Source organism: Pteronotus mesoamericanus, unplaced genomic scaffold (genome assembly GCF_021234165.1).
Source record: "Pteronotus mesoamericanus isolate MK-2021 breed Mesoamerican mustached bat unplaced genomic scaffold, CSHL_Meso_final contig_29, whole genome shotgun sequence".
NCBI classification, from domain to species: domain Eukaryota; kingdom Metazoa; phylum Chordata; class Mammalia; order Chiroptera; family Mormoopidae; genus Pteronotus; species Pteronotus mesoamericanus.
The window spans coordinates 5238766-5295575 of NW_026555123.1; the positions used below are offsets into that span (position 1 = coordinate 5238766).

Consider the following 56810-nt stretch of genomic DNA (forward strand, 5'->3'; position numbering starts at 1 on the left):
GAGAAGGGCTGATCAGGAAGGTGCTACGTGAGCGTGGAATGGGAACAGGTGCGGATGGGACGCTTCCCCTGACAGCAGAGAAAAGCTCCAGTGACCGTCCCCAGGCCCCGAGCCCTTCCCGTCCGCACCCACGGCGGCCACACTGCGGTCTTTTCAACACCGCCTTCACGGCTTTGGCCATTCCAGCATACGATGAATACATGGTTTTTATTTAATTAATTTTAAAACTTTAAATATTTATTTTAGCTTCATAAGGAGCAATGATTTTCTGAAACCACAGGTTTTGTGGGTTATGGTTTTCTCACACACGTTAAATACCACGTGCGAACACTGAAATAACTCTCAAAATGAAAACTGCCCACGGATTGCCTAAAATCAGCGGTGGGCGCACCCCCTTTGGTAACCGTCGCCTGAGCCACCGCTGGAGGAGCCCCAGAGGCTCCGGGCCCGCGAAGCCCGCTGGGGCGCGAACCCCGGCTCGGCTCCGGCGAGTGTCCCCAGCACCGCCCTGCCTGGAACGACGGCCACGGCCTCTGGGCGGCACCTACACACGGCTTGAGCGAAGGGCGCCGAGGCTCCGCAGGGACCCGGGCCGGTCTGGTTCGACCTGTGCCCCTGGGGTCGGGGGTCACACGTCCGAGCCCGGATGAACTACCCTCACCCCACAACTTCCTCTGGGGCTCACGGCAACTCCTTGGCCAAGACGCGGGCCGCAGCTCGGTAAGGCGCAGCCTCCGGGACAGCGGTGGGGGGGCGGTAGTGTCACCCCGCCCCCAGCCCGGGGGTCCGGGCCGTGGAGCGGGAGCCTCCGACACCGCCTGAGGGCCCAACTGCCGAGCTGCGGCGGGCGGGGCGGGGACAGGGGATGTGCGTGGCACGCACCAGGAAGGAGTGAGCACAGCCTTGTCCCCTGTGGCGTTCGGCGGTAGGAAAGGGGGTGTGTGTGTCTGGCGGTGCTCGCGCAGGGGAGTCCAGGGGCTGTGCCCACCGAGGGACCCCTTCCTTGAGACTGGACGGACAAGTGGCCGCTGCCCGCTCTGCCCCTTAGGCCCAACGGGCCACGGCGTCGAGGGCTGGCCCACCCGTGGTGGGCGGGGACGCGACAGGGCAGTGGGCGGGATAGCTGGGCGCGGCCTCGCGCCATCTGGGCGCTGATTGGCTGGCGGCGCGCGGCTCCAGGTGCCATTTGTGGCTACAGCACGCAGCTGACGCAAGCGCGGCGTCCTGCACGTGCGGCCGTTTAGGAGTCGCCTGCGAAGACCTGCGTGGCTGGCGGGCGGGCAGCGAGGGGTGAGTGGCGGTGGTGGCCGGGGGCGCGGGCGGGTGGGATGGCGGGTGGACGCCTGCGGGCCGCGCCTCCCGCTCAGGGTGCCCGCGGCCGCGGGGCGAGTCCGGTCGGAGGGCGGCCAGGAGCGGGGCGGCCAGCATAGACGCCGCTTCGGGACCCTTTGACCTCTGTTGGGGCCTTGGCGTGCTCTGGGGACCCTCCTCCACTTGCCGGCCAAGTCCGAGCCGTTCGTTGGTCTCTGGCCCCCTCCTTCGGGAGACTTGTCAAAACCCCAAGCTCATCACCTAATCTGCCTTTGGAGGGTCCTGAAAACGTCACCTCTCCGTTGCTTGGGGCCCCTTCGCAGGAGGCAGGAAAGCGGGTGACCGGCCTTTGGGGCACAGCCTGAGCTTCCGGAGCGTCACCGGGGTTGCCCGGGTCCTTACGTAAGTGGTCGAACCAACTCTCCAAGACGAAAAGGATGGCTATAAATGCCACCTCCACGTAAGGAGCAAAACTTAGTCCCCTTTTTCCGAAAACATGGGCGGGAAGGTGAGTCCCCGCCCCTAGCTGAGAGGTTTCAGGTGTCTGAGAGGCGATGATCGTGGGTGCCCCTGGAGACACGGGTCCGATGTAATTGAGGCCCAGTATGTTTGTGTTTTCGCAAAAACAGAGCCGAGATCCACCATGGGAGACGAAGACTGGGAAGCGGAAATCATCGCGCCCCATCTGTCTTCCTATGTTCCTGTATTTGAGAAGGTAGTGAAATTTACAGCTTACATTCATTCGTAAATTCTACGGATTTGATCAAAGTGGAAAATTGCGTGGCGGGAAGGCTTTGGATGAGCTCCTGCTAAGTTTTAGTGAATTTTCTTTTGTTTTTTCCTAAACATATTTTTATATCCGTTGTAATGTTAGTAAAATTACAATTGTAATGTTTGGTTCCAGCTTTTTCATTTTTCACCGTTCCATATTATTGATGTCGTAAAAATAATTTCTTGTGGTTACATAATATTTCCTGGAAAGACTGTGCCATGATATAATTGATTTGCTGTTGGTGTGAATTTAAATGTTGTTAGCTTATTACTGTAATAGTGTCACAAATATCTACAGCTTATTTGTTTTAATTGGGGAGCTTTTTTTTTTTAAAGGAATTACTTGGTCAAAGGATATTTTATGGTTCTTTTTTCCCCTGATTCTCAATAGGGTTGTTAAAATACACAGTTTAATCCGCAGATGCACTTTCTCCGGCGGGCTTTAGTAGCCTAATTTTTAGTTTCTTTGTCTAAGGTTTTGTCTTCATCGAGTGTCCTTCAAACAGTACACTGCGCTGTGGCTCAGTGAGCGTGTTCATTGCATAAGGTGTTTGAAATTAAGTATGGCTGACTCAGATCTTTCAGATGTGCTTTTTCAGAATTTTTGTGCTATTCAGTAACCTACCTCTTTTCAGGGTGTTGGGAATACTCACTTGTATATAATTTCTGTTAACAAATCTATCTATGATTATATATATTTGTGTGGGTCCAGTTTGCAGTAAAGTTTTTCCGTTTGCAGACTTAACACCTGGTGCTGGGTTTTGCAGTAGTTGTTTGGCCTATTTGACTTGAAAGAACATGGTGCAATTAACAGCTTTTTTGCCTGCCATGGTTGGATTGAAAAGCACAACAACTAAGGCTGAACCTGTGACTTTTCTAAATGACGTTTTTATGTTGGAGGAATCTGAGGTATTTTCTGCAGCCTCGTTTCTTTCAGAGATGTAGTTTTTATTGCTTTTTCTGGCTGAGTTTCCACTTGTAGACTCAGCTGCGTTTCCCTTTTGTTAAATTTATAGTGATTCTGCAGCCATCTTGGACTAGGCTCACCTTCATCTCTGTGATTGGCCTTTTCTGAAGGCTTCTCAGGATTCTACTGGGAGATTTAATGTTGACACGTGTACCTGTAATTTTGAATAATTGGACACTGTTCTTCTGGGAGCTCTTAGCATGTCCTGGTTCTCAGTTTTGAAGTGAGCATGCCACCGCAGGATGGGACAGTGGAAGACATGGGGGTGGAGGCACACTTGATAACCTAACAAGTGTGCAGTCCAGTAGGCTCGGCGCCTAGGCATTTGCGGGGCGCATGCGAGTTTGTGGGGTGAGTGCCGCAGTGGACGGGTGTGGCGAGCGGAGCCGGGTCTGGGCCTGGGTCTGCTTCCTGGCTGTAGCGCTTCTCGTTTGGGGAACCCCCAGAGGCCACTGCTCTCTGATCTCGGGCCGCCTCTGTGGCACGTTTCAGAAGGCATGTGCTCTTGTGACGAAAGTGGAGACAGCTTGAATTAGTCCGTCCACAATTACGATTTTTAAAAGCAGGAGTGCAAAGTCTGTAGTAATTGCTTAGATAAGAAAGTCAAGTTTGCATCTGCTCTGTTCACATCCACACCATGGTTCTGAAGTAGCAGAGAAGAATGTGGTCCTTGGACGTCACTGAGTTGGCAGACCCAAGGGAGTGAAGTGCTGGAGCCTGAGGAGGATTTCCGGCAACTTCTGAGTCTGGCCCTCAGCGAGACATGGGAGGATAGGGTCTCTTGCAATGGAGGGCACGGGGAATCACACGTGCTGAGCCGGGCGCGCTGTGGGAGACGGACAGCGTGCTCCTCCACGAGCCCTAGGGGACGGGGCCACGGGCAGAGCAGCCACGAGGTGGGAGGAGGCCGGGGAGGAGGCTAAAGAGACGCGGGTGGAGCTGCGCGTGGAGCTGGTCTGGAGAGGGTGAAAAGTGAACGCTTTTGGCAGATGCTGGGCAGGATGGGCAGGAAACAGACAATGGGATCTGCTCAAGGGACGGGGACCGGCCGACCTCTGGGAGTTGCTGGAGCCCGAGCCTCTGGCTCTGCCTCTCCTTCCCCGCCTGTTCTCTGGCCTCACTTACGGTGGCCTCTGCTGCAGCCTGTGGTCGGGGACCTCCGCATGAGTTTTGGTTGCTAAACATTTTTGTTTGGGGAAATAGCTTTTTTTTGGAGAATGCTTTCACATAGAAATTAGGGCCTGGATTACACATTCTTGCAACGATCACATTTATTTCTGGGCTCTGGTGGTTATCCCTACATTTTGAGATGCTTTGCTCTCTCCTCTGTGACCCGACCACTCCTGGAACCTGGGGTCTGCGAGGGGCAGCTGGGGCTCAGAGTCGCCGGGCCCAGCTCTGCCGGTGCTGCGGTGCCGCGCCGGTCCCCCCAGCGGCCGCGGGAGGGGGCAGACTTCAGGCGGGTGTGGCAGGGCTGGTCCAGCCTGGACACCCGAGTCAGAAGGGGTGGGGGGCGGCCTTGCCTGCATTTGGGGACTTTAGCTTGTGTGAGCCCAGAGGAGGGGAGATGTGTTCAGCGTTTTGTCCAGGATTTGAATGTGTGTGGCACTGTGTCGGATGCGACCTGTCTGTCCAGGCGATCGGGACAGCCTGCCTCTGCTCTACTTGCTGCGGGGCCTAGAGCAGGCGCTGAGGTCCTGGTGTTCGGTACACGGTGACGCGATGCTCCGGTCTTGTCAGGGGCTTCTGGGCCTACAATGCAAGTGGTTTTTGCAAAGGCTCTTAAGGGGCTGGGACGGAAAACGTGGAGCTGCCTGCATTGGCCCCTCAACTGGCCGGGGAGAGGGTGTCTTCCAGGTTCGCAAGTTGTCCAGCCCGGAATTGACTGAGTAGCAGACCTGCCATGCTGAAAAGGAAAAACAACTCAGCATGTGACTAGAAGCACCCATTTGCTTGGAAAAGACAAAAGCTTTAACAAGTTATGATACTCCATAATGGAAAATGAGAGTACTTTCGAGGGCAAAGAGGTTTGTGTCTGGTAATGCAAACAGAGGATTCGCAGCTGCATGTGAGGAATATTGGTAGTTGTGTATGCTCTTAGTGTCAATGTTTTGAAACTTCTAAGTCAGTTCCTTTGGCTGATTTAAAAGGCTGTAACGGGTTTGCAGTGATGTGTGTGGAAGTTAGAGGGGAAGGCCGGCGCGCCCCGCAGCGGGTGTGGCTGGGCTGGGAGGCGGGGCCGGTGCGGTGGGGCGGGGCCTCGTCTCCCAGGCGGAGGTGGACGGCGCGTTCCAGAGCCCAATCATTGTGAACAGAAGCGGAAAACATTGAGGAAAGCGCGCGCGCGGGAGGCATGGACGGACGGACGGACAGGGGCGGGTGGGTCACGATCAGGCGGAGAGGCGAAGCCTCCCTGGACAACTGGGCATGGAGCTCGGGCCCCAGAGCTGCTCTGACAAAGGTCCGCGAAGCGGCTGTGTAGCGGCAGCGCGGGATTCCCTCCGAGTCTGCAGGGCCGCGCGCCTCGTGGAGGCCCCGCGAGAAGCCGCGTCCCTGCAGCTCGGGGGCCGCCCGCCCGGGGTGCCATCTCCCTGCGGCCCCTCTGTGTCCTCTGTGCGCCCTGCCCGCTCTCGTCAGGCCGCAGGCGAAGCCCGCCCAGGAAACCCGCGATCCCCAGCCATGTGTGCGAGCTCCCTCTGCATGCGAGGCGCCGGGCGAGGGCTGGCCTCGCCGGGCCTTCCTCAACCTCCTCCTCCCGTGGGCCTTGCGCACGCCCGGGGGCCAGGCGGTCAGGATTAGGGTTAGGGGGAGGGCGCGCGCCAGGGCGCTGCGGGCCGGAGCTGAGCGGCAGCTCGTGCGGGAGTGGCGGGAGGAGGGTGCGGCGGGCCGGCCTGGCTTCTGAGTTTGCGCGGCCCGCGGGGGTGGTGCGGTCCAGGGTACAACCTCATGGGAAAGGACGGGGGGTGTGCGGGAGGACCCTCTGCCCGTGAGGCGCGCAGTGCAAGGTGCCCGCGACAGCCCGTCAGCGGGGACGTGGGCGGCAGACTCCGCGGGGTGTTGCTTAGGGGAGGGTCGGCTGTGGGTAGACCTCGGAGCTTCCCGTGTGTTGGTGGGGTTTAAAGGCAGGAGCTTGGGTGCAGTTCCGGAGGGGAACGCTGGGTGGCCAGGCGAGGCCGAGGGGACAGCACTGCGCAGAGGCTGAGGCACCGTGCAGTGGCCCCCTGCGTCACCGCCTCCTTGCTGTCGGCATCCCGTGTGCAGGGCGGAGGGAGGCTGGGCTTGGGGGCTTGGAGACGAGGGTTGCTCTAGGCGGCTGGAGCAGAGGGGCAGTAGCTGGCCGGGTCGGGGAGTGGGACATTAGTGCTTTTTAAGGTAATGAAAGGGGTTAAGAATTTTTGATGAGCTGATTACAGTGGAGAACTTTCTGATGCCTTGCTTCAAAAGCTGCCTCCACGTTGGTCAGCTCCGTGTGTGTGGGATAGTAAATTCCGCAGCCTGAAGGCCATCTAATAACGCACCCCCAGTCCCTCAGTGCCGGAGCCTGTCACTGCCTTTTGCCCGCTCTGCACCACCTGTAAACCAGCCCTTTTGGTGCTCTCTCCACCCAGTAACACTCTGGACACTAAAGAAGGAACCAGCGTCTTTGGGCTTCATTTCTGAGAATGGAAAAGCGGATCGCTGGTCGGTTTCCATGTCTGTGACGTAAGCAGTTGCAACTTTCTGCTGTCCCCAAAGCCCACGCGTATCCAAGGCGCTAAGCTTTTCTGTTCTTACGGAAATGATTGTGAGATGCTCAAGCTTCACGAAAGCCATTTTGTGTCCCTTGTGAAAAAGACATTTTAGAAAGTAAGCGTCACTTGAGGTACCCTGCCGTGGTGCCCTTGCAGCTGGTGCGGGCGGCCGAGGCGCCGCTCGGGAAGTTGCTGCGAGAGGAAGCCAAGGGCTGGTTCGTGAGCAGGGTCCCCTGGGAGGCAGAGCAGCATTTCCTTGGGAGTGGATTCCTTTTCACGGGCTGCAAACAGTCGTTTGTTTCACTTTATAGGAACAGCGGAAATTTCACAAGTAGAGAGCTTTAGTCCCCGAGGGGGGGGCGGTGCCGCACTTCGGCAGGCTTCGCTGGGTCATGGGTACCTCGGTCAGCTGTCACTTGTATCCTAGGGTTTGATTGTACTGTTCAAATGCCCGGGTGGCTGAGCTCTCATGTCAGTTGTCAGCAAACTCCTTCCGTAAAAAGCTGGACAGTAGGTACTGCATGGGCCTTGCAGGCCGTCCTGCCCGAGTCACGGCTTTGTGACTAGAGCCTAAGCAGCAGCAGCGGACACGCCCAGGTCGACCCTGCCCGGCTTCACGTCTGGAAACAGCGGCCCACCAGTCGCGGCCCATGGCTGCCGTGTGCCAACCACCGCGCTCAGGGATGTGTTAATATGCTGCGCGTCCAGAGGTAGTGTGGAGATTTTGCGGAGATTGATGAAGGAACACCCAGTGACCCTGGAAATCCTACAGTCTAGCGTCGTTTTGTTTTGAACAAGCCCACTGGTTAAAATGTTCTAGTATTTGTGAAATAGATAGCACGTTCTTATCCCAAGTAGAAAACTCGTCTCTTCTTCCTCCCCACAGGACAGGTGTTCTTCTGGAGCAAACGGAGACACTTTCCACAGGAGCCCGGTGTCGCCATCAGGTGGGTGTTCCGGCGGGAGGTGGCACCTCCTTCCAGTGACGGGGAGCTGCCTCGTAGGCACCCAGTAGCGGTGTCTTTAAAATGTCCTAGTGAGGACGTGCCTTCCTCGGGGACTTTGTGGTGAGGCCGCTCCCGTTAGAGAAGGGGGAGGGGAGTGCCCCGTGCGTTAGGCGGCTCTGTGTGGGTCTGGGGCGGCCGCGGGCCTTTGTCCAGGCTGGACGCCGCGTGCTCGGCGTGCCCGCCGCCAGGGCCTTGCCAGGGCCTGACGTGGGGGTGGGGCGGTGACCTGTCAGGACAGCCCCGTCTGAACCACACCTGCAGCTCCTCCAGACACCAGCATGTCTCTGTCACTCGGAACCGAATGTAGGAGAGGCCCCAGGAGAGCGAGAGGCACGTCAGGAAAGGCAGCTGCGGTCCCGCCCCACCGCCTGCACCCGCCCCCCCCCCCCCGCCGCCCCTGGCTGGCCCGCGTGTTCACGGCATCGACGTGGATGGCACGCAGGTGGTCGTGTCAGGGCTCCGCTTGACAGTGCTCCCTGCCGTTGGCCTCCAAAGCAGGCTGAGGTGCTACTTCTACCGCATTAAAAATTCTCACATAGAGTTGACCATCTTAACCATTTTTTTGAGTGTAGGCCAGTGGCATTAAGTACAGCTGACCCTTAAACAAGGCGGGAGTTGGGGGCACCAACCCTGCACAGTCTGAGTCTGTGGGTGTGCGGGGCCCTCACATAAAACAGCGCAGAGCAGCGTCTGGGGTCAGCCGTCCACGTTCTCAGCTTCCCGGCCGGGGCGGAGGGCACACACTCATGCCGCCCTGTGGCCGCCACCGCCTCCCACCTCTGGAGCCGCCTTATCTCCCCAGGCTGACACTGCTTCCCACCTGCTACACACAAACTCCCGCCCCACCCCCGCCGGGGAGGCCACCAGGCTGCCTCCTGGGAGCCTGAGTGACCAGTGCAAGGGAGGGGGTCCGGCAGTTCCCTCGTCAGAGGCGGCGGCCGGGCCGGGCAGCCCGTCCCATGTCGGGGAGCCTGCGGAGAGGGGGTTCGGAGAGGGGGAGCTGGTCCATCAGGTCAGAGCGATCCTCCAGGGAGGGGTTCGGTGGAGCAGACGTGCCTTCGTGTTGTCGGGCTGCACTTGTCCTTCATCAGCATTCGATGCCGTGGTTTAGCATGAACCATTCCCGAACTCGCTGCCTGCTGCCAACAGCCAAAGGCGGACTCTGCTTCCACCACGTGAACTGGGTGCATGCATGTGTGCTTGGAATATTCCAAAGACAAGCGGGTAGAGGCGATCTGTTGCAAACCCCCCCAAAACCCAAAAAATCCCAAAACTTAAAAAAACAGCAGTGAAAAGAAATCCTGTCCTCCGAAGCCTTGGCCCCAGGGTTTGCCACTCTGGACAATCTGCCGACTGCGACTCCCAGGTCGCGGCACGCGTTCTCCCGTGCAGAATCGCGTCCTGCCGGCGTTGTCAACACGCGCGTGTTTCTTCCATCGTAAATACTGCCTTGCACTTCCTTTGCTCCCCTGCTCTTATCTTTTATACCCTTTTCATGATCTTAAAATTATATTCAGATGTTTTCTTTTTGTCGTTGATTTCATGAAAGCGGGGTGCCGCAGCACTGCCTCCTGCTTTCTCTTAGCGATGGCCATGGAATTCCTTCTGAGCTAGCTGGTAGGATCTCATTGTTTCCAGAGTTCACTGGAAAAGTTCCCGTTATCTGGTTTTAACGTGTCAAATAGAAACTTGGCAGCTCACGATGGAGACCATCTGGTCCTCGCTGCCCTCGCCTGGCCTCCTGCGCGGGGCGTGCGTGCCGAGGCCCTCGCCTGCCCTGCACACGCACACGGTCTCCTCCGCGCTCCGGTGGCGCTCTTCTTGCTCAGACATTAGTGTGCGTGTGATTCACGTTTGAGCTGTGCGATTAGTATGTGATGGTTATGTTTCCTTTATTATTCATCCTTGGTTTTTAAAAAGATTGCACTGTATTGATTATGCTGTTACAGTTGTCCCAGCTTTTCTTCCTCTGCCCCCCCCCCCGTCAGCACCCCCACTCCTCAGGCCACCCCCACGCCGTTGTTCCTGCCCACGGGCATGCGTGTGTGTCCCTTGGCTGCTCTGTTTCCTGGTCCGTGCCTTACACCCCCATGACTGTGCCGTAACTCCCAGTTTGCGCTTCTCGATCCCTGCGCTGTTCTCTGCCCCTCCCCCCGACCTGCCTCCTGTCTGGCGCCTGCCAGAATGTTCTCTGTGTCTACGACTGTTTCTGTTCTGCTTGTTTATTCTGCTTTTTAGATTCAGTTGTTAATAGATATGTATTTGTAGCCATTTCATTGTTCATATTTTTTGATCTTATGAAAGATCAAAATGTTTCATATAATCCTGGTCTGGTGGTGATGAACTCCTTTAGCTTTTTCTTGTCCGGGAAGCTCTTCCTCTGCCCTTTAATCCTAAAAGATAGCTTTGCTGGGTAGAGTAATCTTGGCTGGACGTCCCCACTTTTCATCACTTTGAATATTTCTGGGCCAGTCTCTTCTTGCTTACAAAGTTTCTTTTGAGAAATCAGCTGCCAGTTTTGGGGGGACTCCCTTGAAGGTAGCTGTTTTTCTCTTGCTGCTTTTAAGAGTTCCTCTTTATCTTTAACCTTTGGCAATTTAATTATGATGCGTCTTGAGGTTGGCCTCTTTGGGGTCGGCCTCTTTGGGTCCAGCTTGTGTGGGACTCTGTGCTTCCTGGACTTGGGTGCCCAGCTCCTTCACCGGGTCAGGGAAGTTTTCTGTCACTGCGCTGAACACCGTGCTCTCGCGTGCTGCGACCACAGCGTAGTCCTCCGTCAGCTCTGAGGGACGTCTTGGTGGTTCTGAATTTTGCCAATTATGAGTAAACCTGAGATAAACATTTATGGGCAGGTTTTTTTGTGGACACAAGTTTTCAGTTCTTTTGGGTAAATGCCAAGGAGAAGGGTTGCCGGATCGCATGGCAGGACCTGCTGGGTGTGTAAGGAATAGCCGAGCTGTCTGCCACGGGGCCGTGCCGTCCCGCACCCTCCGCAGCAGTGCCGTTTCCGGCACCCCGCGTCCTTGCCCGCATGCGGCCTTGTCTGTGTCATGGATTTTGGCTGTGGTGACAGTTACACAGTGATTTCCCTGTATCCCCAGGAGGTGTGCCCCAAGATAACTGCATATTCTGGAACTTGCCACCTTGCATAACTGAAACTTGGTGCTCCTTGAACAGCACCTCCATTGTTTTCGAGGTTATTGCCCTTTCCTTTTGATTCCGGACACTGTTCATTTGTGTGTCTCCTCTTCCCCCCTCTCCCTGCCCCTCCTGCCCGCACCTGTCTTCTAGCCGTTTGTCCCTCTGGCAGGTTCATGTTGGCCTCTTTGAAGAACCTCGTTTTGGCTTTGTTGAAGTGCCATGTTATGTTTGTTTCTTCTTGTATTGATTACTGCTTTTCTTTTTTTTTTCTCATTCTGTGTGATTTTGTTTTCTTTTCCCTAACGTTCTTTCTAGCTGACATGGCTGTTTAGCTCATTAATTTTGAGTTCTTATTTTTAGTATAAAAATTTAGGTACTGATAAGTAACATTTTTATCATACAGTTCTAAGCAGTTTTAAGGTTCCATTATCTATTTTTTCTGTGGGCTGGGCTATATAGAAGTGGTTTAAAAATACATTTCCAAATGTAAGAGGATTTTAACCAAGTTTTTTTTTTTTTGTTTAATAACATCTCATTTGACCTCATTGTGATTAACGAATTTTGAGTAGACCATACTGATTTGTGAAACTTGTTGGAATTGTGTTGTGACCTCCCGCGTGGTCGGTTTTTACAAACGTGCTCTCTGCTGTTGAGGGGGTCGGTCCCGTGCCGCTGGGAGCACGCAGTCCTGAGAAAGTGCGCAGTGCGCTGCGCGTGGCTGGGGTCCTCCGAGTCTCCTCCGAGGGCGTTTATGTTGTTGCTAATACAGACAGTACTCGTGAAAACATCTCTTGTATCTGTGTTACCATGTATGTATATCCAGAGGAGAAATTCGTGTCAGTATATATTTTTTAAAAACGTATTTTTTAATTTGGGTCACATTTGATGCAGTTTATAGTTCCAGTGCTGTGATTTTTTGTTTCCCTCGACCGTTTTTGGAATCACCAAACCTGAAACTGCGTTCCAGACAGTCATGTGGCTGGAAAAAGGCGTCGCCTCCTTTTGATTCCCAGTGTCTGTACTTCTGAGTGAGAGTGAGCCACCGTTCGCTTTCGTTTGGGGGCTGCCTGTTCCTGTTGACGACCGGCGTTCTCAGACTGCTAGACACACACCCCCGTGCGGGCGAGCAGCACCCTGACAAGGTGTGGCAGTGGCCCGCCCGCCCCCGCCCCCCGTCCCCCCACTGCCTGGGAGTCTGACTTGCTTCTTGATGTTGTTTGCTTTAGACTTGGATGTCGGACCTTCGCAGAGAGAGCATCTCATGAGACGGGGCTTTGCCTCCGGGAGGAGTTTGGGAAGCCGAGGTGAGTGGTGCTCCCGCTCCGTCTTCTCGGCTGCAGACGGGGTGGGCGCAGAGCCAACTCTGTTGCAGCTCAGTGTGCAGGAGGCTCTGTTGGGGTCATGAGCTCATCACTTTTTGGGATGCCGTTGTTCTTGCTGTCACGCTTTTGGGAGCAATAGTGCAACAGAAACAGTTTGACTAGATAGACTGGGTAAAGGCGGTTGCTGTACAGAGCTGCTGCTTAATGTGTTTGCGGTTATGGATTTCCAACAACTGGCCTGGGAAAGTTAGAGAAGCTTCAGAGTTGGGATGGGCGGGGCCTCCTCACGGTTTGTATTTCTCAAGGGAAGGGCTGATGGGCAGCGTTCCTGTCATCCCATTGATATTGTATTAAGAGGTTATTTTTCCAAGTTTGGAATTTTTTATTGTTACTTTTAGAACAACCAGAACTTGATCTGACAGATAATGACGCAGCAAAATACCTTCTGGTGGTCTTTCTTTAGATTTGATCATAAAATGCTGAAAATATTCCATATTATGGTTTCTTACAGTGCAATAAAATATTAGAATCTCAATTTAAACTTATTTAAAAATACATATGACCATTTATTTTTGTGTAATATCAGAAGCTAGAGCTAATTGGTAATTGTAAAAATAGATGACACTTATTGAATTTATTAGATATTACTCTTTCAAAAACTATTGATATCTCTAGCTATTTTTATTCATTGGAAACTAGAGGTTGATGTGGGTGTGTGGTATTTCATTCGATGTTTGGAAAACTTAATTTCTTGTTTAGATAGAATTAACACAAATGTGAATTTTATGTTTTGACATGTTCCTGCTACTAATGTAAATAATTTATTCTTTAAATATACGTATATATTTTGTTCTTCAAGCCTGCGTGTCAGGTAAGAAGTGTTGACGGTCTGGGCCACGTGATTCTGAAAAGAGGTTCCGGTGCGGGTTGTGCTGGCTGTTATGTCAGGAATAATGTGACACGATGCTCAAGGGGAATATTTAATATGTAGATCTATTTCAAAATCCCATTTTAGACTAGATTATGTGATAGTTTTGAGGTAGGCTTGTAAACATTGTTGAATGAAGCCTTTTTTAAGGAGAAAACTGTAACCGAGACCAATTTTACTGCAGGTTGCTAATTCCATGTGTTTTAGGTTGAAATACACAGTGAACTTCTTATGAGAATGCTCTGTGGAATGTGAATACTTGAAAAAGTTATCTTGATACTCCATTTAATTCTGGAAATTCACAGCCCACGAGTGTAACTTTTTCCCTCTGAGTCACCTGACACTTTAGCTGGTCTCAGGCCCTCTGGTATTGTTTCTCCGAACTTGCTTAGTTCGTAACGGTTTTGAGATTGATTCTCAGTTGCTTCTGATGTTACCCTGATGAGAGCGTCCCGCTCTGGGAAGCCCGGCCTAAACGGCTCTCCCCGCGCGTACCACGCGTACCACGCTGCACCACGCGCACCACGCGCACCACGCGCACCCGCTGGCACCACGCGCACCCTCAGGACCTGGGGAAGGTGCTGGGAGCTGCTGGGGTGCCGCGTGCAGGCGGCTTCAGGAGTCCGTGGAGCCCTCCGCTCCTGCGCTCGGGTGCGCAAGACAGCCAGACAGCTTATGAGGGGCACCGGACAAGGCTTTAGTTCGTCCCAGGGATGGTTTCAAGTGGCACTTCATCCAGTTTGGATGTCTCTTGTGACCAATTTTTGTCTTAAATAACCTGCTACTTGCCATAGTGGCTCTGCCCGCCATTCTCAGTGCAGTGGGAGAGAAGCACGGGGGAGAAGCGTTTCTGAGAGGAGACCCAGGCAGTGCGCTGGGAATGTGGGGAGGAGTCACGCACGACGAAAGGCTCAGAAAGGCTTCCCAGCAGAGGCGGCCTTTGAACAAGGCTGGGGGAGCGTGGAGAGAATTTTGAGACCCAGAAAAGCAGGGCACGCCCCGTGGAAGGACAGCGTGGAAGGGGTGCAGATGGAGGAGCGCGCCCTGCCGGGACGGGCGGTGCTCGGCTCGGGGGAGCCAGGAAGGCCCCGTGGGGCCGTTGGGGCGGGAGGGGCTGCGAAGGGCCTTAGCCTGCGGTCCGTCCCGATCTCAGGTCAGAAGGAGAAAGGTGGGCACGACCTCGCACCGGGAGAGGGCGGGCAGCGGTGGCTTGCGCACTGGCGGGGTGTGCGCCCCACTCGCAGGCGAGGTTGAGTCTGCAGAAAGTCAGAGCTGAGTTTTCTGATTAAAGGTCAGTAGTCAAACGACATCTAGTCTAAAGCTGGATTTCAGTGGTACATGTTATCACCTTGGTATCCTAATTTCAGAGGTCTTTTTTTTTTTTTAATGGGTGGGGTATACTAACTATGTAAGTTTCTATACTACTCTCTCTCTGTCCTTGAAAGTCACTGGGAGGCTTTTAACTCCTGGCTTTTGTGACATCCTTCACGCTGTACATCGAAGAGCTTCAGCTCCGTGTGACCTTTTCCAGATGCTGGCGAGTGGAGCAGAAGGGAGCCCCCCTCCGCAGCCGGCGCCTCTGGGGTCGGCAAGGGCTTCGGCAGCCGAGGTAACCAGCTCGTGGCGTCCTGCCGGGAACGCTCGCGTGGCCACAGCCGCTCTGGCCGTTGAGTTCCCGCATCCCTGTGACGCGCCTAGAACGTGCACACGGTCCCCCGGGATGTGTGAGCGCTCGGGCACGCCTTGCTTTCCTCGGTGGCTGGCAGAGCGGGGTCTGGGCACTGGGGGCCCGACTGCTGCCCACGGAGCCCTCGTAAACAGGTGTGCCCCTTGGGCAGCTGCCCCCTCCAAGCTGGCCTGCCCCGCAGGCGATCACAGTCCTCTCCTCTCTGTCCTCAAGGCGCCGCCCCTCCCGGACGGCAGACCCGTGCCAGCTCCACGGGGAATCTGAGTCTCCGTGTTCAGCTGAGCAGAGAACCGGGTGGGGCTTTGAAACTAAACGTTTCCCCGAAAATCTTTAGAAACTGTAGGTCAAAAGCAGAGTTTAAGTTCAAGACCAGTAGTGTGTGGGTGGAAGGCTTCCCGAGGCACCTTGGACAGCCAGCGTGTGACTTGGGGAGGGGACAACACAGGGAGAGGGGGACTGGTGAAGGGCGGTAGGAGGCGGTCCTGTCCTGAACCAGCGTCCAGATTGCTCGTGTTTAAGTGAATAAAGCGACTGAAAACCTGGTTTTCTGATAATACATTCTTTCTGAAGGGATTACCTCTATTTTGAAAGGATGTGTCTGTTCAAGGAAAAATTTTCGTCACCCAGTCATGTGTCAAGGCTGTAGGGCAACCACCCCCAGCCGTTTGGCCCCAGGGCCCAGTTTTGTGGAAGACACTTTCTCCATGGAGGGCGGCAGGGGACCCGTGGCGGGGGCAGGAGGTGGGGCCCGGGCGGTAAGGCCAGCTGCGCACCTCCTGCCATGCGCCTGGTTCCTGGCGGCCCCGCTGGGTGGGGGCCCCGCTGGGTGGGGCGCTTACCCCTCATGGTGACTGCGTTGAATTTCCGTGGGGTCTTAGGCTGGAAGGGCCTTTAGAGTCTGGCTGAATCTGAGATGTTAAGGGACTTGATATAAATACATTTAACATCTGTGAAACAGTAATTGATTAGTCTCTGAATTACAGAAACTATAATATTTTATAATTTAGATTAAATACTGATTGACAGGTATCATTTTGACAATTTTAAAGTATACTATTTCTTGAATATCTTTACACTGAAGGTTCTATTAAGACTCAACATTTAAAAATGTTATTAAAATATTACTGGTGGATGCTTTTAAACTGAATTTTACAAACATGTCTATATGCTTGAGAGATAAATGTAGACACAGGTTTTTATTAAATGAGAAAGTGGAAAACAGAACGTGGTTAAAGGTTAAAAAAAATTTAAATTATTTAATCCTCACCTGAGGTTATGTTTCAATTGATTTTAGAGAGAAGGAGAACAGGGGTAGGGGGTAGAAACAGTAGTGTGAGGCAGAAGCATTGATTGCGCCTCCCGTACGCGCCCCGGCCGGGGATTGAACCCGCAGCCTGGGTGGGTGCCCTGACTGGGAGCCCAGCCCACTGTTCGGGGCAGTGCTCCAGCCACCCGAGCCACCTGAGCCACCTAGCCAGGGCTTAGAAATTTTTAAGCAAACAAGAATTAAGTTGGCAGGATTTTCTTGTTACTGAGAAGGGAAACATGATCTAATGTTGGATTATAATTTAGCTGTACTGTCCTCTGGCAGATGAGGAAATGAGGAGTTAACACATTATAAAAGTTGCGGCACTCGGATTAGAAAGCACGTCACGGTGGCGCCGCACGCCTTGCCTCGCCCGTGTGCGTGTAGAGGGCACGTCATGGCGGCCCTGCGGCGACAGCTGGCACCTCAGCCCCGCCCGCCGGCAGGCGGCAGGGACGCCGTCGCGGCCTGTGGGTGTGCGCCCGCCGTCGGTACAGACCGGTGCCCCTGGTGTCCTATTTTAAAGGCGCGGCACATTAGGTAGACCTGCAAGGGTCGTTTTTACACTGCAGAGGTAACGGGACTGCCCTTCTCAGAGATTTGCAAATTTAATTCTGTGTTTTGCACAGGTTTCTCAAACAACAGGCTTGAAGAAGGCGACAGCTGCGGTTTCTGGAGAGGTGAGTGCGGCGGTTTCTGGAGTGGCTTTTAAAGTTTCATTCCCCTGTCTAGTGCACGCTAAAGTGGAACTAAGGCTAGGGATTTTAGTCTGCCCCAGGTCTAGTTTGTTTAAGCCCAGTCTCATGAAGCAGCTGGCCCTGCGCCTCGGGCCCCTGGGCCGGCCCCTTCTGAGCCCTGCGCCACCTGAAGGAGGAGGTGAGAGTAGGGACAGCAAGTCAAGAATGAAATTGCACTTTCAGACAGAAATACAGTTTGGGACCTGCAGGTCCCTATTCAGATTCAAATTCAGTCTTGACAGTTGAAAAAGGAGGAGGAGGATGTAGGTCACTGCTGAAGGTGGCAGCGTCCAGTCCGAGGTCCTGTCCCCGGCCTAGAGGAGCGCGCACCGAGGCAGGTCCGGGGTCTAGAGGCCGGCCTTCGGGGACGGGGCGCCTTCCCGGGACGCCTGGCCGGGTCGGCGGGAGGCCCAGGGCCTGGTGGCTCTGCCGCCTCCCTTGTCTGGGAACCGCGGGCAGGAATCTCAGGAGGGTCGTGCACCTGAGTTCCAGGCCTTCCTCCGTGTCCCCGCCGTGCTGCCTGCCCAGGGGCGGCCTGCAGCGGGGGGCTAAGCTTCCCGGGGCCACAGGTCCCTGTGCTGGAGCACGGAGGCCGTTGAGCGGGTGTCGCGGACTAAGTGCGCGTGTAAAAGCAGGGCCCTCACCCAGACACAGGCCTGGCCAGCGGTCGGAGCCTCTTGTTTTCCGTGACATGTCTGAGGCTTGATCTTACATCCTTTGGAGTAGGATGGGGTTTTAATGTATCAAATAACACGCCCCCCACTGCCAGCCTCAGTCCCCCTGCTCCCTGCCTTTTCTCCGTTCCGCACAGATGGACCCGTACGCGGCACAGAACTCATTTTGAGCGAAGAAAACATCATTTTTGTCCATTTCTATTTTTATTGACCTACTCTCCTATGTTTGTTTGTTTGTTTCTACCAGTTGGGGTTCAAGACCATTCCCACTCACCAGAGGCCCCCCTGCTGGCGGCTGTCAGCCAGGGGCACTTTGGAGCCCAGGGTCCAGCGGCTCCCAGCGCGCGGGCGAGCATCTTTCCTCCCGGTGCGCTGTGTTCTCTCCTGTGGCCTGCTTGCCTCTGTTCTCGCTCTTAGTTCCCCCAGAGTCAAACAGTTACACCTGTGGATTCACTTCTTTCGACGTCACAGTGACTCTCGGCAAGGCTGGGGCGGGGGTGCCTCTGGGCACAGGTGGCTCGGGGGTCGTGCTCCTGCCTGCCATCCCCTCCCGTCCCCTCCCCTCCACCCCCCGGGGCAGCGGCAGCAGCGGGGGCTCGGAGCCCGGCCCTCCCCCAGGGCCTCCCCTCCTGGCCGGCTGCTTTATCTTAAAAACATGCTCGACTTCCCTGTGTGTCATTCCCCCCCCTCGTGCCACGGGGGTGGCAGCCGCCTCATAGGTTTGTGAGGGTTCGGAGAGAGAGTGCACTCAGCGCGCCAGGCGCCACGCTGAGCTCTCTTTGTGTTACTGATGTTATTTTTACGTAATTAACAGAGTGTAACTAATCTTGGGATCGCTACCTAAGTTTTGTTTCTGCTTGGCTTTATTTTGTAACTTTTACAGAAATTCTCTTTAAAAAAACAACTTCGTTTTAAATGCTTTAAGACTGGGCTGAAGCTGGGAAGTGGGACGGAGGGCTTTCTCCACCCTGCTCCTCCTTCGCTTCTGGGGAGCGCCGCCCCTTTCCATTCCCCCGCAGGGGTGGGGCTGTGCGTGTGTTCTAGGGGAGCAGATTGGCCAGAGATCGCATGAGGCCTCTTCCTCCTTGCCACGCTCCCGGCTAATTGATAGGCTTTTCTATCAGGTAGTAAGTGTAAGTTTTCATCACATTATTCCAGGGTTAACCTTCTTTCCAAAATTCTCCTTCCTGCTCACCCCTGGAGTATTAACATCCTGCCTCCCAGAAGGTGGCCGCCATCCAGCGGCTCCTTAGGAAGAGCTGCCAGTTGGAAGATTCAGTTTGAATCGGCAGCTGCAGCGCGAGCCCTGGGTTCGTCCTCTAAAGGCAGCGTTGAGAATTAGGCAGCTCGGCGCTTCTGCACAGGAACTTAACAGATAGCGTCCAAGCCGTCTGCTATTTGATGTCATCCCTGTGACTTAAGTTCTCGGTGCTCGGTTATTGAACAGTAATGACATACAAAAAGATTTCTTGAAACTGTTTCCTAAACGTGGCTTTGCTGGGATATTCTAGAAAGCTTGAAGTTAGCACTAAAACATATTATTAGCATACCTTTTACATTAAGAATTTATTCATTCCTTACTGTCACTTTGTACTTTTGAAATGAACTCCTTGAGGGGTGGGCCCTGGGGACTAACTTCAGGCGCCCCCCCGGGGGAGCACGAGGCCGCGTCCGCGCCGCCCTGTCCGCCTGCAGAGCCCGCAGGTCGCCTGCTGCTGCCCTCCGGCCCGGAGCGTGGCGCCTCCTGCTGTCTCACTGGCATGAGTGGGGGAGTTGGCACGTATGTAACCCCTCACGAATGTCTCGGGTGTATTAAGAAGGCAGATTACAGAAGTAAGGTTGACCGAAAAAGGCCGTATGAGACAATTTTTAGTTTATATATTTTTGAAACCATAATGTAGTCAAGTTGGCATGAAATTCTTAATTTTTGGCTTGTGCCTAGCACTTGGCAAGAGTGGATTCTCAGTTACACATTTGCCATTTAACATTAAGCTGTCTCAGGAAATAAATTAGTAATTAGTAAAATATTTTTCTTACTAATTTACCTTGTGACAATGCTGTTTTTATTTTTTAATTATTTAAAAATAACTTATTCTTTAATCACAGCAGACATACAATCTTACTTTAATTTCAGGTGTGCGACGTAGTGATGACAGCTCTGATATTTAGATGCCCTGTCTTTAAAGTTACCTGTTGAGGTGCCACTCACCTGCGACATTTCCCTTGCAGAGCCCGGCAGCGACGCTGAGGGCGGCCCGGCGCGGAGCAGGGGGCTCTCCAGGAGAGGAGGTGAGGGCCGCGTGCGGTGGTCCCCACTCAGGGCCCACCCCGCCCCGGTTACACTGATTCTGGAGGAGGCGGACGAAGGGGAAACCCGGGCGGGGGGCCTTCGAAGAGGAGCCCTGTGGCGTATGAGTCGTGCGGTTTGCCCTCGGGCGGACGTTCGGGCAGTGTCCCCTCTCCGCTCCCTGTGGCCACGGGGCGTCCCCCAGCTCTGCAGGACGGGCCCTGCGGGGCCGGGGCGGGGCACTGGGGGAGCCCCTCGTCGCAGCGCCGATGCCCCCACCGTGAAATGCAGAGCGCACCTCCCGCGAGGACTCGTGGGCCTTCATGTTCTTTTTTAAAAAGGTTTTATCTGCCTCTCTTCAGAGAGAGGGGAAAGGAGGGAGAAGGAGGGAGAGAGCACCCCATGTGCGGTGCCCCCCTGCTTGCCCCCCACGGGGGACCCGGCCCGCAGCCCAGGCCTGTGCCCCGGCACAGAGGGGACCAGCGACCCCCGGCTCCGCAGGCTGGCGCCCGGCCCACTGAGCTGCACCAGCCAGGGCTCGCGGCGCCTGTGAGGTGTGCCCGTGCTGTCTCAGGGAAAGCGGCGCCTGGAGGGTGGGTTCCGCAGTGTCTCCGTAGCTCGGAAGAGCACAGGCGACTCCGCCACAGACGCTCTCCTGGCGCTCGTCCCAGCCCTGCGGGGACGCGCTCCACCTGAGTCGCAGCCGTGGGGGGGGGGGGGTTAGAGGGCTCCTGGGGGGCCCGACCTCCCTCTACACCTTCCGCTCCCCTCCCAGGGGGAGCTGCTTCTGACGTTGGTGTGTGTGCGGTTCGTGATTTTAGAAAAGTTTAACATGATACCTTTTAGTGACTTCTGTCTTCAGCATTTAAAAAGATTAATGTATTGAAGGTATCGGCTTAGTTCGTGTATTTTTACTTGTATCGCACTTCACCTTGGATATACTTTAACAGAGATAATTATTTTTAAGAGCCTGTAGGGTACGTGGCATCTCTGCCCCACCTTCAAACAAAAAGGCTGTGCAGCACGTCAGTCTGCAGACCCCCGTCCTTGCCACGCCCCCACCTCCGCTGTGAGGCCCCTCGCGTGCTTGGAGCCGGCCCGCACGCTCCGGGGTGCGTCTGCTGTGCGGGGACGGAGCAGTAGGCGCCAGAGGCCCCAAGGCGCCACGCCGCCGCTGGCTCAGCCCGGAGGGCAGACCCGAGGGCACCAGGGCGGACGTGCAGGGCAGGACAGAGCGGAAACAAGTGGTGGTGGATCCATCAGGGCAGACGCGGGCGAGGGGACCCCGTGCCTGCAAGGACAGGTCTGGGGAGCTCTCAGTCGGGGAAGCACGGGGCTGCCGCCAGCTTTGGCCGACGGGCACCTGAGGGGAAACGGGGCCGGGGCGGGGGCGGGGGCGGGTGTCTGTCCAAGAAGAACAGGTGACACCGTTGGAAGAGGCACGCGAGTCTTGAGCAAATTAAACACAAACACATTCTTTCACACCCTGGGCATGTGTGGAAATTACAATATTACAAAGATAGAAAGATCTTTAAAACTTGAGGGAAGGAAGGTCCACCTGTGACAGACCAGTAGCTTGAGAGCAGAAGTTTGCACATGGAAAAGGCGGCGGGGGGGCGGGGAGGAAGGCCCTGGGGTGGGCCTGTGTCGGGGGCAGGCGCACCCCGCGGGCACAACACCCAGTGCCCTGGGCCACCGCGGAAAGGCCGGCAGTGTCCGGGCCCCGAGGAGGGAGCTGAGGAGGGAGGCCGAAGCAGAGAGCAGTGATGAGTGAGCCTCGTCAGGGAGTAAAGCTTTTAACGTTGGTGAACATACTGGGGACCCTGAGTGAGTAATGAAGGTGCAAGCTGAGAGTAATGACGGTTACTTCAGGGGTTTTACCAACTCGAAAGAAGTGAAATACTAGTAAAGGAAAGACTTAAGGTTTCTTTTTTGCCAGCTCAGGAGCAAGAAGAATGAGTTGAAATAATTTAATGATTTCTTCAACGTGGTAAAGTTGAAGGGTGATCAGAAAAGGGACAGCGTAGAACGTAAGTCCCTCATGGGGGCGTCCGGCGGGGGCAGGGCTCCGGGGAGGCAGTGCAGGTTGAAAACAATTTAAATGTTCCTCAAATATTTGTGGTGAAACAGAAGGGTAACCGTAAAAGCATAAAAGAAAATTTAGGAGTTGGGGAAATCTAAAAGGACAGAGAGGATCACAAAAACATGGAAAAAGTAAGACAAAAACACAAAACAAGAGTCGAAATAAAAATCTATATACATCAGTAACCATGTGTAAATGTACTTTAATGGAGACTGAAAATAAAGAGAATAAATGTCCTTAATTAACCAAAAAAAGCTGATACAGAAATAGGAGTTAAAATAGACCCTAAGGCAGACATATTAGTGACACAAAATTATTTAATGATGAAAGGCATGTTCACTAGGAAGACACTACAGTTCCAAGTGTGGTTTGACTCTAACAGTGTGCTGCTTCAATAAAGCAAAAATAAAATGTTAAGAAAAACCTGAAAATCCTAGTTACATCCTTAATTCTAGATTTAAACTATTTTTTCCTCAAAAACTGATAGACTGAACAGAATGAAGAGGAATAAGACTATAGAAGATGGAATCCCAGTTACTGGGCTTGATTTAATATCTCTGTATGGAATAATATACCCCCCCAAATATAAACTATATACTGTTTTCTCGAAAGTATATGGAAGAATACATAGAGTTGACCATCTGTTAAGGCCAAAAGAAAGTTTCAAAATACCACAGAATTTCTATCAAGACCACGGCCTCTTGTTAAAGAGTAATAGCAGAAATCAATATCAAAAAGCCTAACCCTTCTGGTTTGGGAGCTGCATTTCTCAGTTTATTCAGTTTATACGGAAGTATTTAGAACTGCATGACAATAACAATGGAATATATCAAACCTTACGGGATATAGCTAACACAAGCTATCTTTTAGAGGAAATTTTACTCCCTTTAATGCGTCCATTAGAAGAGAAATTAGTGTTCAACTTGGAGGAGGAAGAGAACTTGGTAGAGGAAGCACAAAAGCTAACGGACATGGAAGAAACAAACGCCGTGGAGCCGCCGGCGGTGGGAGTGGAGCGTGGGCTCCCAGAGCCCCGCAGCCCGGCTGGGCAAGGGCGCCTTCTGCGAGCCCTTCCCTGGAGCTCGGGAGTGAAGCTGAACGCCTGGAGCGAAGATAAGCACCTAGTCAGTAAACGCGCAGTGAGGGTGGGAGGTGGGAAGCCGCTCCGAGTGCCGGTGGGCAGCGCGCCCGGGGCGGGCGGAGCAGGGAGGCAGGACGGCCACAGGCGCGCGAGCGCGCCGGGCGGGCTGGGGACGCGGCGGTCGTGAGGCGGGACTGGAGGCGCTCGCTCTGTGACTTTCTAAATGCGCACAGAGTTCCGTATGTTCTTTCATTGGTACACACAAGAACACAACTTGTGCCTAAAGACAAACGGGTCAAAAGATTTCTTAGAGAAGTTCGGACAGGGTTTCTTAGAGAGAGGCACAGACGGATACACAATGTGGAAGGACAGAGTGGGCGTGAGTGCTGGTCAGGTGTCGCAGATGGAGGGCGCGGGCCGAGGCTTAGGGGGTCGACGCGGAGCCCGGAAACTGCTTGGAACTAGTTCTGTCCCGTTTTATAAATAGGCTTTAAAAATACGTATAATTCAGTATCAGGAAATGTCACATGCAGAATTATTATTGATCAGTTTTTTTAGGTATAATAGTCCTAAGTTCACAAAGTAGATCTCAAATAAAAGATTTCTGCCAATTTGGCATCTTTGTATTGATTTTATCTTGTTCTGCCCCAGACATGGTCCCATTTTACTCGAACTGTTTGTACTGATTTTTTTTGGTATTTAGTTGAGTTGAAAATGTGTTGTTTATAGCAGGAAATCATCAGACTTTGTATGTGCTGACATGCCCGTGTTTTGAGTGCGGTGTTCGCCGTTCTCTGGGGGGGCTGGCGGTCCTGCCGCCTCCCTAGGAACTGCGCCAGGAGTCTTCGCCGCGTGGTGTGCCTGGGGGCTGAGACTTTGCTGCGTCCCCGCCCGCCGCCGAGTGGCCTGGAGCGACACATGTGTTCAATCTGTGCGGACATTTACTTAATCCGCCTGTGGACTGGAAGTCCTGTTCGTGATGCAATTGTGGCAACTTTCACTACTTTCAATATTTTGTGGCAGTTTTTTCCTTTTAATCATTTTTAGTTTTGATTCCCAAAGCAAGCAGTGGGTATAAAAAAAAACCTGTAGCCCTATCTATTTATACTAGTAAATCTAAACATGGATAGGTCAAATATGGTGTTTCTTTTTGGTAATTACGTGTTAATGCCTTAAAATGTTTATGTAAAGTCATTGAAGTATGCGAGGCTTAAGTTACATTAGCCCACGGTGTCCCCCACTGTCTCCGCTTCCTGCGGCCCTTGTGTGTGCACCACTCTAGCCTACCAAGACGGAAGCGACCCGGAAGCCTCGGGGCCGTCCAGGCGAGGCGGAAGAGGGAGTCTCCGGGGCTGCCGCGCGGGAGCCGGCCTGGGGAGCCCGAGTGAGTAGTGGGGGGCAGGGCGCGTGCGGCCCCAAGCGGGAGGGGTCTGCGCGGGCAGCCGGGCGGGGCCCCGCGCGTGCCGTTCGCACCTTCCCGAGTGCGCCCGCTCACGCTGGCGAAGTCTGTGCGACTCGGCTCCTCGCTGCGGCGCGCTGTTAAGTGCCGTAGAGCCTCGCTCCCGCGGCCGGCGTTACCCGAGGCCTTCTCCGTGGCGCTGTCTCCCAGCACGCCTGTCCCGGGCAAGGCTTCCTGCCTGAAGCGCCTCCGGCCGCCACTCCCCGGGGCTGAGGCGGCGTCCTCAGAAGTCACCGTCAGGGTGCGCCCCTCCTGACAGCGGAGCACAGATCGGTGGTTTTGGAAGCTAAACACGTAAATTGGTCAGGACGAGTCACGAGACGCACAGCAGAGCAGAGAATCGCCGCCTTTTAACACACGGACCCGGCGGGTCCGGCCCAGGGCGGGCGAGGGCCGCTGCTCCGGAGAAGCCGCCCCAGCGCGCAGGCCCGGGCAGGCCCGGGACCGCGTCGGGGGCCATGTAACGCCTCCATGTGCCGTGTCCTGTTTCCACAGAGCATTTGGCCCTCACGTCTATACAGTGCTTTCAGTAAGATAAAAATTGGGGGGAAGTAATTTGAGGTTGGAGAAGATAATTTGTGGAGAAATCCTTTGTGCGGTACTTAGAAAAATACTTGATTCTTGTTAAACTGTTTTACCCCACATCTTTTAATTTCTGGCACTGTAAGTTGATTTTTTTAAATCATGATTTAAAAACTTCTTAAAAGTGACAATCTGATTTTATCCTCTACAAATCTAGGCAGTGAATATGATCATGACGAGGGGACACAGCGCACTGGTGGCCTTTTTGGATCTAGGAGACCAGCGTTAAGTGGCACAGGTAAGAAAGAGACTTCATGGCCGAATAGCCGTTGTTCACATGGGCTCTTAGCTCTCGAAATAGTAAACCCACTGTATGTGGCAAAGGACGCGAGCTCGGCCCGCAATTTTCTCTGCTTTTTAGATCTGTGGGCAAAAATACATGGACGATTTTGCCTCCCTTATTAGCTTTGTACACAGAATTATTTCTTCTTCTTATCTACCAGGAAATTTGAGATATGAATTGTACTTTTAATTGGAGGAAGGAAATGAAGTTTGCATTGGTTTCAAAGGAGGAATTCTGAGTTAGGGGATTTAAGGAGAAAATGAAATAAGAATACCATTGTTGATGAAAAACATTCAAATGCGGGTCAATAAACTGCGGTGCATCCAGCCCATGGCCTAGGGTTCAGCCCCAAAACGGAAGCAGCTGCCGGGCTGGGAGCGAACGCGGAGCAGCCTTAGGCGCACGTTGCCGGGCGAAAGCCGTCAGCCCGCGAAGGCCGCGTGCCAGCTGGCCCCAGGCGCGTGACCGGGGGGAAGGGAGCGCCGTGGGCCCAGGGGTCCGCGGTTTCCCGGGGCCGGCGGGGCGGGATCGGCGGGCAGGGCGGCGGGACTCGGCGGCGTGACACGCAGTGGGCACGCGCGTGTCCCTGCCCTCGGGATGTCCCGCGCCAAGAGCGAACCTCCTGTAACCCTCGGGCTCTGGGTGACGTGGTGACGGAGATGCGTCAGTTGTGAGAATGAACCACAGCGGGGGGTGTGGATGATGCGGGGAGACAGCCGTGGGGACGGCGGGTGTGTGGGAAACCTCTTCTCAGCTTCGCTGTGACCCTGAAACTACTCTAAACATATCTAAACATGAAATCTTTAAACAAAGCTTTCGGATGAGAAAAAGGTTTAAATTACATGTAGGTTTAAGAGGTGGATGGATGAGGGGACTAGGAATCCTGACTGACTCAGTATTTGCATAGAAATAGCTATGTGGTTCATGGGCTTGAGGAGAAACTGTCTTTTCTCTAAACATTCTGCAAAACAATGTCTTACAGGCAATGGTGACATTTTTCAAAGCAGAAGCGGAGGTGGACGAGGTGGGTTTTTCCGTTGGCTTCCCTGTAAGTGGTCACGAGGACTGTAATCCAAGTTTTGTGTCTGGAGGTAGAGGCAGCCGGTTCTGCTTTTGCGTCCTTTGAGGAGCACACGTTAGCGCAGCCTGTCCCCGGGGCGAGTCAACGTGCTGTGGGTTTGTTTGTCCGATACCAGTGCACGGTGGTTCCCTGACACGTCACTTATAATATGTACAAACGAAATCACCTGAAGTGTATCAGTAAATACCTTTAATAAATACTAGGACCTTAAAATGGGAGGCTGTGCAAATGTTTGAGGGTAGAGAGATATCTCTGTGGGCAAATCCTTAATTTAAGATAGTATATTTTTCCTTATGGTACAGTTGTTTGATTTGGTATAGAGGGACACATTCAGTGTGGCTTGGCACTGTAAAAAGCACCCTCGGAGTTGTAACTGCTCAGATGCCATGTACAAGTTAAAATGCCTCCTCGACTCTTGAAAGAGCAGAGCTTGCAGGATGGTGGCTGTCAGCCTGAGTGCGCTCAGCACCCGCCCGAGTCTTGGGCTCTCTGCTCCAGAACGAGGCTGTTAATGGCCGGTTAACCCGCATCTTCTGCAGACGCCCCGTGCCGTTTGAGAAAGGACTGCGAGACCTTTCTGTGGATGGGACGCTCAGAGGCCCCGTGTGAAACTTCAGGCCCCGTGAGCTCTGTGGCCCCGGCGCAGCCCAGGGCCACGCTGCATGGGGGCCGGCTGCGGCGCTGCGGCGAGGCCCTGATGCCCTGATGCGGGAGGGCCCGGCGCACGGGGAGCAGCCGCCTGCACAGCCGCCACGTCTGGGAAGCTGGGCCAGGAGGCTCTCCCGCCGGGGGCAGTGGTGCGTGTGGCCTACGCCGGGCGCCCGCTGCTCCTCTGGGCTCAGAAGTAGGGGGAGTGCCCGGCAGGGGGCAGCCGCCCCGCCGCCCCTCGTGCCGGCCCGGGTGCCGGGTCCCCGCCGAGCTTCCCTGGGGAAGCGGCGTCTCCAGCTCCGTGCCGGGCACTCCCCCGCATTCCGTGCGACGCCGTGGCGAGGACGTGGGAGCGCAGGCCTGGCTCACTGTCCTCTCTGTCCTTCCCTGGGATACCCGTTACTCTGAGTCCTAGGGGGCTGTGGGGACACCACAGTGTGGTGAGTGAGTGGTTCCTTCGAGAAGATGAATATCTTTGCTGAGGGACATAGCAATTGGGATATAGAAGGAACGGCTTAAAGAAAACCTAGCGAAGGCGGAACGGAGTGGCAGCATTTGCGGACTCGGGAAGCTTAGAGTGTGCGGGGTTCCGCGTCTCTTAACGGTCACAAGTGTTGTTTGTGCAGGTGGACTTTAAAGACATCTGTCCGCCTGTAGAACCTGTTCTCTTTGAAGAAAAGCAATGCAAATGGAGACGTGCCCGGCCTTGTGTCTTGCATGATTGTCACTCTGGGTTTCTTTAATAGGTGGTTACAAAGGCTTAAATGAGGAAGTAATAACAAGCTCTGGAAAGAGTAAGTCTTACTTTAGATAAAGTATTTGATTTGTATAGTGAGAGTTCTCTTACCCTCAATTTTTAAAAACCATCTCTCTCTTTCTGGGTTTGATTCCCTTTAAGATTCTTGGAAGCCAGGAGCCGAAGGAGCAGAAGGCGGTGACGCTCTAGGTACGTGAAGTTCCATGTGACTCACACCATGCATTTTGACGCTCAGTGAGCATGCAGAATATTTAAATGCAGAGAACTTTTCAAAATTTGAAGTGAAAACTTTAACGGTAAATATTGGGGAATTCTACAGTATTTAAAATTTGACTCGGTCAGTTTTTGTCTGTTTTCCTCTAACGGTTCTTCTAGTCCTGTAATGTAGATTCTGTTTATTACTTGAATGCCAAGGACCAAAAGTGACCTACATCCCGCCGCCGCCCCCCGAGGACGAGGGCTCCATCTTCGCGCACTACCAGACGGGCATCAACTTCGACAAGTACGACAGCATCCTGGTGGAGGTGTCTGGGCACAACGCGCCCCCGGCGATTTTGGTCAGTGTGACACTCATGCCTGTTGGGACTGCGTGGCAGACTTGGGTTTTAAAATATACGGTGCATCCCTGTAAGTTAATATTAAAGAGTATAAACCTTTTATCAGACTATCTAGTGTGTTGGGTTGGAAATTTAGAACCATGTCTTCCGTGTACAATAGTATTCACTGCTACATTGAAAGAGAGGCTACTGTGTTTCATCCCCACTTCTCCAAACCAGGATGAGGACTTGACTTGAATTTACTAAAAAGGATAGTATTTCTAAAGATTCAAGGTTTCTGCTTCCCATGTATGTGAGAAAGAGTGCCTTAAAGGCGTGGGTTTTTTTTAAGGCGTTGGTGGGGGTCGCAGTCCCTATTGATCAGGAGCTCTTGTTACTGATGAAATGTTTAAAGGGAGAAGAAAAATGTCCTTAGAACCACTGTCCACAGGAACTAGTCCCTAATTGTATCAAGTGACGCACAGGTTTTCGTCACTGCCTTGAGTGGGGCGTATCAATAAAGTAACACTGGTAAGTAAAGTGGAACTAACAAAAACTTCGAAGTGATTCCGATGGAACACTGTTTATGGTCTGGTCTGCCCTTGTGTGTGGAATCGAATGACCGCCCTCTCTCTAGACTTTCGAGGAAGCGAACCTCTGCCAGACGCTGAACAACAACATCGCCAAGGCCGGCTACACGAAGCTCACACCGGTGCAGAAGTACAGCATCCCCATCATCCTCGCGGGGCGCGACCTGATGGCGTGCGCGCAGACCGGCTCGGGGAAGACGGTGAGTCCCGCTCCGCTGGCGGGCGGTGGTTCAGCTTTGGTTCTTCCCGAGTAGCTTGAGTCTCTTTGTTGGATTGAAGGTTTGAAGATGATGTCAATGAACTGTCTTCAGTATTTGTGTTTGCTTCTGATTTCTGGTGTTCTTGGGGTTTTGTACTTCTAAAGAAAAAACTTCAAACTATTTTTAGAGTAATTTTGCAGTTCGTAGATGTTTAATTTTCCCAAGTGTGTCCCACCCCTGCTGGACCATGGCAGGGTCTAAAACAAATGATGGAGGCGGAGGCTTGGAGGCTGTGAAACACAGAGGGAGGAGTTTGCGTGAGGTGCTGCTGCAGTTGGGGGTCAAAAGAACGAGCAGCAGCTTCAAGCGTCCTGGGAAGTGACCTCAGGCTGTGCCGGTTCAGGAGGACTCGATGGGAGGGGCCAGCTCCAGGGTCGCCCCGGGGGGGGGGGGTCCGTCGGTGAGGCAGGGCTCCCCCAGAGGGGCCTCAGGCGGGCCTCAGGCCGCCACTTCCAGGACCCGCGCCTCGGGGCACGCGGTTCGGTCGCCGCCGCCGCCGCCGCCGCGGGAGAAGCGCAGGGAAGGTGGTGAGGTGTGTGCGGGTGGGGGGGCCGCTGATGTACGGGCCCCAGGCAAATAGTGTCTCATTTGCTTAATGAGATGCTGTGGCAAAGAAAATGTCTTGCCAGACGTAATTTCCATAAGGGAGGTGTGTTTATTTTTTCCTTTTTGTTGCATTTTTTGAGGTGACATTAGTTAGTAAAATTACACAGGTTTCAAGTGCCCAGTTGTGTAACACAGCATCTGTACATGGAACTGTGTGTTCGCTGCTCCACGTCCAGCCTCCTCCGTCACCATTTGTCCCCTTCTCCCCGCTTCCACTGGCCCCGCCCCGAGGGTGGCGTGTTTCGTGTCCCGGTGTGTGGCTCCCGGGGCTGTGCTCTGCCCGCGGGCCACCCGCGCCCTGCGTTCTGAGTGGCAGTGGCAGCGCTGCCCCAGAGGCTCGGCCCAGCCGCTGAGCGCAGCGGGTCCCACCCAGTCGCGTCTGTGCTCCCCGGTGAGGGAGCTGCCACGCCCTGATCTGTGAGCCCAGGGGTGTGCTTTTGATGGAGAACCAGCCGTGTGTGCTAGGGTGGGTTGTCTTCGCCAGTCATTCACATTGTCCGATATGGGCATAAAGACCTAAGTGTTAAAACGCCACTGAAATGAAGCCGACTGCCATCGTCCCTGCGAATTGGCCAGCGGAAGGGCAGGAGGCCCGAGGCGGCAGGGCCGGCGCCCGCCGAGCTGGCAGCGACCCCTTTGACTTGCAGGCCGCGTTCCTGCTGCCGATCCTGGCGCACCTGCTCCGCGAGGGTGTGACGGCCAGCCGCTTCCGGGAGCGGCAGGAGCCCCAGTGCCTGGTCGTGGCCCCCACCCGCGAGCTGGTCAACCAGATCTTCCTGGAGGCCCGCAAGTTCTCCTTCGGGTGAGTGTGCGCCCCGGCGCGCTTCCCGGCCGGCCCGCGGGGCGGCGGGGTTACTTGATTGCAGTGTTCTTTTTCATAATCTTATTTATGGAACCCTTGCTTATTTTCACTTTAAAAACAAACATGCTTATTAAAATTTAGATGATAATAGAAGTTGGATGGTAAAGTAGTGAACATGTTGGTGTATTATCTGGTAGCTTTTAATTTAAAAAATGAACACGGGTGTCCCTAATAATTTTATGGGTTTTTTACACATAAATATGGAAAACTGCTTATGTCATAATCAGACCTAATTTCTCATGACTTTACGACTGTCCATGTGTTTATGTTTTATTTCCCTATTTTAGGGCATTCACGTTGTTTCTAACTTGGGGTACTCTAAATAATTGTATAACAAACAGCTGCTCTGCGCTTTTTCTATTTAATGTATTTCCTCAGAGTGTGTTCTAATGCATTTAGTTGAAAGGATACGCGCTTACTTGAGAGCTTGCACCCGGGCGCGTTTCTGCCCGTTGTGGGGGGCACTCCATCCACGTGTACCTCGCCGGCACTTGGTGTATACTGTTCTCTGCCTGGTGCTGCTTGGCAGCTCACCCCCAAACTTAGCTGCTCGGACAGCGCCTGTTGGAACCTCCCGGTTCCTGGGGGTTGGGCGCCGGGGGACAGTTCAGCTGTGTGTCTGTGGTGTGAGGTCTTGCTGAGGCTGCAGACAAGAGGTGGCCGAGGACTGCAGCCTGCGGGGGCTCGGCCGGGCCCCGGCGGATGGATGCCTGACTGTCCCGTGGGCACGGCAGCGGCGTCCCGTGGACGGCAGGGTCGGTGAGGGGGGGCGAGGAGCAGACTGGACGGCCTCTGTGGTATAAAATGGTCGCACTTTTGTCACATTCTGTGTGTCACTGAGAAGTCACTGAGCCTCAATCCCTACTCCGGGCTGGCTGTGCAGTTTGCTGGAGCTCATGCAAAATGAGAACACAGGGTTTTTGTTCAAAACTTCAGTGAATTAGGACAGCAGGGAGCAGAGCGCCAAGCCAGGCTCCGGCTCTGCTAGGTGTGGGTGCCCGTGCGGCCGCTGAGGCTGCGCGCCCGGGGAGGGCGTGGGAGCCCCAGTGGCCGGAAGGAAAGCGTGAGGAAGAATTTGGGTGCGTACTTTAAACCACTGCAGGTGTCCTCATTGGTAAACTTTATTTGATAAAGAGATTGAACTACTTTTTGAATGCTTAATAATTCCCTTTGTGAATTATCCACTTGTTAACTATCCAGTTTATCTGTGGGAATCTTAGTGTTTTTCTTTACAGAGTTTTAGAATTTCTTATATAGAAGCTGTTAATCTTTTATTTTGTGTAAATCAGTTCATTTGAAATGAAACTAATTTTGTCATCTTTGTTAGACATTCAGTTTTCAGTCTTTTGATACTAAAAATAGCGTTGGCAATGACTCTTGTTCTTTGCCCATTGTGGGGACAGAGCCGAAGGGCAGGTGCCCGCCTGGGGCTGTGCCGGGACGGCCGTCGGGTGGAAGGTGGCGGAGAGGCTCCGCGTGTGGGGTGCCGTCCGCGACCTCCTGAGCGCCAGCCCCGGCGGCACTGCCGCGCCTGTGGGGAGACGTTGGGCCAGCCCGGCCCGTCTCTTTTCCTCTTCAAAATGATGTTGAGCTTAAAAAAATGTTTAAAAGCCATTTGTATTTTTAATGAGCCATTTGTCCATGTTTTTATCCTATTTTTGTGTGGGGGTCGTAGTGTTCATCCTTGTTTTTGAAGAGCCCTTTATCAGATAGGTAACAAAATACGTCTTCATAGTTTTTCATTTGTTTGTCAACAACTTCTTGGGAAGAATTTATTTAAAGATTGTTGCATGTAGTAGTTTTTCCTTTATGGATTTTGTTTTACATCGTGTTAGAAACAAATGTGTAATTTTCAAATAACTAGAAAATGACATTTATTTCTCTTGTCCACAGGACTTGTGTAAGAGCTGTTGTCGTCTACGGGGGCACGCAGTTCGGCCACTCGGTCCGGCAGATCGTGCAGGGCTGTAACGTGCTGTGCGCCACCCCCGGGCGGCTGATGGACATCATCAGCAAAGAAAAGGTGGGCCCCGGTGGCGTGTGGGTGGAGCTGCGGGGTCGGTCTCTCTGTGTGGGGAATGGGAACCGGGTGCAGGGACGGGGCGTCTCTCCGAGCGCCGTTGCAGCCGTCGGTGTGGCAGGCCTCCCTCGCGTCTCGGAACGTGTTCTTACATAGTTCTTACGATCATTCAGCAGGAGATACATAGGAGCTTCTGTTTCATACTTGGGAAAACAAACTCGGTGTGATAGTGTAATTTATTTTTAAAAAATCCCCCAGTTAGCTCTAATAAGCAGAGGGGCTGGCATTAGACTCCGGGTGTGATTTTAGAATTCATAGCCTCTCCCTGCTGCAGTGGGAGAAGCGGGCAGGAAGTGCTCTTGCACGGTTTCATATCTGCATTGATGGAATCTTCCCGCTGCCCCGCTCCAGAAGAAAGCCTTCGACGGCAGTAATTTTGTCTCCTGTTTAAGTGTGGGAGTGACCTTAGCACTCACTTGTTAATTTTCTAAGACTTCAAATCAGCACGTTAAATTCACTTTTATGAACGTGATTTGCTTTTCATTTATTTATTTTTTAGCTCTTCTATAAAGGGGTTATCAAAATATGCTCTTTGTGCATCAACACACTTTTCTTAGAATGCTTACCAAGAGAAATCCCCACTAAACATTTTCTGTGCTAGTACCAAAGTCACTCATTTCCTTTTTGCGAAAGCGCGCTGCTTTTCATAGCAGAAACTGGTCACGGGGAGAGGCGTGTCCCAGCTGTTTCCGAGAGACGAGAGAATGGAGACTTTATCATGGGTTTCGAGGAGTTAGAAAAAACGGGCGTTTTATAAGACGTCTGCAGTTGTCGGTCACTTAGGAGTTCTTGTTTCTTAAAGAGCCTGACCTGCTCAGATAGCACAGCCGAGACCTGTGCCGTGCGGACAGCACTCGCTGGCCCCACGTGGCTCTCTGACTTTAAAACCGGCCGGCAGTCGAAGAGTCGGCCCTTCCGGCAGGTCAGCCACGGTGCGAGGGCTTGAGAGCTCACGGGGTGTGGCTGGTAGACGAGGTGGCAAAGATACTGAATGTTTACGTAATTACAGTCTGTTGTGCAGTATTGCTCCAGATGTTTCCGTTTCTTTTAGTCTGAACGTATAAAATGTTTTACAACATTAGAGAAAATGGAGAACTGAAATAAACAGTAATAGTGTTATCTGGGCACAACAGTTCTCATTTTATGCACCGATTTCTAATTTTCATCCTTAACACTGTATTAATAGTTGGAATTGTGAAGAATATTTTAGTTTAATGTTAACCATTGTGTATTCTCTAATCTTTGAAAATATCCTTAAAGATTGGCCTTAGACAAGTCAAATACTTAGTTTTGGATGAAGCCGACCGCATGCTGGATATGGGTTTTGGGCCAGAAATGAAGAAATTAATTTCCTGCCCAGGAATGCCATCGAAGGAGCAGCGCCAGACCCTCATGTTCAGCGCGACTTTCCCAGAAGAAATTCAGAGGTAGCCTTTCCCTCTCAAAGACAGTTGCAGAGCACGACACTTTCATGGGAGCAGAAGCGATGCGGGCATCCTGCTTCCCTGATACTTAAGATTTTAAGATAGTTTGAAAAGCGGGTGTATTCCTAAAAAGTGCACCACATTTTTCCGTGTTTCCTACCTTTGTTCCCAGCTGTGAATCAGCAGTGCGTTTTATTAAACGTGTATGTGTGCGTTCCAGCTCGGCACCCAGCTAGGGTTCGATAAGCACTTAACTAAGTGAAGTTGTTTTTGTAGTTGCACTTTTTCTTCCCATCGGAATGAGAGCACTTGGGGGCACGGGGCCTTTGGTAGGAGGCTGGCATGCCAGCGGTGGCACATGCAGGCTGCCGGACTCTGGGGTCAGAGGCCGCGTCCCTGTGGTGTGTCTCACTGCCCGCTGGGCCCCTGGCCACGGGGCCGAGGAGCACGGGCTGCAGCGGGCGCGTGTGGTTCCCGAGACCCCCGCTGCCGTCAGCCACGGCACTGTTCCCTACCTGGGTGCACAGGCCGCCTGACCCGCGGAACCGGGCACTGCGGGGCGCGAAGTGCGGATGTGGGGCCGGGGCCACGCCCACGCCCACGTGCGCCCCGGGGCCCCTGTACCCTGCCCAAGGACGGGCCAGCCTCACAGAGACTCATTCCAAGCTGGCCCGCGGGCTGTTTCCCCAGCGGACGTGCCCGTTTCTGTCGGGGTCGGGGGGCAGCTTCTGGGGGCGGTGGCCCGGTGCGTCCTGCGGGCCACCTTGCTGTGAGGTGGCCCGCTGGTCCAACAGGAAGCCACGTGGGGTCAGTACACGCCACGCCTCAGAGAGTGGAGCAGGTCATCAGTCTGTTCACTTACCAGGATTTTAAAAGTTTGTGTGTAAGGTTAAAAAGAGCCTTTTGTTGGAGAAACAGCTAAGTCCTAAGAAAGCATTCGGTCAGCGGGCACAGTTTGTTTCTTAGTGACACATAAACTGAGAGTTTCGTATACTTACACGGCATCTTAAGGATACCTCCATTTCCTCCATCATCTGTGGGAACCACTCTTATCAATTTCCCACCTAACGAGCAAGTGACATGCTGTCTGCCCATCTGTTTTCCGACTCACCCTGAAATAGGACAGTATCTGGGTTACCACCAGCCCAAATGGCCATGTGTGCCACCACCGAGAATCAATAAACACGTCCTCAGGCGAGGGCTTACAGAACACACGACTCCCCGTCGGCCGGGCCAGGCGACCTCTGTCCCTGCTCGCTGTTGGCACTTCTCCGCCCGCCCTCTGCGTGGGGCGCCCCCTGCCCCCCGCCAGTCCACACGCTGACTCGCTGCTCCCTCAGATCAGGCTTCAAACTTGGAGGGTCTTCCAAATAGACATAATTTTAAACTATTTAAAACACTTTGCACACTTATTGGAATATTGTAAGTGTTCAGCAGACGCTAACTGTTGTAACACTAGATTATTAAAATAAATATTAAAATATTCAGTGTATAATTAGAACACATAGCTATTATGTATTTTAAAAGGAGTAGCAATCATTCTTGTGTAACGGTTTATCCTCCTGATGCGAGCCCCTCAGAGGCAAAGACCGTCACAGCACCTCTGTCCTCCCGGCGCCTTGCACGGCGTGTGCGGCTGCGAAGCCTTGCGAGGTGCCTGGGGAGGGCAAGGTGTGGCGCACGGTCAAGAGTCACAAGCGATTTTGGGGCCCGTGCCTGGGTGGGAGGGACTCAACTCTGGCAGGAGCAGATAGAAAGGGAGACTTTTCCGGGGGCGGGGGATGGGGAGCACGGGCGAGGGGCACGCAGCGCCAGCAGCGATCGCTGAAGGTCCCGGGTGTGCCGAGGCTGCGCACTGTGTGCACGGAGCTCTCGGCAGCGGCTGGAAAGCAAGGGGCAGCGGCACAGGAGGGGGGAAGCCCGGGGTAGAGTGGGACCTGCCCTTTAGTCCTCCTCCTCTGCGCTGAAACGGGCAGGTCCCCTTCTCCGTCCCCCAAGCCCCTGGCTGACCTTGAATGTGTCAAGATGCCGACACCCCGGCCACGGGGGCGAATGCCCACTGTCTGTCCTGGCCTCGCCTCTGAGCCCTTCACATCTTGTCTCCCCGACCCCGCCCGGTTTTGCTCAACAAATACGATTTTCTCTGTGCGCTGTGGCATGAGAGGCCCTGACCTGAGGTCTGGTTTCTCCTAATAGTTCGTGCGAATTTGAGTCATTTAACCAGCGGCACTTAACATGGTGAAGGCCGTGAGTGCAGGACAGAACAGCGTCCACAAACGCACGCTTTGGTCTCTCACAGAAATTCCTGCTTGTTGTGGCCTGAGGTCCATTTTCGTTTAGCAAACTCCTGTTTTTGGTGTGTGTATGTATAGTACATTGTCTAACATAGTTTTTATCGTTGTTCATTGCACCTTTTCTATGGTTGCGCATACTCTCTGTTGCTATACCCATTGTATACGGTTGTGCATTCTGTTTATTACTGTTACACGCACGTTGTGTGCCGTTGTGCATGGTCAGTGCATCTGGCCAGTACTGCCATATCCATTATTTGACACAGACTTTTTCACTAGCAGTTAGGTATTTTGCAGATACCTTAACATTTTATATTGATCTTTGAAAGTAGTACTTGGCTGATACAGGTGTTCACCTTATCACATGGTAGATGTTACCATCTGATTACTATTGCAGTCACACTTGCAGGATTTCAGCAGATGTTCCAGGTGTTAATGGAAGAGGATAAGTTAAGGAATAACCTTTGTCTTTTGAGGTTGGCCGGGGAGTTTTTGAAGCCGAACTACTTGTTTGTTGCTGTCGGACAAGTGGGTGGAGCCTGCACGGACGTCCAGCAGAGTGTCCTGCAGGTCGGCCAGTACGCGAAGAGGGAGAAGCTTGTCGACGTTCTGCGAGACACAGGTACCTCTCGCCGATGTGGTCGTTTCTCCTCATGCTTTTGATTTTCAAAAATTACTGTAAGAATTGTTTGGTGTGAGTTTTAGTAAGTTTTTTCTCATTTCCTTTGTTCCTAAAGCTGTTTTTATAGGGGTTTTTATGGTTATGCTTTCTCTGAATCACACATCATTTACAATTATATAGTAGTATAGTCCTTTTTCCTTCATAAAGTTTAGAAAAGGGAAGGACTTGAGACTTTGCTTAAGAGTATTTTACTGAAAACTGTTTCCACAGGACATTTTTTGGTTCTGTCTTAGACAATAGAAAGGCTTAGTAATGTGTCTTGATGTCGAACTCTGTCCCACTGAGGGTGAGCTGCTGCCCTGTGTTTGGTTCCCGGCTCTGGCGTTCGGAGGCCTCCCGTACCCCTGGGTCAGGGCATTTCAGGGGGGGGGGGCACACGGGTCCAGTTCTGCTTATTCACAACACCAGTGACAGATCTAGTCCCCTCCCCAACAAAACCAGTTTTTGTGGAAAGCCATGTATCTCTTCGCCTGATTGAGGCAGCCAGAGCCTGTGCCTGGGCCGTGCTGGGCCTCTGTGCTGCCTCCCCGGCGCGGGCACGAGACAGGCTGCCCCCGCCTCCGGCCTCCGCGGCAGCGGCCCTGTGTCCGTCCGGGCGTCAGTCTCACGGGTGGGGAACGGGAGATGAGACGGCAGGAAACCATCTAGTGTCCAAAAACAGGCGAAAGAAAGAAGTGGATTTAGGAAACACTTTTTAAAGGTTTCTAGTCTTTATATAAAAAAACTTGTAAGACCGAATACTCACTCATCCTGTGTTTGAGAAATTTTATTTGGTTTCCTTCGTGACATTTCCTGACACGCACTGTGGCCCATAAAGCAAACCGCACAGTGTTCTCATTGCTTCACCCGTGTTCGCCCAGACCCTTCTCAGAACAGCGGCCGGGCCCCCGCGCGGCCGTGGAAGCGCCGGGCGCCGCGAGGTCGGCCGGGTGTGTCGAAATCAGAGCACGTTTCCAGTTAATCACCCTAACGTTTCTGTACATGGGTAGCGGAATACAATTTGAGGGTACTCTTAATGGAGAGAGTTTTCGAAGGGCCGGGATGCCTTTGAGAAAGAACGCTGTGAGGCTGGCGTGCAAGTGCTGTGCCTCGGTATCCATCACGCGGGCAGGTGCTTCCTGGGTCAGTGTCTGGTTGCTTTCATTTTTTCACTTTGCATGGAATATCCATCCAACATACCCTCAGATTTCACATGTTTTTGTTCATATAATTTGTCCTTTCTATTTTTAACTTAAAATCTGCTTTCCCCTTCTACCTTTAAAATTCAGTTTTCATTATTTCATAGCAGTATATAACCAGCTGCCTTTTTCATGATTTTAATTTAAAATTTTGAGATTAATTACCCAGAAAACTAGTAAGCTGTTACAGCCAGTCCCTAGGAGAATTTGAGGAACATACGTCAGGAAGGCCAAAATGAACTCACAGGCAGATGTGAAACTGGTTAACACCTACACATCGACATGTCGCACGGTTTCCCCGGGCAGTCCCCACCCCCCGCCCCCGCCCCCCATGGTCACGGTGGCCTCCAAGATGGTCCTCCGTCACTGCGAAGCTGCTGGTCTCATCACATTTGCCTGATTCGCGTAAGTGCAGCAAGACTGTTCATTAACAATATAGGCCTCCTTGAGTTTGCTTTGCAAATCTGCAGTGGCACGTTATGGAACAACTACTAAAGTTAACTTCTATCTGGATGTTTTCATTAGAAATCTAAGATTAAACTTTTACAGGCTTCCTTATTTGCCATCTGAAGGACAGAGACTAAGTCTAAGAAGCTCTCTACCATAGTTTACCTGCAGTACCTAGAAATGTGAGTGAACGCCTCGCTTATAAAGGTCCCCAAATTTTTTATGTCACTCTTACTTCATGGACCTATTAGCCGTCCACACTCATGACTCCACCGGCTGCCGGAACCCGCCGGGAAACCCTGCTCAGCCCAGGGAGAGGACCTGGAGCTGTCGGAGCAGCGTCCGCTTGGGGCCTCGGCCCCATGGCCCTGGCTCTGCCACGCAGAGGCTCGCTGCAGCCGCCCCGCCCTTCCCCGCGAGCTCAGGGTTGAAGAGACACGCTCCGAAGCTCACAGTGCAGCGTCAGGCAAGCCACAAAAGAAACAGGCTAGAGCTGACAGAGACGTGATGCTTGTGGTTAGTGTATTGCTGACCATTGTTAAGCGTGGAGGATTTAATGATGGTTTAATGGGAACAATGCTCCCAATAAGGGAATTTGGTGGCTTCTGCGATATGCAAAATAGAGCTGATAAGGTCCTCGTCCCCAAGCGACAGACACATCGCTACAGGGCGATGGGCCTGCTGGCAGAGCCGCAGTGCGGAGTGCGCCCCTCCGGGGCCCCCGAGGGGCGGGGCGGGCCGCGCTGCGCAGATGCGCGCGTGCGGCCCGGGAGGGCGCTGCTGAGTGCGGGCTGCGTGGCGTGTCCGCGGCGCGTCCCCGCTGGGCCCGGCAGGGCCAGGACCCAGATTGTGAAAGGAGCAGGGCTGTGACCGAACCAACATTTTATGCAGTGAGGGGCGTTATGACTGGCAGCAGTGCTGTTTGTTGGGCAAGGCGCCTTCAGGCCTGATGAATTCGTGAAAACTACGCAGAATCATTTCATGATTGTTTGGGTAGGTGCTGCTTTTTTTTTTTACTGTGAAACTTTCATTTTCCGTGAATAAAGGCCTCCTGTGACACTCTGGGTTTCCGTCAGTTACAGTTGACGTTCAGCTTTATCTCATGTTAGTTTGAGGAGTACAGCATGTTGGCTGGACAGGTCCACGGTGGACTGAGCGGGGCCCCTGAGAAACCAGGGGGGCGGAGGGGGCGGGTGGGCGGGTGCAGAGCCCGCAGCAGCTCCGTGCTGCGCCGGGTGGGGCCGAGGCCTAACCGGGGACTCTGCTCCTCCCAGAGAGAATGACGCGCCGTGGACAGCGAGGAAACTCACACACCTCCAGGTGTTTCCCTGAAGTGTGCACTTTTGAAATGTATTAATAATGTTGGAAAACCTCAAAAGTAGTTTCGGTGGATTTTTTTTTAAAAAGTGTGTTCTGATCTAAAAAAGGCAAAAAATCAGGAGGTCTTCAGGGGCAAGCTGAACACTCGATTAGTGCAGGGTGACGGGTGCTTGAGAAGCCATCCGTGTCCCCATCTCAGTGCCAGGGGAGCACTGAAAAAGGAATGGGGGGGGGGACACGTGGCTGCGAAGAGTGACGGCTCTTTCCCCAGGCGGGACCTTGGCTCTTCCCTTTCAATAGTCAAAGACAAACACACCCTGTGCAACATGGGCTGATCACACACAAAACACCAAAGACTAGCCTTTCTTACTGTAAATACAGGCATTAAACAGCAAATGAAGACGCAGTTCCATCTAGAATGATTGCATTTTGCCAAACTTTCAGCACATTTCACAGCTGCTCTTTAGACCCACATATGACCAGCCTCCCCCAGGCAAGTCCCGCTCCAGGCGCGGCCCCCCGCCCTGTGCTCTCCTGCCCCCAGAGCGGCGGGCGCCTCTGATGGGTCCCCTCAGTGGCTCGGGGAGGCGGCAGTTTCCTCACGTACACGAAGGCTTATTCGTTCCCAGTGCAGTACGTTCTGACGCGCTCTGCAGGGTCTGGGTTTTCGTGTGTAACATGGCGAGCATCAGCAGTCATGACCCAGGCCGCCAAAGCCCTTTGGAATCGGTGATGTTCCCGGAAGACTTCTGAGAGGCCACGGACCCAAGTGCTGAGAGGCGCCAACCTAGGGAAAGCTGCTGTTTTTGTGGGGGTTTTTCCTTGAAAAACAAAAGCATTTTTATTTCTTGTCACTGTTAATCTCAGTATAATCTCAGCCACTTAGGCCAAATGTAACTTGGAAGCACCGTGACTTGCATTTCATAGAGAAACCCGGAGGCAGGACGGACAATGGAGAGATGTCACACATGCCGCTGTGGCTCCCGACCGAGATGTGTGAGCTTTCCGCGCAACCTTCTCCGCTGCACGCTCCTTTCACGCGGTTCAAGCGGCAGAAGTGAACTTCTCAGGATGTGACTCACAGGCTCCGCCCCTCGGCAGGATGTGAAAACAGGAAGCGAAGAGCAGAGGCCTGTGCTCGGTCACTGACGCTGCAGGGTCCTGTCCTGTGTTCCGCGCTCGCCCGCCCACTCGCGCGCTCCACGTCGTCGAAGCTAAATAAAGGCCTTGGAAATGATGGAGATGGCACCCTGAAGGGCACACTCTTGAATAACGAGTACATTTAGTTGAGCAGAGTAATGTTTTCCTAGTCTGAAGCGTCATGGAGGATGTGAGTTTATTGACTGGCGTACCTCTACATGTCAAGAAAAACCCAAGTAAAATGAGGTACATGTTTGTAGTGCACTTAACACTTGATAAACTGGAGAAAAGACATAGGTGTTTTTTAAACCAAAGTTATTAAATTAGTCTTGTTTATCAAAGATCTCATTAATTATGTGAACTTGGGCCCTGGCAGGTGTGGCTTGGTTGGTTGGAGCTTCATCTCATGCACCGAAAGGTCGCGGGTTTGATTCCCGGTCAGAGCACATGCCTAGGTTGGGAGTTCAGTCTCCAGTTTGGGCTCATGGGGGAGGTAACCGATCGATGTGTGTCTCTCTGTCTCTCAAATCAGTAAATGTATCCTTGGGGAAGGATTAAAAAAACATAATTATGTGAATTTGGAATCCTTAAATGTTTCTAATTTAGTTCCTGTAGGAGTAATTTTAAAAATAACTTTAATACAGTTAAAGTATTAGTTTCCTGGGAATTTTAGAAGTATCTATCTCAGTAAGTTATTTCTCCATTATATTTATAAACTAATCAGAATGGAGCCCCTTTAATTAAGAGACTTTATAATTTAATCGTTCACACTCCCCGTAGGGTGTCAACACAGCGATCACACGTGACAGCAGACGAAGGCTGCTGTGAATCGCACGTAAGCGGTCACAGCCTCAGTCTAACCGCATGAGCCACAGGCCAAGCACGAGCACACAAATACAGAACGTTACGATCCAACTGTCAAAGCTGGAGCTCTTTTTAGATCCTTAATCCATTTTAACTCACAGCGGACTAATCGATAAGACTAACAGAACAGAGCCTGTATGATTTCTCAGCCAACAGAACAGGCAACTGTCCCGCTTACAGAGACCGCGCAAGGGTCCCACTGGGACAGCAGCCTTGCAGTCGCTGCCGCTGGAGCGAGGATAAACACAGCGCCAGTGGGGGGCTGTGCCCCCAGCTCCCAGGTGAGCCGGCTGTGGCCTTGAGCGCCTTGCCAGGTGGCTTCCAGAACTGCTGAAAGACAGTTTCTGATGAAATATAAAATCATGACTCTCAGGAATAAAACGACGGTGTCTTCAGACTTCCCTTGGAGCTGCAGGAAGCCGTTGCACTTTGATTGTTGGTTGTCGAACGTCATCGCTGACCTCCAGTCTTAGTTCCACTCTTCTCGCTGCTCAGACACACCTTGATTTCTCTCTCTAACTACACATCTGATCTTGGCTCTGCCATCAAAATACATACTGAATCCACACGCTGCTCCGTTGAAACAAAGATCAGCTCTTACTGCTTCTTTGGGGAAAGCCCAGTGGCTTCTGTGCTCGGAGGAAAAGGTGGTTCAGTGGCCTTCGGGGCCAGGCATGAAGTGGCCTCTGTTAGTCTCGGTCTGGTCTCTCCTCCATCCGTCCCTGCCCGCCCTGCTTCAGCCACACTGCTCGCCGCTGTCTCCTCTGTGGGCCCGCTGCCGCCTCACCGCCGCCTTGGCCCTTGGTTTCCACTCTTCCCTCCCCCCCGGAACGGAGGAGCCGCGCGGGGGCCATTTTCTGTTTTTTCCGAGCCCATCTAGAACGCCCATGCCTCGGCCCTCATCCGTGGTCTTCACCCAGGTGTCTGAGTAACGCACTGTCTTATTTCAGTCGTGCCCCTGCTCAGATGCCATCTGACTAGAGAAGGCACAGCCTAAGGCAACCCTCCTGGGGCCCTTCATCCTGCTGAGGTTTCCCTTCGCAGGACGCCTCATGCCATCTTTGCTGCTTAGCTGTGTACCCGCAGTGGGAGTGGGGGCGGGGCACCGTCGCTGCGCTCACGGCCCTGGACAGCGACAGGCTCTGCAGGTCTGTTGAGTGAATGGAGCCAGAAGCCAGATGATAGGGAGCGGGGAGCGGGGGGCGGGGGGGTGTGGGCTGGGAGCGGTGACTCGGCCTGCCCTCCACCGAGGCTGTAGCTGCCATCTTTCGAATGTCTTACAGGGAGGTGCCTTGTGTGGAAAAGTCGCTGGCTCAGGCTTGGCTTTCTACTGGTTAAATACTTTTAAGTTAGCAAGTAAATAACCTTTGACGCATTGAGACGGACTCTGGGAGAGAGCTGTCATTAGTTTTCACTCTATCTATCGCTGTGAGGTACTTCGAGCATAAAGAGGTTCAAATTAAGACGAAGCTGGAACATGAAGCACCCCAGAGCGTGCCAGCCCTGGGTCGGCTGCTGTTCCACAGACACCGTGGGCAGTCGAGTTGGAATGAGCGACCGGTTAGCTCTGAGGGGAGAGAGCAAAGACGTTTGTTTACGGATGGGGAGCCCAAGGCCCTGGGCCAGATCTGGAGCTACAGAGAGAGCCGGGTGGGCGTCACTTAGCTTTCCCAAGTCTCTTCGTCCTGCTGGGGGCCCGGCCAGGGCAAAGGGCTGGCCAATGTTTTCGTCCCGCAAGTAAGAAAACTCCTTTCCTCGGGGGTTGACACTCACCCCTGAGGGAAGTGAAGTGTGAGTCCCGCAGACCCCCCAGGCCCGGTCCCAGGCCCGGTCCCGGCACAGGGAGTGAAGGCGGTGTCCTGCTCGCTGCCCCCCGCCGCCGTTTCTCCCACGTCTCAGGTTGCAGTTTGGATGTTAATTGTTGTTTCATTGTCTTGTAGGCAATGAAAGAACCATGGTCTTCGTCGAAACTAAGAAAAAAGCAGATTTTATTGCCACTTTTCTTTGTCAAGAAAAAATATCAACGACAAGTATCCATGGGTGAGTAGATTCACAGTGTGTTCTAGTAGAGAGGTGACTTCTACTTGCCATTTGCTCAGACACGTGAGTACACGCGACTATATAATCCTAGGCTTACAACTCAGAATTCACAGAGTCCAGGAATTCTGAGAATGCTATTGAATAGGGAGTAAATTCAGTGCAGCAGCCTAATGTTGCCTCGTCTGAACTCTTCGTCTTCATTGTCATTTTCCAGGAGGGGCGAGTTGAAGGTCTGAGACTCCTCTGCAGGAGGAGGGTTGACTTCTCAGAAGATCTCACTTCCTGTTCTCTGGTCCTCGGGCCTGAGTTTTTCCTATGCTGAGTCAAATCTGTGTGATGGCCGACATTTTTTCTAATTGGAGTGCTTAAAAACATCATGTTAACACAACTTTATTGGTATTTTACTATGTAGAGATGAAATAGTAATCAGTGAATATGTAGAATTCGGAGATGATAGCTTTTTAAAAAATCTGTACTTTGAAGAAAGCATTCTAATCAAATAGTTGTATTTTTCAAAACCAGAAAGATCATCACGAGAGATTGTTAATGGGTGAGACGTGACACTTACCGCACTTGAGCTTACAGGTGGGCCCTGTGCGTTAGCTGTCACCTTGCCTGCGGACGGGGACAGCTGTCCCAGCCTCGGAGTGTTACGAGAATAAATAAAACGATGGCTCGAAGGGAATCAATAGAATATGTGGTGTGTAAGAAGTGTATGTTAATGTTCAGTGTAGCTGTTTTTTCTAGCATTAAAAACCTGCACGCGTCGAACTCGAAAGGCTCTCCTTCCAGCCTTGTTATGAGCCGCCCTGACCCCGAGCCCTTGCCCCGCAGGGACCGGGAGCAGAGAGAGCGGGAGCAGGCCCTTGGAGACTTCCGCTGCGGGAAGTGCCCGGTTCTTGTTGCCACGTCAGTGGCTGCCAGGGGGCTGGACATCGAAAACGTCCAGCATGTCATCAACTTTGACCTGCCTTCGACCATCGACGAGTACGTGCACCGCATCGGGCGCACCGGCCGCTGCGGCAACACTGGCAGGGCGCTCTCCTTCTTCGATCCTGAATCCGACCGGCTTTTGGCTCAGCCGCTGGTGAAAGTGCTGTCCGACGTAAGTGGGGAAGTGGCAGCCGAGTGGCGGGTGTGCTCACCTGGGAGGGAGGCGTCCCATACCGACGTCCGGTCCGGAAGCGCGGGCCGTTGCAGTCGGCGAGGCCGGGGGCGTGCTGTGCATGCGGTCCGTCTGTCCCAAAGGCCCAGCAGGACGTGCCAGCGTGGCTGGAGGAGATCGCCTACAGCGCCTGTGCGCCCGGCTTCAGCGGGAGCCCGCGGGGAGGCGTGTTCGCGTCCGTGGACACCAGGAAGGTGGGTGGAGGCGACAGCTCAGACCGTGGCTTCTGGCCTTTCCTCGGGAATGTGCCTGGAATTGCGAAGGAACAAGAACCGTCGGCATTTGTCTGGGCCTTTACTTCTGCTCCCAGAGGTCGCCCTGCTCTCTGCACGCAGACGTCTGTGCTCTTAGAGGCGAGGGGGGAATGTGGAGGTTGTAGCCGACACGCCCTCCTTTCCCAGACGTGCCGCCCGTTTAAAGTCCCTGCGGCAACTGGTGAGCTTTCGGTGGGGATTCCCCGCCTCGGGCATTCTGACGGCACTGCCGCCCCACGTGAAACACGGGAGCGGCGGGCTGTGCGTCTCTGCTGGTGTGCCGGTTCCGGGGCGACAGGAGCAGCACCCGCTCGCCCTCCCGCCCGGGCCGCTGACTCTGCACGGACGCACCACACGCAGAGCTCCGGGCTCCTCCGCGTGCCGGGACTCTGGTTTAAAGCTCGTTTCTTGGCACATCTGGTGCAAGGCAGACCCCGCAGGTGCCCTGGGCCTGTCCGTGGGTGGCTGGTGGGCGGGGGTGCTCTGGCGGCACTGGGAGGCTGGGGGGGCAGCGCGTGCCTGCTGTCGGTGCGGGGGGGGGGCGGGTAAGTGCGGGGGGGCGGGTAAGTGCAGGGGGCGGGTAAGTGCAAGCTGCCGTACAGTTAAGTGTTTCTTTTTTCTTTTTCTCGAAGAGTTACCAGGGCAAGAGCACTTTGAACACAGCAGGGTTTTCCTCTTCACAAGTTCCTAACCCTGTAGACGAAGAGTCATGGGATTAAAGCTCAAACAACCTTCACAACCTTCACGTCTGCGGTGCGGTTTCAGTAACAGAAGAAGACAGTTTTGATTTTGAGTTGTTAACGGAAGTGTGAAACCCGATACTCACATATCTCCTGCATTCTGTTCTTACTCCCAGCCTTAGAAAAGTCCTTCCTGACTAGTTACGCGAAATGCTGAAAGTTACAGCATTGCAGTTCCTGATACAAATGGTGTTAACTGGACAGATTAAAGCATTCTAAGTGTCTTACTTACATCTAGTGTATTCTTCAGGGCCTTAGACACGGCTCTGGTCTAAGTGCTCAGCCTTAGGATAGTGTTTCTTGATCCTCTGACAAGCAGTAGGATATATGATACACTTTGGTTAAAAACTGGTCTCATTTTTACTTAAAAGGGGCTTCAAAGGTGATAGTGGGCCACTGAAGGGTAAGAATACTGCGTGGTTTTCGTGAAGTGGATGGTGACTCCGCCTCTTAATTGACCGCCAGACGTGATGGCCGTGGCTCAGTGTGCGCAGCGCGAGCTCTGCACCCAGTGGCTGACGTGCATGTGCCATTGGACCGTGCGGCTTCCCTATTCCCTGGACAGTAAAGGACGGGACACTGTCCCTGCCCTTCGCCGCCGCGTTTTTCATTGTCGTTGTTACATGTCGTATTCAGGTGAACGGTCTTACATTAATTAAATATTAATGAATAATACACAGAGGTAATCATGAAAATCATCCTCTGGACTCAAACTATCAAAAAAGAGTGGTGTTCACTCTTGCCACAATTAATCTTCCTTATATTTTAAGACTAAGGAGGGAAACAACTCTTTTTTTCACTTACCATTGTATATCTTAAACATACTATGTCTAGAATGTACAAAGTTCCTAAATCATTCTGTGAATGAATCAAAACATTAAGACATAAAAACACGAGGGTTGAAGTTAGAAATTAGGGAGACAAAAATGATCAGTTTTGAGTTTGTTATTGTTCACTTAAAAAAAAACCCAACATGTCCTCAACATACATCCCGCTATAGGAGTTTGGTTAGTAAGTGAGGCGGTCGCATGGGGAGACCAGGGCGAGCCGTGGGCGGTGGCCGGGTGGCCAGGTAGATGCCTCCCTGATGCCGCAGTCAAAAGCAATTTCGTGTGAATTACAATGAAGTAAAACCACAAAAAATTGAGTTAAATACTAAACCTTTGAATTGGGAGTGAGAGTTGCTTACAAACTCAAACAGACGCATGATGAAAGAACAGATTTGATCACAAAAGGGTCATGTAAAAAGTAAACAGCAGGCACAGAAGATTATAACGCTGACTGCGGTGCGTGGTCGGCAGACGCACAAGGGGCAGACGGCTCGGAGGGGAAGTTCAGCTGATAAAAGCCCGGGAGGTGCTTAGCTTGCACTTTCAGTCTCACCCTGGGAAAGGTTGGATGAGTGAAGGTGTTTGCATCGTGATGGTCCCGTCTCTGAGTTGCCTCTCCCCGCGTGTCTGGTTTGCAGAGACCGGTATGGCTGTTGCTGTGTGTCCTTTCCTCAGAGCTTGGGGCCCTCGCCCGATCGCCCTAAAGGCGGTTTCGAAGGTTCCCGCAGTCACACGGCTGAGGCGGGCAGATGGGAAGGGAATCGTGCGCGGCCCCGTTGTGAGTGGCCCTGTGTCCCATCACTGTCCTCATTTCTGAGCACAGATCTGAATGATTTCCTTAAAAAATATCCACGTGACAGCTTCACATATGGTTAGAAAATAAAATGCTTAGAAGGGTTTAAACAGGAAGCAGGATGCCCCGCCTCTCCCTGTCTGAGTGGCTGTTGCACATCCAGCCGCCCAGCGCCGTGCCTGGGGGTGGCGGTCGTGCCTTGTGCCTGTGTCTCACTGAGCTTACACGTCCACTGACTTTACCTATGGTAAGTGACTGTTTACCTCGCCTCTTCCTTGGTAACTTCATGTTTTTCCAGTTTAATGAGATACAGTTGACATACATCACAGTGTAAGTTGAAGGTAAACAGTGGAGGGTTTGCGAAATGATTACTGCAGTAGATTCACTTAGCACGCCTCACCTCGTGTAGAGACAATCCAAGGTTAAGCCAAGGCGAAGGAACAAAACTTGGTAACTCAAATAATACGGTTGGGAGAGTAAGTAGTGCGGCGACGATAAAGCCACCCTGCCCTTTCCTTCCCTCGGTTTCTGTTTTTTCATTGGGCCATTTGTAAACTGTACAGTTCCATTTCCAAAGGTAACATGTGCATTCTGGCCTAGAACCCTGACTTGCGCCAGTTCTACCGACAGTTTCTTCTAACGCGGGAACTCCCTAGGCAGGGCTTACACCCCGTAGTCGCTGCTCTCCACGTGGGCCAGCGAACACCGAGAACCTCTCTTCACTCGTTTTCCAGTGTCGTGATCTCTCCCTACGTTCCCAGGGCCACATGAAAAAGGACCGAGCCCGTGCCACCTTCCAGTTCACGTTAAACGTGGACTGCGGTCTTTCTGAGCACTGTTCATCCTGTGGCCGGTCTGTCCTCTTTCCGTGCCGCGGGGAGAACCACCTCACCGTCTCACCGGCCTACGTTCAAATTCAGGTCCTCTGGAAGCTGCTTCTAAAAGGTGGGGGTGGTTTCAGGTTTCACCCCGAGTGGGTCTCCACCTCCCAGCCTGTGTGGGGTGCCCCCCAGTCATCCTGTGGACTGTGCTCTGTGTTACCGCTTAATTCTTCCCCAACTTTCCTGTTTCTGTGGAGCGTCTTTTAGCTGGCAGAATTGTAGGCTTAACCTATAGCATGTATTTTTTGTTTTCATCTTTTTGCTTATGTCCTGGTAGAGTTTTTACTTCCAACCCTTCTATTATTTTTTTTTAGCAGTTAGAGTTGCCATATTTCCTTCAGTTTTTCCAAAGGTTGCTCACTAGTGTATCGCGTGGTTTACTGTTGATTTTTAATCCCTGGAAGGTAACCTACGAAACCACTTTTTCACGTTTTTTGGCATCGGGAATCTCAGCCTTCACTGTGCGAGCTGCGCGCGTTGCTGGCTGCTCGTGGGCCCCTTCTGCCCCGGCGGCGCCCGCTCCCCAGTCCTGGGGGCTGAGGGGCGACTGCGGAAGCCCGGTTTTCCTCCCGCGAGTCCTTTGCATTTGAAAGAGTGGGAGGCTCTGGCCTGGGCTGAAGGAGGACAGCTGTCCAGCAGGAGCTCCACGCGGAGCGAAGCGGGGCGCGTGGGTGACAGGGGTACACGTGGGGTCCTGACCCACATCGCCCGCCCCGCACCTCCCACCTGCCCGCCTGCACAGGCCTCCCGCCGCGGCTCCCGGATCCGAGCCGCTCACAAGGCAGTGCCCGGCCCTTCGCGAAGCTCTTCGCTGCCGCCGTGGGGCGCGGCGGGGGCGGGGGTGGGGGGGGCGGGTTGTCAGCCCCGCCGGCTGCGGGGGCGCATGGCACCGCGGGCCGTGGGTCCCCGCCCAGCGCCGCCTTGGGCGCAGCCCAGACCCGCCTCCCAGGGAGTCTGTCCCGGGAAGGGCCGCGCACGGGCGCCTGTCTTTCTCCACCCGGCTGGTGGGGTGCGTGGGCCGCGGCCCGGGGAGCCGCCGGCGCTGGAAGCAGCTCGCGGACGCGACTGCTGGCCCCACCCGGCAGTGACTGAGCCCGGACCCGCCGCCACTGTCGGCACCGTCGGCACCGTGCGCTCCGGCCACTCCAGCGGAGCGACAGCTGCGAGGACGCGGGCGGCACAAGGTCGGCGGTTGGCCCGCCGGACCCGGGACCCGCCCACCGGGGCTCCCGGGGGCGTCCAGGTGAGCGGCCGCCGGCTCCCCGGCAGAGTCCCCGTGCCCTCCCACTCGGGTGGCACCGGTCACAGACCTGGGTTCACCCAGAATTCGGGGACTTGCCCGGACCGCGCCGCCAGGAACGCGGCCGGGAGGTCGCCGCGGCCGCGGGTGGGCGCGGAGTGCGGCGCGCAGGGAGCCGAGTCCGGGGGGGGGGGGGCCAGGTGAGCTCCCCCGTCCTGCCCCCGAGAGAGGCCCGGCCCGGTGCCCGCAGCGTGGGGAGGGTCACGCCGACGGGGTTGCACTGTCATCCCCTCCTCCGCGGGGCTCTGCCTGTGGGGACCCCTGGGGAGATTTGCCGGTGTGTCCGTGGCGCCTCCCATCCGTGGGGCCCCTTTTCTCCATTCAGGACAAAAACCCACCTTTCTTCTTCCCCTGAATGGACACACCACTCATCCCCAAGCCTTGGCTCGATCTATTTAAATGTGACTTTTGTGTTAGAGTTGGGAGGGGACTACCGTGTGGGGACCAAGAACCCTAACACAAGCGCAGCGCTTTAACACATCCCCAAACTCCCCTGCGCAACTGGACGCGCTCCTGAGTGGGGTGCGGGGCGCGTTCCTCCCCGCGATCAGCAGGCTCACGAGGTGCCCGGACACTGGCGATGTTTCTCGCTCGTCTCCAGGGCGCAGCCGCTCCCGGGGCGCTTCTCCGCCTGGAGCCTTCACTGCTCCTCCCGCGTCGGGGCGCGGAGCAGCCGCCTGGAGGTCCCGCTTGCGCCGCTGCGTCGCCGCATGGGCGCCAGCGAGCTCGCGCGCGGGCCTGGTCGCCGCACCTGTGGTCCCCGGGCCGAGCCGCGCTCTGGCCGGGAGGGGAGCGCGGGGCCCCGTCCTGCTCCCTCGCCGCGCGGCACGGCCCTCGCCGGCTTGTCCTTTCACGGGGCGCAGTGGAAAGCTCTCCTCCAGCCATTTCTGTCGGTTCTGGAAACAGAATCGCTGCTGCCGCCGTGCCTCTAAATTAGCACCAGCACAGGGAGGAGAATACGGGGTGTTTCGGTGCCCAAATCACCGCGGCTCATTGGGGGGTGGGTGTCAATAATAAAAGACGCAGAGTGAGCCCTGACCCAGGCTCCGCCCTGTTGTCACCGCCCGGGAGGAGCGGCCGGGGGCCCCGGCGGCTCACACTGGCCTCGGCTGGAGCCCCAGCTGGGGGTGGCGGGGAGCCAGCTTTTCAACGCCCTTTCCTCTAAAATAAAATGTACCTGTAATAACACGCACAGGCCTGAAGGGGACGCTGAAACGGTTTAACCTCTGGACGCCCCTTAACAACGGTCAGAGCTGTAACTTTTCCCTCACCCTCTTGCGCAGGAGGGGTCCCTATTCCGATTTCCATCAGCACAAATTAGACTTGCTTGTTCCTGAACTTTATCTACGTGGAATCCTTGAGTACGCCCTCTTTTGTGTATGGCTTTTTTGTTTTTTTAAAAAGATTTTATTTATTTTTTTTAGGGAGAGGGCAAGAGGCAGAGTAAGAGGGAGAGAAGCGTCCATGTGTAAGATAAACATTGGTTGGCTGCCTCTCAGGTGCCCCCAGCCACGGAGCAACCCAGGCCTGTGCCCCGACCAGGAATCGAACCTTTTGGTTTGCAGGCTGGCGCTCAGTCCACTGAGCCACGCCAGCCAGGGCTGTTGTGTGGCTTTTTAATTTTTTTAATTTATTTTTAAGTATATTTTATTGATTATGCTATTACAGTTGTCCCATTTTTTCCTCCCCTTTATTCCCCTCCGCCCCACACCCCACCTTCCACCAGCATTAACTGCTCCCCCCCTTAGTTCCTGTCCATGGGTTGTGCATATAAGTTCTTTGGCTTCTCCATTTCCTGTACTATTTTCCTAACCTCCCCCTGTCTATTTGGTACCTACAAATTATGCTTCTTAATCCCTGCACCTTTCCCCCCATTCTTCTCCTCCCCCTCCCTGCTGATAACCCTCCATGTGATCTCCATATCTCTGATTCTCTTCCTGTTCTGCTTGTTTGCTTAGTTTGTTTTTGTTTTTTAGACTTAGTTGTTGACAGTTGTGAGTTTGGTGCATTTTTAATGTCCATTGTTTTTTATCTTCTTTTTCTTAGATAAATCCCTTTTACATTTCGCATAATAAGGGCTTGGTGATGATGAACTCCTTTAACTTGACCTTGTCTGAGAAGCACTTTATCTGCCCTTCCATTCTAAACGACAGCTTTGCTGGGTAGAGTCATCTTGGATGTAGGTCCTTGCCTTTCATCACTTTGTATTGTTCTGGCCAGTCCCTTCTTCTCTGCAAGGTTTCTTTTGAGAAATCAGCTGACAGTCTTATGGGAACTCCTTTGTAGGTTACACTCTACCTTTCTCTTGCTGCTTTTAAGGTTCTTTCTTTAACCTTTGGCATTTAATTATGATATGTCTTGGGGAGGGCCTCTTTGGGTCCAACCTGTTCGGGACTCTATGCAGTAGACTTGCATGTCTATTTCCTTTGCCAAATCATGGAAGTTTTCTTTCATTATTTTTTTCAATTAAGTTTTCAATTTCTTGCTCTTCCTCTTCCCCTTCTGGCGTCCCTGTGATTCGAATGTTGGTACGTTTCAGTTGCCCCAGAGGTTCCTAAGACTACCCTTGTCTTTTTAAAATTCTTTTTTCTTCCTGCTGTTCTCATTGAATGCATTTTCCTTCCTTGTGTTCCAAATCATTAACTCGATTCCCAGCTTTATCCTCTCCTCTGTTGGCTCCCTGTACAGTTTCCTCTGTCTCACTTGCTGTAACCGTCATTTCTCCCCTTACGTCTTTGCCGTATTCAATGACTGCTCTGCGCGCCCTGATCGCCAGTGTTTTGACCTCTGCATCGGATGAGTCTCTGCTTCTGTTCGTCAAGCCAGACACAGGGCAGGGGGCGGGGGGGAGGTGGCCGTCTGAAAGAGTTTCATGGGTCCCACGCCACCGTGGAGAACGTAGCCATGTGCGGCCGCAAGGGTCCCCACAAGCCGTAGCTCTCTGCCCAGGAGCCAGCAGGCAGCCTGTGCCAGGCAAATGGCACAGGCTCCTCTCAGGGGCTGGCCAGGCTGCCTCGCTAAACTAAGTCACGACCAAGAGTCATATCTTCATCTGCCAATAGCCAAGAGTCCGAGGGACATGCGGAGGGGATCCGAGGACGTCTTCCGTCCCTGCTCTCTGCGGCACAGCTACGCGGGGGGGTTTGGAGAGCGACCATGGAAATACAGTGATAATTTGATAGATCCATTCTGTGGCAGCTTAAAGTGCTTCAGTGAAAGCTTTTCCCCATTATAATTTTATCTAAGAGCTGATATTTATAAAATAAATATAATTTAGAAAAAGGTAATAAAATCACTCCGCCTTCCATTAATATTTCAAGACTCTGTGACTTTTAAAACTTAAAAAACTGTCTAAGTAGTTTTTAGTGATTTACTAGAAAATGACTTCTGAGATGGCCCGTGGGGAGAAGCAAAGCTGCCTCCTTGGCCGCCTCGCCCTGCAGTTACTAAGGTGCCGCTGGGGCTGCCGCGTCCTCACACTGCCGTTTTATAATCAGAATCCTCAAGCAATGAGAGAGCAACGGCTCCCACGGGGCGGGGGGCGGGGGGCGCGCGGGGAAGGAGGAAGGAGGGGAGCAAGACTGGGCAGGGACGCTGAGGAGCAGAGCCCCCCACCCCCGAGGGGCCCTGCACGGAGCTTCCCGCCGGAGGTCCCCGCCGGAGCAGGCCTGTCCGCGGAACTGAGCGTGAGCCACCGCTGACCAGTGCGTCCTCATTGTCACGTCAACGTGGAGCCGGGATAAAAAACACTGAGGTTGTGTACTAAGTCTTTGGAATCCAGTGCATGGTTTGCAATTACCTCACATCTCAATTGGGACGCTGTTTTCACGGGAAATACGTGATCAGTCTTCAGATTTTATAAAATCATGCATGAGTGTAATAAACGACGAGTCACACACCCAGCAAAGGTCCACCTGCCCAAGTCGCTCCAAACATACTTAAAAGTTTTCCAAGAGCTGGTCCAAGTCTCGGGTTTTCCATTTAAATTTAGATGGACGACGTCAAATAAAATGGAAAGTTGTGCTTCTCAGTTGCGGAAGCCCCGTTTCTCCGGCTTAGTAGCCACGCGGCCCGAGGCTGCTGACGGGCGGCCAGGTGTCGTGGATGCTGTGACACTGTGGGCAGCTGAGCTCCCGAAGGGGACCCCGCCCTGCCGGAGGGAGCACCCAGGAAACGGGGACGGGCTGAAGCGGGGTCCGACCTGTTGTTAGGTGTGCAAAACTGACAGTGAGGTTAATAAATAAGCTAATTTAATTGAACAGCTGGAGCAAAGCTAAACCTTTGTCTTCAAGCTGCTCTTTCTGGAATCCATTGGTTTGGATTTGATGAAAATGAAGTCAAAACAGTTCAGGCTGGAAATAGGCAAAGAAATTGTATACCCACTGTACGTCGCTGGGACCGGAAATAGTTTGCCGTCGTGGGGCATGTACATCTGATTCGCCAAAAAATTTAACCTGCAAGAAAGCCCCCTGTGCATGCAGAGGGCTGTGTTTTCTCTGAGAGCAGGACTGCTCCCCGCTCACCCTGGGCTCGGCGGGCCCGGGCCTGGGGCCCTCAGGTCCCCGCGCAAGGCCTTCTGGGATCCCGGGGGGCCCTGGGGCGTCCTGCCCCGACCCCCTTCCTCGTGAGGACCCCGCGTTCTCTCGGCCAAAGCAGGCCTGGGGCGCGGAGAGCTGAGCCTTGGCCCGTGCGACCCCCACTCAGGCTCACGGAGGAGCGGCCGGTCGCCTTCGCGGGGGACGGGACACACGAGCGTGGACGGCCGGCTGACACCCTCCTCAGACGCCCAGTGCTCCCAGCCTGCGTTCGGAGGCCCGGCCTGAGTCGCGGCAGGAGCTCAACGAGCCGCCCGCGGGGGGCGTCCGGGCCAAAGGACAGCCCAGGCGGAAGCAACAGTGGAGCCTCTGGTCACCGGCTGCGGCTGTGCGGAGCCCGAGCCAGGGAGACCCCCAGATACACTGCCCCGGGAATGGCCTCCTGCTGAGGGGTCAGCGGGTGACCCCCAGTGGGGTGTCTCGTCGGGGAGGTGGGGGGAGCCCTGGACACCAGGCACCTGCAGAGGAGGGGCGCTGCAGGCTGGGGGCGAAGGAGGGAGGGCGGGGTGGTCCCTGCGGGCCGGCAGCCCAGCCGCTGCCGTGTTGCCGCTGCGGCCGCTGCCGGGGGCGTCGGGAAGGGGGCTGTGGCTGCGTCTGCCTCCCACCCACCCCCGCCCCCAGCCCCGGGCTCGGCCGCCCTCGGCCCTTCCCCGCGGCTGCTGCAGCGCCTCACCCCTTCCGTGGCCACATGGCTTTCCGCTCCTGTGTCTCTTCCTGAGTCTCCCCTTTGGGGTCTCTCGGGAGGACACTGGTCACTGGCCACAGGGCCCAGGCGCAGCCGGGACCCTCACCTCGGTTACATCCGAAAGGGCCGCTTTTCCGCGTCGGGTCGCGTCCCGCGGTCCTGAGAGCGGCGTGAGGCCCCGCCCGGGCGCGGTCACGCGAGGCGCTGCCAGGCCAGGGGGGGTCGGGCTCCAGAGCACTTCTCCCCCCGGGAGCACCGTTGCTTTTTCCTGCCATTTTGTGCATTTGTCCCCAAGGGGCACACTCTGCTGAGATGGCCCTTCCTCCCAGTCACTCCTCCTCCCTGGGGGGGAGCCGCCGGCTCCTTCCCTCCGGGAAGCTCCCTGCACGCGTCTGCCTGTCAGCGCTCCCGTGGGTGCACGGCTCCTCGTGGGCGCGGCCGTGTCCCGCTGCTGCTGTGACGCTCCCTGGGTGGGCCCCCACCCCACCTCCACCCTGTCCCCACCCTGTCCCCACCCTGTCCCCACAGTGCACAGCGCAGGACCTGACACCGGTTTGTGTTTGTGGGCCATTTCCCTCCAACCTCAGTGTGGCTTTATCCGAGTCACCGGCTGTCACGTAACAGCGGGGATATGATCTGAGAGATGCGCCCCTAGACAACGTCGTCACGGAGCGAACATCACAGGCCCCGGTGGGCGGCCGGCGCCACCCGCAGGCTCTGAGGTCTGGCCTGTCCCTGCTGGGCCGCAGCCCCGCACAGCAGGCCCCTGTGCCGAACGCTGTAGGCAGCTGCCCCCTGAGGGCGGGTATTTGTGTAACTCAACACAGAAAAGGTACAATGAAGCCCTGACTGGTGTGGCTCAGTGGGTTGGGCAGCGTCCCATGGAGCAAGGGGTCACCGGTCCGGTCCTCGGTCGGGGCACATGCCTGGGTTGCAGGTTTGTTCCCCGTCAGGGTGCCTGTGCGAGGCCGCTAGCTGGTATGTCCCCTCACATCGGTGTTTCTCTTCTCTCTCCCTTCCCCTCTCTCTAAAAATGGGTGGATAAAATCTTTTAAGAAAAGTTTCACACAGCTGGAGAGACGAGCGGGGGCGCCGGCACAGGGCGGACCCCGAGCGGAGCCCGCAGGACCGCGGGCGGCTGGGCTCCGGGCGCGTCGGGAGCAGCGGGGTGTGACCGAAGGCCGAGGACAGGGCTGCTCACGCGGGCGAGCCCCACGCGCTGCCCAGCCTGGCACACGCTTCATAAAAGACGCTTCTCCTTCTTCACTAATACATCCACCTTTTCACTTTATAAGTCTTTTAACTATTTAAGCTTTTTGACTCTGTTGTAATAACACAGCTTAAAACTCAAAACATTGACCAGCTGTATAAAAATATTTTCTTTCTGTATATTTATTCTATAAA

General features: G+C 53.9%; 1 protein-coding gene across 1 annotated transcript; it reads left to right on the plus strand.

The window, feature by feature from the left end:
• The first annotated feature begins 1954 nt into the window (after positions 1–1954).
• Positions 1955–46301, plus strand: DDX4 (DEAD-box helicase 4). Its single transcript, XM_054575298.1, has 20 exons — positions 1955–2026; positions 7667–7727; positions 12155–12232; positions 14710–14787; positions 16801–16851; positions 19812–19871; positions 25232–25312; positions 26340–26381; positions 27833–27880; positions 27985–28032; positions 28258–28400; positions 29017–29169; positions 30483–30637; positions 32591–32720; positions 34038–34204; positions 36969–37114; positions 44064–44163; positions 44998–45268; positions 45412–45522; positions 46224–46301. The coding sequence occupies exons 1-20, from the start codon at positions 1955–1957 to the stop codon at positions 46299–46301; spliced, it is 2073 nt and encodes a 690-aa protein (XP_054431273.1).
• Positions 46302–56810: the final 10509 nt, after the last annotated feature.

Excerpts from the sequence above, each read along its gene's own strand:
- DDX4 (XM_054575298.1), top strand. The coding sequence starts at position 1,955 with ATGGGAGACGAAGACTGGGAAGCGGAAATCATCGCGCCCCATCTGTCT. Across the intron at positions 34,205-36,968 it reads TTCCCAGAAGAAATTCAGAG|GTTGGCCGGGGAGTTTTTGA; the intron begins GTAGCCTTTCCC and ends TTGTCTTTTGAG. Across the intron at positions 45,523-46,223 it reads CGTCCGTGGACACCAGGAAG|GGCAAGAGCACTTTGAACAC; the intron begins GTGGGTGGAGGC and ends AAGAGTTACCAG.